This window comes from Olea europaea, chromosome 6 (assembly GCF_002742605.1).
Source record: "Olea europaea var. sylvestris chromosome 6, O_europaea_v1, whole genome shotgun sequence".
Classification (NCBI taxonomy): Eukaryota; Viridiplantae; Streptophyta; class Magnoliopsida; order Lamiales; family Oleaceae; genus Olea; species Olea europaea.
This window is the reverse complement of record NC_036242.1, coordinates 802,142-874,230: the sequence shown is the minus strand read 5'-3', so window position 1 is coordinate 874,230 and position 72,089 is coordinate 802,142. Positions and strand designations below refer to the sequence as shown.

At 33.6% G+C, this 72,089-nt stretch overlaps 4 protein-coding genes across 8 annotated transcripts in view; 1 reads left to right on the top strand and 3 right to left on the bottom strand.

Moving 5' to 3' along the window:
• Nucleotides 1-3,466, bottom strand: part of LOC111395415 (E3 ubiquitin ligase BIG BROTHER-related-like) — a 13,155-nt gene extending 9,689 nt beyond the window's left edge. Inside the window, exons 1-2 of one of the 3 annotated variants that reach the window (XM_023021394.1) lie at nt 3,030-3,121; nt 2,806-2,906 (exon numbers count right to left, since the gene is read on the bottom strand). In XM_023021394.1, coding sequence (XP_022877162.1) covers nt 2,806-2,853 — 48 coding nt within the window. In that variant the 5' untranslated portion in view covers nt 2,854-2,906; nt 3,030-3,121. Of the gene's footprint in view, nt 1-2,805; nt 2,907-3,029 lie in introns of all 3 variants that reach the window. The other 2 variants (XM_023021395.1, XM_023021393.1) reach the window with 2 other exon arrangements.
• A 12,355-nt stretch (nt 3,467-15,821) lies between these two features.
• LOC111395414 (thioredoxin X, chloroplastic) lies at nt 15,822-16,775 on the top strand. Its single transcript, XM_023021392.1, has 2 exons — nt 15,822-16,309; nt 16,453-16,775. Exons 1-2 carry the CDS (start codon nt 15,854-15,856, stop codon nt 16,657-16,659), a joined length of 663 nt encoding a protein of 220 aa, XP_022877160.1. The 5' UTR covers nt 15,822-15,853; the 3' UTR covers nt 16,660-16,775.
• A 483-nt stretch (nt 16,776-17,258) lies between these two features.
• LOC111395412 (probable protein arginine N-methyltransferase 6) lies at nt 17,259-43,385 on the bottom strand. Of its 3 annotated transcripts, XM_023021389.1 has the most exons (13): nt 43,050-43,385; nt 37,805-37,870; nt 37,529-37,597; nt 35,972-36,007; nt 29,767-29,832; nt 26,896-26,964; nt 26,657-26,734; nt 26,216-26,294; nt 24,002-24,096; nt 20,237-20,321; nt 19,712-19,920; nt 17,756-17,874; nt 17,259-17,674 (listed from the first exon to the last, which is right to left on the bottom strand). In XM_023021389.1, the coding sequence occupies exons 1-13, from the start codon at nt 43,368-43,370 to the stop codon at nt 17,632-17,634; spliced, it is 1,335 nt and encodes a 444-aa protein (XP_022877157.1). In that variant the 5' UTR covers nt 43,371-43,385; the 3' UTR covers nt 17,259-17,631. The 3 variants fall into 3 exon arrangements, with proteins under 3 accessions (XP_022877157.1, XP_022877159.1, XP_022877158.1); XM_023021391.1 differs by lacking the exon at nt 26,657-26,734; XM_023021390.1 differs by lacking the exon at nt 29,767-29,832.
• Nucleotides 43,386-47,218: 3,833 nt separating this feature from the next.
• LOC111395411 (calumenin) lies at nt 47,219-52,920 on the bottom strand. Its single transcript, XM_023021388.1, has 7 exons — nt 52,202-52,920; nt 51,461-51,563; nt 51,278-51,343; nt 50,386-50,559; nt 50,193-50,289; nt 47,610-47,751; nt 47,219-47,534 (listed from the first exon to the last, which is right to left on the bottom strand). Exons 1-6 carry the CDS (start codon nt 52,782-52,784, stop codon nt 47,629-47,631), a joined length of 1,146 nt encoding a protein of 381 aa, XP_022877156.1. The 5' UTR covers nt 52,785-52,920; the 3' UTR covers nt 47,219-47,534; nt 47,610-47,628.
• Between the last annotated feature and the right edge of the window lie 19,169 nt (nt 52,921-72,089).

The following is a 72,089-nucleotide window of genomic DNA, read 5'->3' as shown; positions in this document are numbered from 1 at the left end:
ACAACTTGAGAAAGCTTCTGATTATGGGACACATTTTGGTACCAAAAACAACTACTACTAAGGCTTCTAACCAAAGTCGGTCCTTCTTCATCCTTCTGTTCAAAAAGTATATAAGGTGCCAATAAAAACAACAAATACCTGATAAAAAAGGTTACCACTTAAAATATATGTTATGATGGCTCAGAATACACAATTAAGTTCGATTGCCATAAACCCTGATTAACTTAAGTTGAGGTGAAAACACTCTACACCTTGAGGAAGCTTTTGATTATGGGACACATTTTGGTACCAAAAACAACTACTACTAAGGCTTCTAACCAAAGTCGGTCCTTCTTCATCCTTCTGTTCAAAAAATATATAAGGTGCCAATAAAAACAACAAATACCTGATAAAAAAGGTTACCACTTAAAATATATGTTATGATGGCTCCGAATACATATAGGTAAAAGTCTTTTTCTCGTGATAAATTGAAGCCATCAGCTATGTATACCAAATTGTGCATTTCATTCATATTGTGGGACTATTGAACCAAAACAACACAACTAACAGTATAGAATCACTTATTTAAATAAACTGAATTTCAAAAAGCAACCTAAATCTATCTCAATGCAACCAATTTCAAAAATCTTGCCAATTCATTTATGAATAAAAGAAGATAAAAGAGGGGCATAGATCCGTCTAAACACCATGAGAAACCAATTAGAATAAAAGTTATATAAAGGCTCGGAATAAAAATACGTAAAATCATTTTCACAGAATAATGAGAGCTACATGTTCATTTCATTCATATTACGGTAATATTTAACCATAACACTACACCTAACCTAAGTAGTATGAATATTTATAAACTCATTCCGAACCCATATCTGATACGTATCCAAGTTTGGATACTCTCCAATATGCCCTGATATGTACCGGATACTTGTCTTTTTATTATTTTATATTTTTTATATCTTCAATACGTATTTTTAAATTATTTCTAATACAGTATCGGATATGTTAGGACACGTGCAGAAAAATATATTGATTTTAAAATCTTTTAAAATTCATTATTATTGACAAAGTTTTTTACTTCATAGAATACTATTGTTATCAATAGATAATGTTTATTGAAAATACACCTAGAGTTTTAAAATAATTGACAACTAGAATTTTTATATTAAAAATACACAATAGTAATAAGGTATTTTTTGGGTCAGAATGCATTTTGAAATATTAGATTGATGAAAATTGTATGGTTAAAAAATAAGGAAAATACACCTAGAGTTTTAAAATAATTGACAACTAGAGTTTTTATACTAAAAATACACAATAGTAATAAGGCATTTTTTTGGGTTAGAATGCATTTTGAAATATTAGATTAATAAAAATTGTATGGTTAAAAAATAAGAAAAAGTTTTGGGTTTGCGTGTAATATTATTTTATTGAAAAACGTGTAGTTGAAAAGAAGAGAAAAATGTATTTTGAAAAAAATAGGAATCAAACAAGGGCTAAATGTTTTAATACATGTAAAACCGTGTTAATCGTTGACAAATATATTTTTATTAATAAAAATAGTTAATGATTTAATACAAGTAAAATCATATTAATAAATTATACATTAATTAATCAAACTTCACTACATATTTATTAAATTGATTTTTATACTAAGCAATCTACGTCTTTTATCAAGAAAATTAAATCTCTATTCAAAATGAGAATCCAAAATGTGTGGAATTGTTGGAAACTTATTTGATACTCTTGAAAGTGTTTGTCTGCTTGAAGTTGTATCAGCCTACCCTTTACATATCGTATTCGAATTATGTATACGACTCCATGCTTCGTAGCATCTAACACTACAGAATTATGTACCTAAACAAACTAAATTTCAAAAAGCATCCTAAATGTATCATAATGCAACAACCCAATTTCAAAATCTCGTCAACTGATTTATGAATAACATGATAAAGCAATGGTAATTCCGTCTTAGACAGCACAAGAACAATTAAAAAAAAAAAAAGTTCCCTTGTCATAGACCCTGATTTAAATTGAGCTGCAAAAACTAGTTGTCGTTAAAAATAATGCTACTTGTATATAAGTAGTTACAATAAGTTTACAAATAGACAAGGTGTCAAGAAGAGCGTGGAAAAAAAGATTTCAGAAGAAATTCTGGCCAATCATATCTCATCACAACATATGTATGTACACTAATATGTAAGTGGTGATGTACATGTAACGTAACCATTTATGGGTACATTTTTCATACGGAAAACAACTACTAAGGCTTACTCTTGAACTCGGCGCTTTTTAATCCATCTGTTCAAAAAGTTTATTTAGCTACCAAATAAACCCCTAATTAATTATTTATTTTTTAATAGTTATCATAACACGATTTTGTGAAAGCAAAGTGTTTGTTTCTTGCAAGTACTAGACATAAGTAACGTCTAAAAATTTTATATGTAGAAAAGAAAAGAAACACTCAAGAAATTGTAACAAAACCTTAAAATCAGCTCACAAGGGGGCAGCACCCAAAATCCTTATAAAGCCACAAAGCATGCCATTCACGAGGGATATAATCAGATAGTTACCGAAATCACAAAATATACAACAGCAGCAGCAGCAGCAGCAGCAGCAGCAGCAACAACAACAACAACGACGACAACAAAGTCTACACTTAGGAGAAGCTTTTGATTATTGGCTGTCAAGTTTTGGTACCAATAACAAGAAGAATAATTATATACAGCTAACAGCCCCATTGGGGTTGGTTACAGCCCCACGTTAGCCCAATAGGCTGGATTAAAGGTGAAATTTATCATTTAATGTCACCTTATCGCCACCTGAACTGAGGGTGTAAGCCGGTGGGCTAAATAGCATTACTCTAACAACAACTGCCAGCGCTTATTCCAGAAGTCTGCTATTTTAACATTCTGTTATAAAAATATATCTAAGTAAAAATAAAAACTTTTTTTTAACAATTATCAAGAAGCCCTCATCAAGAATTCAAAACGAAAAAAAAATAAAAAACAAGCAAAAAAAAAATTAAAAAACACCTGTTCTTGGAGGGTGCGGGCAAGGGCGAGATCAGCATCGACCTGGCTGAGGTCCGTAAATGGAGTTTTCTGACGCCGATTGTTCTCAGCTTCACTATTGCTATTGATTAAGACGTCGTTTGACAAAGTATTATTGTCATTGATCCCCGTCCTAGCGTTCTGTGTAAGATCTTCTTGTTCGCAAGTATTACTGGTGCTAGCTTTCGAATTTGTGTTCTCCATTTCAAAATTCGCACTAATCTAATCTGAATTATTCTGTGTTGTTTATCAAATAGGAGAGGATATTCGATCTGAGAGATGAGAAAGGGAATAATGTAGATGAAGAAGAGCGTTTGTTTGAAATTGATTTAAGAACAGTGATTTGTCATGGTTGATAAAGTAAAGTTGAAAGAAATGAATAGTTCGAAGCTGGCCGTACTAAACCCAGGCCATATGGACAACCCTGCCATGCCCTTTTCAGTTTATTTATTTTTATTTTTTTATATGATAGGGAACTCGTCATCACTCCCTTCAGATGCGTACTGAATAAATTCTCGGACCGCACTTTTGAACTTTATTTATTCATGTAGACAATTTAAATTTCACAAGTATCCTTAATTAATTTGATTTGATTTAATAGAATAGTTGCAAAACAGTACAAAAACATCCTATCAAATCCATCCAAACCAACTCAACCCACACTTGACCCCACCTTCTAAACTCACATTTCCCAACCTCAACCCACCCTGACTTTTTGAACCCACAATCCACTCTCTATTCTCTTCTTTTTCCACAAAGAGAAAGCTGGAAACAAAAAATCAATCCATTGGGAGATTGTTCTCAAGTTCAATTTTTGATAAAGTTTTACATAACTTCATTGATATGTTGAAATTTATTTGTAATCATACTAAGAATCACCAAATAATAAATTAATAAAACGAATTCATACGTGCAGAAGTCATCGTTGATATGAATAATAGTTGTAATTGTAATACCAGTCAAATCTTCCCCTCCTTGCTCCTCACAAAAGTGTTGGTCATCAATGGGGCAAGTCAATAAAATCATATGGAGAGGAGAGGAGACATAACGTTTATATAGGAATTTATTTTGTCGTCCCATTATCAACTTAAACCCTAATTAGGGTTTTCGCATAATTTCGGCCCATATACTCGAAATTGCCACATTATATCAAAAAAAGCCCCGTAAGGTGTAAAATGGCTCAAATTGATCACTTAACATAATGGCATAATCATAATGTCATTATGAGTCATACATCTAACCTGTAAAATTTGCAATTGAATTAAAAGCCCACATATGGAATTATTCCAACATTCTCTCAGCTGGGCAAACATTTGATTGCTATAACAAAGTTTTAACACCCGAGTTAGACTACATAGGTGGTCACAAAAGTATAGCTCCAATGATGACACCTTACGTAACATGATCCGGTCCAACAAGAATATTAACACCAAACATGGAAGTCGTTACACCAATTAAGCGATGTAAGATCATTCCACGGCTACAAATGCCAACATCCTTATCGACATAGATCTCCATCCTCCAACCAATGTGGTAGTATGTGGTATGAACTTAGCACCAAATGTGATAAAAAAACTTTGCAAATTCATATCGGTCCTTATAATGCTTTAGGTCAAAATAAAGCTACATGTCTCCAAAAGAGACTCATCTTATGTCTTTATCTGTCATACCTCGAAATCCCAATAATATCATAATAAAAAAAATAAGTCAAATGTATGCTCAAAATAATTCATGGATAGGGAAAAATATATTTTATTTTTGATAGAGGGGTTGTACCTAAAAACATATGGGTTATTTACGTATCCCGCAAAGGGATCAAGTCCAAAACATAGTTCTTTTACACAAATAACTCCCACTATCCAAAAATATCAAATATTTTCACAATGCCCATATTAGCAATATGTATCTTAAAGACTTTGGAGCGAGTCCCTTAGTCAAACGATCTGCAATCATTGCATCTATATTGATATGCTCTATTTTCATCTGCCCTTTCTTAACTCTGTCTCTAACCACCAAATATTTGATGTCAATATGCTTTGACTCACCAGAACTTTTATTATTCTTTGAAAAGAATACTGCTGTAATGTTATCACAGTATATGATGATTGATCTTGAGATGAAATTAACAACTTTCAAGCCAGAGATAAAATTTCTTAACCAAACGGATTGGACTTTAGCCTCATAACATGCCACAAATTCAGCTTACATAGTAGAAGATGCCACTAGAGTCTGTTTAATACTTTTCCAAGAAATAGCACCACCAGCTAATGTAAAAATATAACTTGAGGTTGATTTCAAATCATCTTGACATCCAGCAAAATCAGAATCTAAATATCCTATCACCACAAGATGATTTGAACGTTATAATGTAAGCATATAACTTTCAATTTTCTTCAAATATCTCATTACTTTCTTAGCTGCTTTCCGATATTCTTGTCCTGGATTAGATTGAAAATCTGCTAAGGATACTGATTGCGTAGACTATATCCGATTTAGTGCAAACTTGAGCATACATCAAACTCCCCACAGCACCAGCATATGGAATCATCTTCATTATTCCCTTTCTAGCTCATTTCTTGGATATTGAGTTTTGTTAAACTTATTTCCTTTTATGATAGGTACATCATCAGGTGTATAGTTTTGCATATTAAACCTTTCTAGAACACATCATATATAAGCTTTCTGAGAAAGTTCCAATAAGTCACGATTTTTGTCACGATATATTTCAATGCAAGTACATAGGAAGCTTCTCCAAGATCTTTCATCTCAAAATTAGCAGACATCATTTTCTTTGTCTTATGAAGTAACCCTAAATTACCGTTAGTAAGCAGAATATCGTCAACATACAGTACAAGAAAAATAAAATTTCTCCCAGTGGTTTTGAGATAAATGCATTGATCAATAGTATTTTCAACAAAACCAAGAGAGGTCACAACCTCATCAAACTTCAAATACCACTGTCGAGATACTTGCTTGAAGCCATATAAGAATTTGTTTGACTTACATACCAAGTTTTCTTTTCCTTTCACAAAGTTTCATGTAAACTATTTCAGAAAGATCTTCATTCAAAAATGTTGTCTTAACATCCATTTGATAAAACTCCAAATCGTAGTGTACCACAAGAGACATGATAATTTGAAAAGAATCTTTCGACGAAACATGGGAGGAGGTTTCAACATAATCAATGTCCTCTCACTGAGTGAAACTTTTGCAACCAATCTTGCTTTCTTTCATTCAACATTTCTTTTTGAATTTAATTTACTTTTTGAAAATCTACTTGTCATCTACAGCTTTGGCATCTGGAGGAAGTTCAACAAGATCCCAAATTTTATTCTTTTCCATAGAATTCATTTCATCTTCCATGGCAATTATCCATTTATTTGCCTCGGAACTTGTCAATGCTTGATTATAAGTTACAGTATCAATGATATGCCCAATATTAAAATCGCTCTCCAATAAGTATGTAATATAGTCACTGGGCAATCCAGATCTTCTTTCCCTTTGTGATCTTCTAACTTGTGGCTCAAAAACCAATTCAATCGTTGTTAGAGAAATTGGAGGTTCCTCGGTTCTTCATTAAAAATTTCAATTGGTTGAGAACCAACTCTTTCATGTATAACAGGAACTGGAACAACAACTTGATTTGATTCAACAAGAATTTCTCTCAATGTAGAACTCCCACCATCTCCAAAATCATTCTCCAGAAACGTAGCAATAATGGATTCCACAATTCTAGTGCCGCGATTTGGACAAAAAATTGTGTATCCTTTTGATCTATACGGATACCCAATAAAGTAACCAGGAGTTGATTTAGGGTCTAATTTCTTTTCAAATGGATTATAAATCCTAACTCAGCTGGACATCCCCAAATTTTAAAGTGAGCCAAACTTGGTTTACGTCATGTCCATAATTCAAAAAGGTGTCTTTGCAACAACTTTACTTGGAATTCTATTCAAAATATACGTAGCAGTTTTCAAGGCTTCATACCATAAATATTCAAGAAAATTTGTTCTTCTCATCATGCTCCCGACCATATTTAGAGTTCGATTACGTCTTTCAAAAACACCATTCTGCTCAGATGTCCCTAGCATGATGTATTGGGGCACTATTTCACATTCTTGTAAAAACTTTACAAAATCACATATATTTTGACCAGACTCGTCATATTTCTCATAGTACCCACTCAATGGTCAAATCTCACAACTTTGATATTTTTCCTACATTATTTTTCTACTTCTAGTTTGAAAATTTTGAATTTCTCAAGTGCATGTGATTTATCGTTAGTCAAGTAAACATAACCATACCGTGAGAAATCATCAATGAAAGTTACGAAGTATTTGTTCCCACATATAGTAGAAGGTAAAGGTCCACTGATATCAGTGTGTATCAAGTCCAAAATGCCATCGCTCCTTGTAGAATCTTCTTTATAGACTTAGTTAGCTTTCCTCTTATACAATTTACAGTCGAAATCAGAAAGGTCTTACGGGGGAAATCTCAATTTTTACCAATCTTTCCATTCTATAATTTGAAATGTGACCCAATTGCTTATACCACAATATAGAGAATGATTCATCGACTAGAGATCTTTTCTTTTTACAGAAGTTACATTGACCATTTTCTTTATAGTTCCTTTGAGACAATCAAAATTTTTATTCTGCTGATTTCGGTGTGATTTATTATCCTTACGGAACTTAGACTTATAGTTATACGAAGCCCCTTGTTTTGTGATGGCTGAAAGGCTAATTGCACACTTCCAATAGTCTCACGGTGCATCCTATATTCTTTTTGGGCACACACTGCTATAAGGTCATTCAAATCTCATTTATCCGATTTGATCTGCGTGAAGAGGGGCTGGATAGTAGACCTCAGGATTAGTCACTGTAAGGTGTACAACTGGTTATCAAAAAAAAATCTCATTTATCCGATTGAGCATTGTAAGTCACCTTAAGCAGATTAAACTAGCTAGAAATGCTATTTAATACATGATAGACCTTGAAAGGCTTCCAATGAGAATGTTGAGAGCCTTTAATTTAGATGATATATTTATCATTTTCATGACATGCTCTCTAACACCACTTGTACCATCATATTTCATACTCATCAATTTATCAATCATATCCCCAGTTTCAGCTTTATCAGACCCAATAAATTTTTCTCCTATGGATTTTCATTATCGGGGATGGCACATAGAATAGAATCAGATATCGATCGCTTAATGATTTTTAAATAGAGTTTATTAGTCATTTCCCACTTTTCATATTCGGCTACATATTCAACAGTACTCTTATTTGTGGGTTTCTCAAACTTATTGTCCATTGCAAAATCCAAACTCAAAAAATCAAGTGCTATTTTTACGTCTCGTTTCCATTTCACACAGTTATTCCCAATCAAGGTTTTAATAGTAGACAATTGATTCGAAAGAGATGAGGCATTATAAACTGTGGAAATATAAAATATCACACTCAATATCATCCATATATAATGCATGCAATCAAATGGATGATAAAATTTCCAACTGATTAATATGGGCTATTAATTAGATAATCCGTAATTTAAATCAAAACATATGAATTTCATTACGGTAAGAGCCTAGATGCATCATCATAAAGTCACATTTGGGTCGACAATACAACATGCTATAAGGTACTCTTAAAACACATCATGTAACTAGTTAACAAAGTTACATTGATTTTCAAAATACCAACACCTTTGGGCAAAAGAAAATTTATAGATTAAAATAAACTCGTTAACTGCCTTATGCCATTTTTTAAAAATATAGCATATAATAACACCGTTGGACAAGATATTATATGCAATAAATCAAAATTGTTGTGCAAAAATATATAAATTTTTATTGTAGGGAAAACTGAATAAATAACAATGATTGTGCCATTTTGATAGCTAACACCCATTTTTATTTGAAAATATTTCTCTCTCAGTGGGAAGATAAGAATCGTCTCAATGCCCATGGAAAACTCAATCACAAAACAATAATTATGTAATAATTCATAACCATTAATCAATAAACGGCAAATTTATATGTGATTTAGAGACAAAATGGACAACAAATTTCAATATATATATATATAAACTGAAATTTAAGCGTGCAATTAATGGCAACATTTAAATGCATAATCATTTTAATGAAATAATAGAAAAGTCGTCAATTAAATTATTATTATTATTTAATATATTTCAATCGAGTCAATTATTAAATAAAATTTTTAAGTGGGTCAAAAATTAAAATTTTAGGGTCAAAAACTTCAAAAGTTCAAATTAAAAGCCCCTTATTGAAAATTACATTTTAACCCTAAATACAAATTAAGATCAGGTCCTTTAATTATACAAATTACATAACATGCCCTCATTTTATTATTTACAAAACCTAACCCCCAATCTGTAATTGCAAACAGGGGCTTGAAAATCAGATATTTACAACAGAAGCCCCCATCTGCCCTTTTGCTTGGTATCTCAGAAAACCCTTCTCTCTCTCTCTCTCTCTTTTTTTTTTTTTTTTGCCCTTATGATGCGTCAGGTACTGTCGGCGCTGCTGCCACAAAGGTAGCAGCAATCGGCGGCGTTTCAGGGTGGTGCTGCTGCTCGAAATGCGGTAACGATGTCTCGCCCAAATTTTTTTTTTTTTTGCGTATTCTTGGTGGACATCGTGGCTCTTTGATTTCGCCAATAAAGGTAATATACTCCTTTTGAGATAGTGTAGGCAAATTCCACACAACAACACCAAGTTAATATCAAAGAGCAGGAGGTGGAGGTGTGGTTGCAAGAGGCACAAGCAAGTTAATAGTTGGGTAATTCAAAGGCAAACTTCAATAAACTTTCGTAGCAACAAATACTGACAAGACCATGTGCTGCATTAAAGTAATAATTTTTTTTTTTTTTTTTGGGCTTTTAGTTTTCCAGTTTTCACCTTTTTCCCGTGTTATTCAAGAGGCAAAATCTCAGTGGGATTATCATGGTTTACCCACCTAATTGATGTTTAGAAGAAATCAGATAACTTAAATTTAAGAATTGGTCGGCCCTCAGAGATTTCAGAATGATTAAGTCAGCAAATTGAAAAGAACGTCATCTTTTTTCGAAGGATTCTGATCTTAGCATGTAGCTTCGATACCAATTGTTGAAATTTATTTGTAATCATGCTAAGAATCAAGAATTACCAAATAATAAATTAATAAAACGAATTTATACATGCGGAAGACATCGTTGATATGAATAATAGTTGTAATTGTAATACCAGCCAGATATTCTCCTCCTTGCTCTTCACAAAAGTGTTAGCCATCAACGGGGCAAGCCAATAAAACCATATGGAGAGGAGAGGGAACATAGCCTTTATATAGGAATTTATTTAGTCGTCTCATTATTCACTTAAACCCTAATTAGGGTTTACACATAATTTCGGCCCATATACTTGAAATTGTCACATTATATCAAATAAAGCCCCGTAAGGTGTAAAATGACCCAAATTGATCACGTAACATAATTGGCCTAATCATAATATCATTATGAGCCATACATCTGACCCGTAAAATTTGCAATCGAATGTGAAGCCCACATATGAAATTATTACAACATGATATTCTTCATCATTAGAGTTCTTAGCTTTTTTCATGATAAGAATCTTTCCCCTATTCTTGAGAATTTTTATTTTTATTTTACTTTCCTAAAGTTTTTGAGGTATAGTGGGGAAGCCGAAAGGGAGAGGAATGAGGGGGAGTGAGGCACACTACGTGTTTGTGATAATGGATGAATTAGTTTCACCGCAAAAATTGCAGAGTTTAATTGATTTGTTGCAAATTAAGCCACTTTTGAAAGCGGATATGGTTCTTCTTGTTCTTGAAGCAATGGATAGGATTGTAATTGAGATTTTTAACATTTATAGAAATATTTGCTGAGAGATTGCCAGATTTGATCAACTTTTTGTAGCTTATAAAAGGTGAAGATTTGAAAACAGGACAAAATAATGTGGGGATGCTCTCACCAAGAGATTAATCTTTTATTTTTAGTTTCTTCTACTCTTGAATTTTAATTTGCAATCTGTAATGTTATTTGAAAATTAATTAAGAGTAGACTACATAAATAGATGCTAGTCAATCTTTCTTATACTCTTTTTTAAAGGTTACTAATAATACAATTTTCAATATATGTACACCGTTGATAAGTTCAACGTTTTTGTGTGTTGTTTTACTACTAGAAGGGTGCTTCGATCGTCAAATTAGCGTTTGCAAGTTACACTTTTTGGTAGATTGATTTGATTTGATTTGTCAATATGTTCTTTAATTGTGTGTTCTATCAATCATTATGTTCGAGTATTTTGTCTAGTTTACTACTTAACAACGAACTGTCAAGAATTACAGTTGAACAATCAACAGTTAATGAAATATTATGTTTTGAAAGAAGTGAAACGATTTTTGTACACGAATAAAAGTTTGCAACGATAATGATAATATAACATAAATGGCGAACATCATTATGGTAATATATATAATACAACCTCAACTCTTGAACATCATTCCACTTCACGTGCTTCTATTAGAACACGGGTTCGAATATGTTACCCAGTTGTGGCCAAATTGCCCACACCGAGTGCATTTCCTGATTTGTACACTAGACTCATATTTGAATTACTTACATCACATGGGTGATCTACCTATATGAGAACGTATACTTGTAAATACGATACGATGAATCTCAGATTATTATTCACACTAGAAATTTTGAGATATCAAAGATAAGCATTTGGTACAATTAATATATTGGACTTTAATAACATGAAAGTGACATCTACGAATAAATTATAGCAAATCGATGAGACTGATAGTTCAAATGTATTTCCCAGATATTTACTAACTGTAGGTATTTATGAATAGCAACTGACAGGAAGCATGCTTTAATGAATGTGATTGAAATACATTCTTCATAGCATTAAGCATGCTCATCAATGCTCAACTATCCAATGTCAAAATCTTCACAAAAATATTACACATTATTTTATTAAATAGAAAATCTTTCATAACATTCTATGGAGGACATTGCAATCTTTTATTCAAAAGGATTTGCAAAATCAAACCTTATGAATGAATAATAATTTACAAAACCAAAACGAAAATTAATATAAGCATGTTGGATTTAACAATTCAAAAATAGCAAGTAACAAATTTGGGATTATGAAATTTTTTTGGTTAAAAATTCTATTACACATTGGATTATAGATATATTCAAAGGTTTTTCTTACACAAGTCAAATAATCAAATATGACATTAATTAACATTAAATGCGTGCATTATGAGCATTACATCCAAAAATGGTATCTCGAAGGATGATTTTGCACATTTCACAATAATAAAAGTGACAACTTTTTATGCATATTTAAATTTTGTGACATCTATGCAAATTCACCATGAGAAATTAGGTGAGGATCAATGTTGAGATGAAGAAAGGTCAACATTATAAGAAACATGCTTTTGGTACTACATTGATTGTAAAGAAATCTCACATTGATCCACTATATCTAGATGAGAGAAGTGAAGCAAAACTCAATCAAAACGATATGTGGTTCTAGGTAATAATATATAAAATTTGCTGTTGTTGAATTTTACATAATAACCAGCCTTCGATGCATCGGAGACAACCAATAAGAAGTATGAAAAAAGACATCAGAAAAATTATTTTAAGACATCGTTGGACAATAACAAATGCCGATGCAAATGATGTTTTCTTGAGCTTAAAGGATTCACCCAACTTTGATGTTGTGAAAATTGGTAAGTTATATTTGATCACAGCATATTTTGTATCCAATGTTGTACAAGAAAATCGTTTACCATTCTCTTTTTGAAGAAGCTAGAAATTATGAGGATATGTAAATGTTTCAATGGGGAAAATGTAAATGTTTCAATGGGGAAAGGAGTAGTACAAGACTTCAATATCATTTCCCAAGAAGGTTATGAAAAAATGGCGTGTATTATCGTCGGAAAAGATTATTGATTGTGTTCTGTACGAGTCAATTTAAAGTTAACGATTTGTACAAGACTTCATTAGCATTGGCCTCAAATCAATGAGCTACAAGGCAAATATGTATTCAACATCCGTCGTTCAGGATATATAAATTTTCGAAAAACCTAATGAAAGAAATTTAATAAATGCCACTCGTCCTTTGTTGACTGTCAATATTGACAGCATTTCCAATCTCTAAATTGTAGACGGAAGTGAAGGATATTGATCCTGTGGAGATTGAGCTGGAAGAGGCACATATGAACGGGTTGACGTACTAGTTACCTTAGATAACTTAAAAAAATGTTGAACCCCAACCTTGAAGACCCCCACCGTCCCGTCCCTAGAGCTTTGTGAGGGAGGTAAATCGCGGAATGTGTCCCAACAGGCTAGGGAACAAGAGCTGTCTGTACACTGCGCCTACAAGGAGTCTAATTCCATGTTTCAAGAATCGAACCCCCACACTGCGGCTTCCAGCAAGGCGTGAGGTGGATGATGACGACATTCAAGAACGGCTGAAGACACCTTTTGTAACAAACTTATCTAATTCGTCATATTGATAAACCATGCAATTTACTCCAACATCAGGCGATCGAGTCGTAGACAATAATGATGGCTTTGATTTATAATTATCTGAAAAAGCCTAGTTGATAAGTGTGTTTCTACACACTTATTAGGCACTTTAATAAGCTAATTATTGATGTAATTGAGTGGATTCCTATTCAAAATTGTGTAATTACGGTGTTTGTAGGTTAATATTCCAAATTGAAAGAGAGGAAGGCTAAATGAAGGAAAATGGACCAAAAATGGACAAGAATAATGACTTTGGGGACTAAGATGTACAAGTCAGAAAGTTCAAGGACTCGAGTTGCAAATTATGAAGCACTTGATTGAAAAGAAATTCAAAATTTAAGGACTAAATTGAGAGCAACCATAGGGCTAAGGCGCGCGCCTTAAGTTGAAAATCAGGACATATGCGCACATTTTAATTTTTTCAGGGCTCTTCTTGCAATTTGGCTGGGATGATTTTTATCCTTTTTAAACACCATTTTCACCCTTTCTCAACCATTCTATTCTTCATCTTGGAAGAAAACCCTAGCCTTATTCTCTTTCTTTTTACTTTCCTTTTCATTTTCTTTCTTCTTTTTTTTTCTTCTTCTTCGTTTTCTTTTATTTTCCTTGATATTTTTGGGAGCAAATCATAGAACACAAAGGAGAATCATTCAAGGAGGTGGAGAAATATTTGAAAAAATCAAAGTCAAGTTTCAAATTGAGTTGTATCTATAACTTTGTATTTTCTTAATTATTTTGCCATACTTGCAATGTATTGTACAAAATATTCTCATTTTTATCATTTGTATAAAATGGGCTGTTATTTGTGTTGGATTTATGGTTGTAGTTTAATCTAGCCTTGATTAATTTTAATATTTGCCATTTGATATTGATTTGTTTATTTCATGTGTTTCTTCTATTGTATTCCATGTATTTTCATTTATGTGGTCAATGAATGATCGTGTTTAGTGAATTGTACATATTTCGAGAGAAGATTGTGCATTTTAGATCAAATAGTAGAAATCATATGTTTGTGTAGAGGATAGAGACATACCTCTAGCTCTAGGTGAGTCAATGAACTATTTTCACAAATATTTAATGCAATTGTTCGGTTTTAATCGATATAAAGATATAGTAGGTTAAACCAATCAATTATGTTTAATTTCGTTCGATAGAGGTAATTAACTAAAACTGAAAAATAAGGTCTAACATTATAAATGAGAACCCTTTTAATTGGCTCGTGGAGAAATTAATTAGGCGATGATTAAATGAAATTATGAATCCCAACCACGTTTGCTTCCAAAAATTCCAAAAATTTCATATTTGGTAGATTTTTAGTTATTTTCCAAAATCATAATCTTTATTGTGTGTGTTTTTTTTATTATTAGAATTAAATTAATTAGAGTTGTGTAATTGAAAGTATACATTTTTCAAGAAATCGACAACCTGAACTCAAAAGGTCCACTTTATTACTTGTACACGACCCGTGCACTTGCGACACGCACTTTTAGCAAACACTAGTCATCTATAATTAGGATATTGGCTTGAAGTAAGATTCCAAATTGGAGACAAACCCTTTGTCCCCATCGACCAGCCTGCTACCCTTAACCCTCATAATCAAACTATTTTTTCTCTTGATTTACATTCAGATTCAAGCCTTTTGCATATATTCATCATAATAATTGGTTAGCGTGCTAATCTCTTTACAAATTACAGCTCCAAAAATATCTATCTGAATTAGTATCAATCACACAAGCTGTCAACAAGAACTCTCTCTAATATGGCTAAACATAAGTTCATTTGACAAATTAATTTAACATAAAATTTTAAATTGGCGACTAATGTAGTTACCAATGTGAGATAAACTTAATGTTCAATATTTACTTTGAAAAAAAAAATTAAAATTTAGCCCTTGTTTGGTAGAGATTAAAATCAGAATTTTGGTAAATTTTGATAAAAGTTGAAGAAATATGTGATTGAAAGGTTGTAGGTCTCATTAAATGTGTTGTTAAAATTAATTGTTGACTTTCGCTTAGATTAAAATCTGAATTTTAATTTTCACCAAACAAGGGCTTAGTGATAACCCTAAAACAAAACTTAAAGTTGAATGACTAATTTAAGACAAATTGAAGTTGAGTTACCAAATTGAAACCTAATCTATAAGTAGTGACCAAATGAGAATATATTGGTCTAATGTATCGAGCGTTTAGAGTCTTACAATTTGGATGAGGCAGTGGTCAATTTGATAGAGAATGGACGGGTATGCAACGTGCCACGTGGACACCTCCTCATTGGCCACAGAATTGTTCCTCTCTCCCCCTCAACTCTGCACTTCTCATTTTTCACCGATGGAGACGATCCCAATAGTATTTGCCTCCAGTTCCAAGATTCCCTACTGTTCCCAATTCTATTCGGTTCGTACAGTGAATAGTTACTCCCGTTCAGCTCTTCCTTTATTGTCATCATCATCTTCATCGGCTTTCGTTAATAACTATAAACTTCGGTTAAATTCAAATTCGCTGATCGCCACCAGAAAGTCATCGTTAAATAAAGTAACAAAATGCGCTGGCAGCATAATTAGAGAGACTAACGAGAGTGAGTTCGCCGACGTCGTTTTGAAGTCAGAGCGTCCGGTCCTTGTTGAGTTCGTCGCAACATGGTGCGGTCCCTGTCGCTTGATCGCTTCTTCCATCCAATCTGTTGCTCAGGTGCCATAATCCATTCTACTATATTTATTACCTTCCTTTGTATTTATATTGATAATTTACCTCTCCATTACTTTATTATCTTTCTACTTATTTGGAAGCTTATTAGCATTAATCAACAAAGATATGTTTTATGTAATTCTTAGGAATATGAAGACAAATTGACAGTCGTGAAAATTGATCACGATTCAAATCCGAAACTGATTGAAAAATACAAGGTATATGGATTGCCAACACTCATTCTCTTCAAAGATGGAAAGGAAGTTCCCAATAGCAGAAGGGAAGGCGCAATAACAAAAATTAAGCTTAAAGAGTACGTCGATGAACTTCTGAGGTCTGTGTCTGTTACTTAGATGAGATTATTCGATTTAGAATTTTTTTTTTTTTTTCTCATTGTAATTCGCCGCACACTAAAATTCTAATAATTATTGACGTATTTTGAGCAGTCTAGAGTGCATAGTTGTATCCATTTACCCCTAATTTTTTCACACGAGTGACAACATACAATACTGGACACCTAACCAAATCTTTCATACCTATATTCAGAAGCTATGTCAAACATGTAGAGTCAAGAAAATTTCTACATTCTATGCACATTTATGTTCCCTACGTGAATTTAGAAGCAATTTTTCATTTTATGAAATAAAATAACATACAAAATATCATTAGGTTGCAAATAGAACCTATTGAAGATCTATTTTGAATTCGAGTGTTTAATAATTAGACATCAATATCACTTAGGCCAAGAGTCTTTCAACTTATATACACCTAAATAGCCTTTATAGATTGCATAGAAGATGCTCTTAAGGTAGAATTTTATCCATTATCGTAGGTGTATTTGAATTCAGCGCAGGCAAGCAAAATTGGAAGTTTAATTTCATCTCTCTCTCTCACACACACACATTGTTGAGCATTTCAACCAGTTCTTGAAACATAAGGAGACACCCCAATATCAAGAAAGATGACACCATCCAATTCTGTTTCCAAAAATTCACCAATAATACTAATAATTCTACTCTACAAAAAACAACTCACATAGGATTACACAGAACCTAGAAAGAAATTAAAAATAATAATAATACTAATGTCTATGGTATACAATTATAAGAATAATAGCTTCAGGTTTTTCAACAGTTAAGCCTATAGTTGCATCCAACACAATAAATTATAATGTCTTATAGAGCCAAGGGATTCAGATACACGAGCAGATAAATGAAGATGCAGAATCTACGAAACCAATTGCATCACAGCTACCTTACTGATCCGGATCTGACCCAATAGCTTCACATTCCACGTGAGCAAAAGGGTAAAAATCACCGCCTCGCTTATCGCATAACAGACTCTTTAACAAAACAACGACCATTGGATCTGCTTGGAGTTAAGAATCACTATGAGCATATATGGAAGTGTATTTCAATCTTTGCAAAATGAAATAAGTCTTTCACTTACGCATATTCTAAATGAATATTCATGAACCGAGGATTTTCTTTGCTTTGTGACAATGTTACAGAACCTTCAATAACTTGATCTTGCTCCACCTCAATTGGATCATAGAAGTAGATCAATGTCTGCAAAATCCACGGGAAGAAAAAGGAATGAACAAATATTATGTGAATACATTGCTTGAGAGCAAGAGACAGCCGAAAATGTGAGGAAATCGCGAAGGACAAGATACAGACAACCGTCAACTCTTCAGCAGTTGAGATAACCAGCAAACCTTTCTTTGCAACTTCTAGAATTTTGAAGTTTCTACAGAAATGCTGATCACATGGGTACTGATCATATTAAATGAAAGAAGAAACTTACGGTCATGGAGTAAGAATTAAAAAAGTAGAGGACAAACAATCTTCATCCAAATGATAGCCGAAACCATTGATGTCCTCATAGGTGTCTCCATCTTACATGAGCTAAACAAATTGGCTTTTTGAAAAGTAATTAATTACACCTACTTAAAAGACCTAATTAAAACTGGATTCCCAAAGAAACCTGCACTATGACGATCTTTTAGCATCACCAAGTAAAAACAGAGCTCAATGCATTCTGAGTCTTTCTAAACATTAGAAACCATGACGGGGAAAGAAAATAATGACAATATCTCCCTTGGGCCAAAGCACAAGTATTAATTTCTCTGATAAACTATCCAAGGAACACCTCAATTGTGTAGGGATAAAATATTTCCGAAGGAAATTGAAAGGATCAAAAGAAGGAATTAGGCAAATCAATTATGAAAATATGATTTACAAGAAAAGATACCCAGAATGCAATGTCCATATTCATTTGTCATATCAAAAGGCTTAAATATAATTTTCAAGGATAGGCGACAAAGACAAATGTGAAATTTCAGTACTTCACAGAGCCTGACATAAGTGAAAGTTGCAACTCATTGTCCCATTCAGATAATGAACCAACACACTTAATGCTGACACATTTTAACCTTGAAAGCTTGAAAAATCCGGGGGAAGATAAACGCAAAAGAATTTGAGCCAATTCAAATCTCTTCCCAGAAACAAATCCTATCTCCTTGCTTACACATCCAATTTGCAAAATAAATGATGTAAAAAAAGTTCACCGACTCTACAGGACCAAGCCAATCTTGACATTTAAATTCATATATTACAATATCATGCTGATATATGCTCGCCACCTTGCCACAGAAAATCAGTGTGAGTTTCCTAAAATGAAAAACCTCCCTATTTCTTCTCTTCTTCTGCTGTCTATTCTATGCATTCCTCTATGAACCACCTCATTTTCATACAAAGACTAATTGATTCAAAGACTTATTGCTGTCCATCTTATATGCTCAAGGTATCTCAAGTTCAACAGTGCAAAAATAGTCAATTCTTCTCGACTGCTTTTATCCAATAGTCATGTAATCTATCCTTCACTGAGTTATAAATTTATCACTAGATTTTATATATATGTCCTGTTATTTTGTAATATGCCAGTCTGGATGTTGACATTAAGGATTGAATATAATAGAGAAAAATCATCTAGTTGACCCATGTTTATCCAGAATCTGGCTTAACTAGTTGTACAAGCTAGTGTGGATGTAGTTTTAAGCTACATATCCAAATTTCTTGTTTATCCTAAGATACAACTCGCTTAAAATTTTGGTAGTTTCTTTACAACCTTAGTTTCCAAAACTCTTTTACACCTAGGAAAGAATTAGGCTGCCTGCTTCAGGATCCGTTAGAGCAAGCAGGTCTGACACAATGGTAGGGTCAATTGCTTAATCACTTTGAGCTACAGCTAGTTTGTGTTTGATGGGAACTGCAGTGTAGTGAGCCATCTGGGCAATTGCTACACTGGCCTAATGTTATTTAAAGAACAAGTCAAAGCATGTGCCGCATACACTCCTCGAGCCCAAGCACAAGAAAAGACATAAATTAAATGTACGTAAGACACCTGTTGCCAATGCGTTGGAGGATCCTCAGGTGCCGTAGACAACACAAGGGCTTCATTGGGATTGGCCCGCTTCTTTCTTTGAGTGCCATCTATATCATGATTATTAGGAGGCTCAATGAATGCAGCAATTCTTGTATTGTTATTGGAAGGGAATATTGCAGGTATGTCAAACTCCACATCAAACCAGAAAGCAAACCCATGAAATGGTGCTGGAATTCAAAAGCAAATATACTACTACTGTTAGAAAATTACATTCCTAAAATTTCAAAACTTGTAGGAGAGCAAAAATATTTAATCATGCATTAATTTGCAAATTCAATGATAACATCAAAACTCAATAAAGGTAAGATACATGCTCATGAAGGAAATGAAATTTACATGGAAATGAAATGAAATGATCTGGAGTGAGAAAAAATGCCTTTTAGAGAGTGGGTAAGTATTGGTGCCGTGAACATACATGCTCAGAGATACATAAACACATGGTCTACCCAAAATATCAATGAAAAGAAGAGAAAGGGATCTAACCCCGCATCATTGATTTAAACTTAAATCTGGTGGAAACAGATTCTAGCTCATGAAGGGTAACTGTATAACAGTCCACCTGTTTTACCTGTCATCAGAAAATGAAAAAAATTAGTTTTTACAAAAGCAAAATAATATTCGAGATAAATCAGGTAAATATGCACTAATATATAACATCTCTAGCATATCTATATTCTATAATATATTACAAGTCATATGAGACGAGAATCATTTATGGATGATTTTATTTAAACTATGTTTAGATTATTTCAATAATATTCTTTTTAATTTTGATTTTATTAATTGACACGTATTCATGCATTCCTAGAATCAATTTATTAAACTATTAAATTCCATAGATAAGATACATTGTAGTTTTCTAGATTTATTCATTCATCACATATTGTTTTTACTAGATAGATTGATGTATTTAAAGAGTCGTAGCCAAGGAAGATGGACATACATGAATGTGATTTGTTGAAGTTTATTTAGAAGGTTCTTAAAATCACTATAAATTTCCATGTCCTTCATTTTCCACAAAATGAAGCATGAGTGACACATGCATAAGCATCTTTGAAGGGTGTATCTTTTGTGGAGGATTCTCTTCTTATAGGAGAGAGGGTGGCAAAAGAGCAGCAAGCTTTACATGCTTCAAAGCATGATGTTAAAATAAATGCAACCTGAGAAATTTCTTTCAATATTTATAGAAACTTAAAAAGTATGAAAATGACGACGAGGTTAAGGACCAACTACGTGGGAAGAGAATCCAATCATTGAATCTAAAAGATGGGCGGTTTCTGAGGCTATGGGACAGGACTAACAAAGAAAAAATAAAATTTTTTAAAGACTTTAAAATTCTAAAGCATAACGTGCATCGCATGTTGACCAGGACTACCATATTAAAATCATGTGAAATATCTGAAGAAAGCTTGGCCATGCCTAGTAGAGTGGAAAAGACATGCTTGTAGGCACTAGGCAGTGTTGGAAGTAACATAAGCATATAATTGAAATTAGATGATACCGTTGTACAAAAGTACGAAAGACATAATAGTTTATAAAGTGCACCTTCGAAGCAATTCCCTTTCCCTATCAGTCCCCAAGACCACGGAAGGGAAACTACTAGAGTCTTGAAATTTGAAAATATAGAAACAATAATTCACCATATGACAACTGAAATATGAATTTCAGAATGAAAAAATTATTAAAAGCATGATCAACAACCAGTTAGAGTATCGATAAGGTAAAATTTAGATTGGACAAACTATAATTTGGTAATGTAAAAAAGGGGCACAGCAATGCAATATTATTATGCAAATACCGTCCAATACATCTTAGAAAATTAGATCATAAGGAAATCTGTAGCCCCCCTAACTTTTATAGCTTAAAACCTTTTATCTGCTTCCATTAGATATATTTTTCACAAGAAATGAAATTTTATTAATCAAAGAACTATATTGACAATCATGAAAGATAGATATCCTCTATCCATTAAACTAGAAATCAAGAATGCATTTTGTTTTCAACTGAAATCAGTTAGAGAAAAAAGAACACCCTTAAATCCCATAGATGCAGACCCTGTTCCCATAACTATAACTTTCTCTGACGCCTCCAAAACACTGCATTTTATCTCTGTCCATATTACTCAAAGAATGTTTGATACTACTGCTTCCCATATCACAAACCTTTCTTAAAGGAATCCAATTGGCTTCTCAAGGAATAAATGCTGCATATTTCCTGGAAGCACTCAAGCTTATCTGCTTCCTTTGATACTCTAATCCATAGATTCCTTGCAACGATGATAAATACGTTCTGATTCTTTTCTTCACATTACAGTGTAAAGGAGAAAAAAAAAAAATTGGACATTGACTAAATCCCAAGTATGAACCTTCCTTTTATATAACAGTCAGCAAAACGTGTTTACGTCCCATTTAGAGACATGCTGATACTTGATTTTTCAGAAAAGTAGAGGACGACATGTCGGGTACACATTTGTTAGAATATTATAAAAATATATTTCATTTTTAATTTTATACTGCAAAACAAATAGAATATTGCGTACATGTTGAAGTAAAGGAGGGTTTTATGTCAGATATGCTTATGTTTGTTCAATTTTGTAATTGTTTTAGTAGACGTTAATATCCCAAATTTTGATTGTTAAGTGCATCTGCTTTTGAATCTAAAAAAAAATAGACTCCTAATTTCGTTAATTTTAAAAGCTTATAAGTTATGACTCAATTTTGGCCTATCTAATCAAAAGAGTGAGTGCTCTTTAAATAAAATAGGTGTTTGCCATCAGATATGCTTATGTTTGTTCAATTTTGTAATTGTTTTAGTAGACGTTAATATCCCAAATTTTGATTGTTAAGTGCATCTGCTCTTGAATCTAAAAAAAAATAGACTCCTAATTTCGTTAATTTTAAAAGCTTATAAGTTATGACTCAATTTTGGCCTATTTAATCGAAAGAGTGAGTGCTCTTTAAATAAAATAGGTGTTTGCCCAGTTAATAAAGCAATGCATTTTAATTGCTGAACAAAGATGGTTTTTTTTTTTTTTTTCCGCATTCATTCTTTTCACTGCATCGTCAAACTCAGACATCCACCGTTCGATATTACTAGTGACCCACCTACAACGACGCCTTCATCTTCAACCCTTTGCCATCTTATCTACCCACCATTGCACGACCCTTCTATCATAGATTGATAAAGACGAGAAACAATTAGTTTCTCCTTCTCATTTTTTTCTAAAAATCAGTGTGCATCAAAGACATGTCCAACTATAAAGAACCAGAAAAGGGGGTCAACCTGCACATCCGTACATGTGTCAGACACCAATACGCAAGCACCCAAGCCATGCCATTGCTTTCTAGAGTCCCATTTTGTGAATAAGCCTCTTAGGTTCTCTAGCAATTCCATTCATTTAGGTCCATATCATATTTGCTCCTCCGAACCTTTCCAACCAAGAACATTGCTCCCATGTTATTTCCAAATTCATTTTCCCGTCAAGGATTACTTATGTTAGAAATAAAGTTATAGAGAACAATTTTCTCCTTTTCTCTAAATATCTTCCTGTCCACTACATACCTTCAGTCTTCATATGAACTTCTCGTCTCTTTTACAAGCTCACAAGTTATTGAGATGGCCAATTACTTCCCAACATCTCTTCTTATTAAAACCTTGGCTCAAGAATTTAAGACCCAAGTAATGAGGTTCTTTACAAAGTTAAATATGAATTTTTCAAAATCCTCCTTTGATAGCCAAAGTCCATCACAAGGAAAATGAAAACTAAAATTAGTTTTATCTTGAGGGTTCAAGTCCATCTATGCCCCCAAAAACCTCGTCATCACTTTTAGCACCAAGTTAAAAAAGGGCTGACGCCCACCCAGCATCGTCTTTCTAAATCTTCCATCCTTATTATCTTGGAGTTCTTCATATTACAGTTAATCTTGTAAAAGATCTGTTTTTGGAAAGAAAAAGATAATTCTATTTCAAGCATTAAGGGGGTCACACCAAGTATAATTTAAAACATCACTATTTATACAACCCTATATGAAAAAAATCCTAAACGTTCCGAAAAAGGGAGCAGAGCAGTTGTAAACTTCATTCCAGTAATATTATCTTTGAAGAGTGGTTATAACAATACTTTGATGCAGTGTCCGGGAAGCTTCAATTATTTTTTCATCTATAGAAATCATCACACTTTTTGGCACTCTGTTCATTTAAGAATAGAAAAGCTGTAAAAAGGGAAATCAGGATACATGGAGGACTCACCACATGAGGCCAAGTCAAAACATTTTCTCCACTGATTGTCTCAACCGAAGGCTCTTCAAAAGCACACTGTTTTGCTAATGGCAGCATGGCAGACACTACATATAACAACAAATCCCCAACCTTAGCAATCAAAAGAGAAAAGATCCATGAAAAGTCAGCTGATAATTAAATGAGCAAAGGCAACATTTAAATGTACTATTTATATTTCCAGACCAACTTTGACGTGAAAGTAAGCACTGAAAACTGACAACTCAGACTTAGAACTTAGGTTGAATGTATTATTGAACGTTAAATACTCATGAGAGTGAATCCTACATAAAAGAATAGTCCAACTTTATACCCCTATTTGATTTTGCTGAAAATCGGATTTCTAGAAGATCTTAATAAAAGTTGATGAAATACGTGGTTAAAATAATTTTTTTATTCAACTTAAATATTTATCAATTTTTTAGTTAAATAATTCCTAAATATGATCTTTCCATTCCAACTCTCCGCCTTAAGTTGGTGCATCTATATCAAACATGCCCAAGTTGGACGGTGATACATAGAATGTAGAATTGCCACTACTTGAAAATGGATTCTCCTATCATTTGAGATTATAATATTTTGAATAGTGTTTTTTGAAGAATTTGTCGTTAAAAAAGAAGAAAAAGCTCTAGGTTTACGTGCAATATTATTTTATTGGAGAATGTGCGGTTGATAAGAAGAGCAAAAAAGGGATTATAATTTTAATGGGGCCTAATTACAACTCCAACTTCAAGTAGTAAAGACCTCCCCCTCTCTACTAGTTCCAATCATAGTTAAATTATCCTAGATGAGGGGTAAAATAGAAACACCAATCAAACTAGACCTCAATCTTTTATATTAATTTCTTGAGATTTAAATTTCGTTTGATGCTTTGATGATTTGGCAAATTACAAATCTCCCCATGTTCACATGATTCTCATAGCCACATAAGCGTTTCCACCTACGGTATCCTCTCTAATGCATGGTGATTATAAAACGTCCTAAACGTATCATAATTATATTTTATTTGATTGATTATAAAACATATCTGGGACAAAATTGAGGCAATTTCTACAGAACAAGGAATTGATTAACTTTACAATGAAACTACAGAAAAAAAGGGAAGAGGAAAAGGAGAGAGAAAATCAAGCACATGAGAATAAATGTCTTGGTTGATCCTAGGTTCCTACGCATAGACAGTCCTCCGGAAAGCAGTTCAACAACTTTTAAACAAACACGGAGGAAGCAGCTATATCTGCTTTAGTGTGTAACTACTCCTGTTTAACTCTCGTTGGAGACAGTGCGATACTTCTTTACCACAATGTCAACTCAACCGCCCTAACATCCAGTTCCCATAGAACTTCCAATTTTCTCCTTGTCACTCTTCACTGCTACATTTTTGTGCATTCCTGTTCCAGAATCGCCATAATCCAATACGTAATACATCATTTCCCCCAGAAACCCTAGTGTACACAGCAGCATAGTCTAGAATGGGAAAGTATTTCATGAACAACTAACATATCGGATGAGAACTCTCAGAGAACATAGCACAAATATAGCATACTAAAAAGAGAGATAAATTGGTAACCTCAAGGAATCCTTTTGAACAAGTCTTTAACCAGAAAAATTAATCGGCTAAAATTGAAAACTTAAATAACAATACATACATCAATCCACGCCGATGATGTTTAACTAGGTCTCAAAACAAGGCCAGTGAAACTCTTAAAGCATAATTCTGTGTTTCCTAGCAGCAATACTTATGTGCTTCTTGGAAAAACATAATTGAGTTCCACGAACCATTTGAATGACTTTGTTTCACCCTGGTGGAACGAAATAAAATAGAGCACCTTATAATATGTTAGATTTTTGTTCTAGTCGATTTTGAAAATTATATGCAATCCATGATCAATTGTCAACTCGCCTAATCCTACAGCATAAAAGGTGAAAAGACATTTACAAGGGATATCCAGGAGTAACAGATTATGAGTCAAAAACAAATCTTTATCATACAGGAAGACACTACACTGATGTGCAAATCAGGCTAATCTTAACCTGAGCTGGACTCAACCAATGAAACCAAGAGATTTATAGACTTCAAAATCACATTTATTTCAAAATACAAAAAATTTAAAAACTTGTGTGCTAGACATCTAGTATATAGTTGTTGAAAATATTGATAGGAGCATAAATCTTAATATATATACTCACTATCAATTCCATATACATTGCGCCAAAAGTCGACGCTTTCACTATATCGGTCTGGATGGGTGACAGGTGCCATGTACAGCTGCAAAGGTAGAGAATAAAACAGCATTATGCCCAATGATCGGGCCCTACAATATGCCAAAGCTAGTATTTGGATGATATGGACCAGAAACTAAGGCAATCATTATATTCACATATGACAATAGCAGTAAACACCATGTTTGTTTCCAGTGGACCAATTTCTATTATTATTGTTGACAGATTGGTCAACTAGCAGTTATGTACAAGCTGAAGCAAAAATTAAAAGACCAAAGCCTATGGCCAACTATTGCTGAATCAGTAACATAAAATTGACATTAGTTCCTTAAATATGTTGCAGCGTGCTGCCATCGTTGCTTGACAATTCACACAGACGCATTAGGTGAGAAGAAACGCTATCAATACCGTAGCAGTTGATGGAAGAATAAGACCCCCGGGTTTCAACCAGCGTTCTCGGGCAGTAATGACACTCCCCAGCATACTCTAACATGGAAGAGCAAGCAAGTTCCATGTCAACACTAAAAAAGAGGAAAACTGGAACCTCCAGACAGACATACAATTCAGAGTATAGTTCAAAAATCCATTACATACATTTGTATAGGCATGCAAACTTAGATTTATAAATGCAAGATACTAACTATCACCTCATAGAGAAGCATGTAACCCATCCATTCTGAAACTATAACATCAACTTCATCATCAATTTCAACATCCTGCAATAACCAGAGTGTGACTTGCTACTTTTATCCTTTATTTATAAGCAGCAGACAAATTATTCAAGAACTAGTGTAAGGTTCAAAACAAAACCAGAAACAAACAAATGATCACCATTACTTCTGTCAAACACACAACTTCAAAAACAAAATGCTTAACATTTTTAGTACCAGACAGCAAAGAACAATAATTTATTCCAAGAAAATACAAAGCAATTTTTCCACAAGGAATCTAGGTCACTCGTATGCCATACATTTCTTTAAAGACATTTAGTTTTTATTTGTATGTACCAACAACCTCTTATTGCTTCAACTCATTTAGTTCTATACAAATAACAACAACAGGCTCTTATAACAAATTATTTCTTAGTTTTCCCTTTTTTCACTTTAAATGAAACATGTTGATATACCATACCTTGCCATCTGTTCACATTTTTTAAGTTAAAAAAGACGCTTATTATATAATTAATATAACTATAGAAATTAAAAACAGAAAAGAAAATGGATAGTAATAGAAAGTAAAAAAAATTTACCGAAGTAACTTCAGCTCTTTTTTCTTTCGCCTCTAAAAGAAATAACTCTCAAAACAGAAGTAAAAATTCATTGAGAATACGCCGCCAGAACCATAAAATAAAACTCAAGCAGGTTATAATAAGGTGATGCATGAGATCTACAAGAGTAATGCCTAAAGACTGAACTGATTCTCATAGTTCTTCAACTCTGGCTTGACTTTAAGTTCTATTTACCGTGTGATCCTTATTAACTAACTCCATTGGTGCATTTGCAATATAGTTTTCCTTAATAGGTTTTGTTATTACTCGTTGAAGTAACAAGAAATAAGAACTCTCTGATAACCAACAATAGCTTCTAACAAACATTCTCAAGATGCATTCAGTTTAGTTAGTTATCTTCTGTTCTTTATATTATATTTTCAACTATCCATAATAGATAACCCAACAAAACGGATTAGGCTGGCATGATTCAAGGAGAAATTTCAAATGAAGCTTTTACTCTCAAAGGTAAGGCATGTTATGATTCATTTATCCCCAAAACAAAAAAGCAAAAGTAACGCTTTCCTTCTGTTTTTTAGCAACAGAAAAAGCACTTGGTTATTTGAGGCTGGTCCTCCATGGCTAGAACTAGTGTAAGTGGTGCTCTGACACAAGTGAAGAGTAAAGAATTCCCTTTGCATCAATGCTTGTGTCTAATTTAATGCTGATATGACCTACACTAGTGTCTCTGCACTTATTAATTGGAATATTACGAACTGAACTTCATGGAGATAAAGATAGAGATAAAGATGAATAAATCTATGTCTTCCTTTGTCCCAATTTTTCTCTTCTTTGCACCCCTTTCTTTTCTTAATCTTCTTGTTCGTTAATAAATTATGCTCATGCATCAATTTGGTGTCAGAACAACTCATTATCCTTTGGCCTACACCTTCTCAAATCCAAAAATCCACCAACCGTTTTTCATCCATTCAATATACACACCATACATAGCCTTCCATCACCCATCCAAAACTCTATAACCACATTCACGCACAAAAACCTTAGAACAACAGAAGAACATGAAGAATTCGTACCGACGGCAATCAAGGGCTCAGTTTTTGCCTCTTTTTAGTTAGTTGAAATAAATAAATAAATAATAAAAAATTCAAGGGTTGTTTGAGCCCCATTTTGTTGAAAATTCACTTTTTTTTTTTCAAAATTCATTTTCAATCATACATTCTCCAAATAAAATAATATTACAAGAAAATCGATTTATTTTTATTTTTATTTTTAACCACACATTTTTCGAAAAGCACCATTCAAAAATGCATCTCTCTCAAAATGGGGCTAAAACAACGCCTCAAAAAAATTGCAACAATTTGTTCATCTATAGTTGTTTTTTAGCCCCTTGTTTGAGTCACATTCTTTAAAAACTCACTTTTTTTTAAACTCATTTTCAATTACACATTTTCTCAATATAATAATTTTACATGTAAATCTAAAAATATTCCTTACATTTTAACCCCATATTTCAAAAAATGAAGTTTACAAAACCTATTCTGCCAAAAAATAGGGCTCAAACAAACCCTTAGCTTCAATTTTAAAAAAATAAAAAATAGCTTACGTCTGTTTGCTTGTCATCAATTGATCAGTAAAAGCATTTAGTTCATTGTAAAGATCACCCCCATTGGCAAGAGTTCAGATATATGTTGGTGTCGAGTAAATATGGACATTTGGTTAAGACAAAAGACCAGCCTCCTTAGAATATGAAGTTCTAGTTTAGAGTTGAGTTCTCTCAACGGGGAAGAAATGATGAAGATCAAAATAGAGATAAAGATAAAGATAGATTTTAAAATAGAGTTTGATTTAGAAAATATTTATTTAGATTAGATTAGTTATTATATTTCGATAAGATTCTAGTTTATTAGAAATTCTTCTAATTCTAGGCTCTTGCTCGTTTCTTCCCCTATAAATAGAGGACTTGTTCAATATAATTCATAACCCTTGATTGTAGGAATAAATTGATATCTTCTTTTGCCTTCAATTGTTCTCTTCTTTGGAACCTCCCCTTCTTTTCTTAATCTTCTTGTTGGTTAACAAATTATACGCTTCTGCATTAGAATGATCTGACTAAATTGTGGAAACTATTACATCTGATGATAAATAAAAATAACAGGCAGTTAGTTGAAACTGAACACAACCTAACATAACAGATTTTGTTTCCTGTTCAAATAACATTAACCATGGAAAAAATGAAATCACGAATGCATAAGAAATGACAGGTGTCAGCATGTTTAGAGAAGAGGTTTACCTCAACACGCCCATGCAAAACAATGACTCTATCAGATAAGTTGTTTGCCTTTACAACTTCATTTGCCTGACATAATATTTCAAAAGAAAAACATCTATTAGACTACTTATAATTAGAATTTTCTTTTGTGATGAAACAATAAAAACGAACAAAAAGTTGGAGAGAAAATAGAGAGGTATCGAAAGAAAATTCTATCAGATTTTTCACTTCCATTTAGGGAAGAAAGGTGCAATATTGTGTCTCAAGCCAAAAGGTTTAGATTGAATGACTCCTATTTTTTCTAAGAGTGATTTCTAAGATCTGTCGCTATATGAATCTACTACAAAATCTGCTCTAATTAGCCTCTAGTCTACAAATGAAAACATTAACATCTTCTAGCATAATTCAAGAATTTCCCATACATTCCATAATTCAACCATGGCATGGACCAGTTTAGCTTCCTTTTCAAAGACTGATGTCATTGTTTGAATGGGATCAAACATCAAGACCTTCAATTTCCTCATCTATCTACTCAACTTTCAACAACCATGACCCATCGTCTCTTGACCGCCTACATGAAAAACTCAACTTATAACATTTAGAATGAGCTATTATGAAGTCCCAAAAGGCATATCCTTGAACATTAAACTACCAGCTACCTAATCCCTGATTCCAAATTTCTGATTTTCTTTCAGAGCAGATAAAAGCATAGAAATTCATTATGTTTGCTCTTACAAAAACTTCTCATGAGGGTGCTATAATATCTCGAATTTTTACTACTAGTTAGATTTAAATTTAGGACTTAAGTGCGTTATCATTAAAGTCTAATGACCTTATTGGTTATTGGCCAATGGTTTAAGAATCGAAATGGAGAGTTATTTTGGAAGTTAGATGAAATCATTTGTAAACATATGTAAATATGCCAATTGGTCTTGTTTAAAGATGTTTTATTGACCACATGCATTATTCACACAACAATTCAAGTCAATGTAATTGATTTGACCACAAACATTATTTACACCAAGTTTTAAGCCAAGTCAATTGATTTGACCACGTGATTAAAGGTATTGATTTAACCATTTTCACGACAATACACCATTTATGCATTGAACATGCCTAATATCTAGCTAGTTCCTTTTACTTTTCTACACATAGTCCAAGAATTTACACTATAATTAGGAGATAAACCCAACACTAGACTACCCCTCACCAACTATTTACACACTCTTCTTCTCTAACTCCATCACTTATCTCTCCACCTTTACTCCTCTCGTCCTTTTGATACTAAATATACTTGTACACTTACACAGTTACACATGAATACTCAACCACACAAGCGGCTTAAAGATCTCTCTCCGACAATCAACCCTTCTATCATTTTCAAATTGTCCAATGAACAGTAAGTTGTACTTTATGTTTATGTGGCTAATATGTATGTATGTAGTATTTCTATGGCTATGTTTTGTGTTTTGGTCCATATTACAAATGTTTTATTCAGAATGGACTAGATCATATTGTCCTTTAGTAGAGAGAATATAAGCTTTTGAGTGGCATATTGATGACAAAGACATAATTTTGACACCCAATAAAATGATGAAGTTGTATCCTTTAACTAGTACAAAATTTCTCATCCTGCATCATTGTCCTTCAGAGATTTTTACACCGTCAAGTCCCTTGTCAAGGGTTTTGAATATGAGAATTATATCAAAGTAGCACAGTGCAGACATCTCAAAAAATAAAGATATGTAGATTTTGAGTATCATGTTTTTATAAAGAGACGCGATTATAACCCCTGGAATCTTAGGATTGATTATCTATTTTCTTTTGTCGTTCTTTGTGACAGTATTGGCAATGGCATAATTTAGTTCTAGTTTTTAAGTCGGGTAAAATCGTTGCTTCCTCCTTTCATGTATAACTAGCTGGCCAAACCCCTACCAATAGATCATTATTTTAAGTAATGCAGGAACATGCTTGAAATAGGTGGCTCCAAAGGGAATGGACTTGAGGTTAATTCCTAGGGTAATATACAGTGGATTGCATTAGTGCCATGAGTTGTAGTCTTGTAGATTTTATACATAATGGTAGCAATTCCCTAAATCAGTTGGTATCAGAACTAGAGTTCCCGTGTTTGACTCGATGCTGGAGCATTCCTGTTGGTGGCAGGCTTTAAATGGGGTGGGCCCAAAGGGAGTGAGCTTGAGGTGAATTTTTGGGCTTGATTCTAGGTAATATAGGGGGGAGTACATTAGTGCCATAAGCTATAGCTTTTGACCAAAACTAGTGTAATATCATACATCAAGTAGTGAGATTCTGTCAGTATTGTAAGTCAATTCATGTCTTCCCCAACAGTCCACCATTGGATAGCTTTAGAGCAAATCCTGTGTTATTTAAGGGGAGCTCCTAGACGTGAAATACTGTACAAAAATTATGGACATACCCACATCGAATGCTTCTCAGATGCAGATTGGGCAGGTTCCAAGATTGATCGAAGATCCACTCCTGGCTACTGTGTTTTTGTTGGAGGAAATTTAATCTCATCGAAAAGTAAGAAGCAAAATGTTGTGTCCCGATCTAGTGTAGAATCAGAATACGGAGCTATGGCACAATCTGTGTGTGAGATAATATGGATATATCAGCTCTTAACTGAAGTTGGTCTTGAGGCTTCAATGCCAGCAAAGTTGTGGTGTGACAATCAAGTTGCTCTTCCTATTGCTTCTAATCCTGTGTTTCATGAGCGAACTAAGCACATTGAGATTGACTGTCATTTCGTTCGTGAGAAGGTACAGCAAAATTTAATATCTACAGAATATGTGAAGACTGGAGAATAACTAGGAGACATTTTCACAAAGGCTCTAAATGGGATCCGAGTGAATTATATTTGTAACAAGTTGGGCATCATTAATATCTATGCTCCAACTTGAGAGGGAGTGTTATGGGCCTAATTATAGGGTAATTATAGATTCCTAATTTATATAATTTCCTAATATAGATCTCTAATATTGTATATATATGTGTATCGTTATATATTTTCTTCCTTAAATTGTTACACTGTTATGTATTAGGTTTACCTGTCTCAGCAATGTCAGAAATAGGATGAAATGAATTCTTTAATGCTTCTTGGTACTGAGTGAATTTGGCAAATTCATCTGTAGAAAGTGTAATGGTCTCCGCAGAAGAAGAGATGGGTGTAGTAGTAATAGCTGCAACGTGGGATGAGTGAGACCTCTGAGATTTATTTTGCAGTTTTCAGCACGAGTATTTGGTATGACCCCGGCTCATGACAATAGTATCATACAACTCCCCCTTCATTCTGACTTCGATTGACCCGACTACCTACACCCCCACCTCTTTTATTACCTCTACTATTACGACTGATGAGAGCACTAGAAGGCTGAGCAGGTGTTGCTGCAATAGGAGCACTAGTATCTATGCGAAGTACTCTAGTAAAGGATTTTTGCAGCGATGAAATCTCCGCATTGGAAAGAATCTAGGATTTAGCAGTTTCGAACTGAGAATTAACCAGCCAGAAAATTCATCACAGCCATTTGCTCCCACTGAGCTTATTGAACTTTCACATCCGGACTAAAAGGTAGCAAAACATTCAATTCTTCGTAGATCTTTTTGAAATTCATAAAATAAGCCTGAAGAGACTGATCTTGTTGTTCAACACGGTAAAAACCCTTACAAACTTCATAAATACGCGACATATTCCCTTTCCTAGAGTATAGAAATTCCAAATATTCCACCAATTCCTTAACATACTCGCAGTGATTAAGTGTCAATGGAATTGCGGATTTGTAAAAATAATCGGCAATCATCTCATAGCCATGCATGATTATTATCCTTTGGTGGATTTTCAGTAAGATGATTGTCCATGGAAATACTTCGCAGATAAATCCTAATTGTCTTACTCCAATCTAAATAATTCGAACCAACCAACTTATATTCCGTGATTTTGGACATCACTGGAATGACATCAATTCAGTAAGATGATTGTCCATGGAAATACTTCGCAGATAAATCCTAATTGTCTTACTCCAATCTAAATAATTCGGACCAACCAACTTATATTCCGTGATTTTGGACATCACTGGAATGACATCAATCACAGCAAAATTCTTTTGCTCGGCCATAGGAATAAAACACGAGCTCCAAATACCAAATTAAAACCCAACAAATAAAAGCCCAACTCATTAAAACCTAACAAATAAAAGCCCAACTCAGTAGACCCAAAATCAAACAAAATCCAATCGAATAACGGTAATAAAACCAACGAATTAGCCCAAGCCCAATTCTTAGGCCTAAAAGAAAATTAATATGCAGCCCAAAAATTACCAAAACTATGGCAAAATGATAGTCCAAATATCAAAGCCCAAATGACCAGCCCAAGAGTTCTAATTGGTTGCCAAAATTCTAATTAAATAACCCAAATAATTCAATCCAACAGTCAGCCCAATAATCAGCAAAATAATGGCCCAGATATACTTAACCTAGCAACTCCAAATACACCCACGATGCTCCCAATCCAGGAGAGAAGACTACTCGACACTCCCAATGAAAACCAAACACCAGAAGCCATTGAGAATTACCATCCAATTCACAATCAGAAAATTCAAGCTCTCTTGCAGCCAATTCAAGTCAGAGTGTTGCTGGGTAGTTTCTGGACGTCGAAAATCACGAAAGTCGTCTCCAAAAGATTTCGGCCTCCACAGATACTGAAGACGAGTTGCCGAACAATTCCAGCCACTTACCGTTATTGATCTTCAACCACGAAGAAGAAGCAACCCCGAAAGTCTACCACAAAAGTGCCGAGGCCCAAAGATTCAGCAAAGAAAATAGGGAAGCTCTGATACCATGTAACAATTTAAGGAAGAAAAAAAAAATTTTCCTTATTTTCATAGAAAGAAGACGATACATATATATATATAAATATATATAAATATATATATATGTATATACACACACACACACACACAATTTTAGAGATCTATATTAGGAGACTACATAATTAGGAATCTATAATTACCCTATAATTAGGCCCATAACAGTAATAACCGATTCATCCTCCCTTGGAAGTCCACCAAGGGTAGCTTATGATTTCTTCCTCTAAGATGGGTACCAGCTGCCTTCAGCCCGTCAAGTTTTTATTTCATCAAAGCCAAATATTTAAGCAGCATGCCTTCCAGGGTTGGGAGAGTGCAAGTTTCACTCGAGACTGAGACTGACAGTTGAGGAGCTCCTCTTTTCCAGGTTGTATAAGTGAGAAAGGGTGTATTACCACTATTCTTTTGGAGCTCAGCCTAATTCGAAGAGGATCTCCAAGAAAACCATGGTCAAAGGGACTCGATGTTTGATGTAACTGTTGTTGCAGACAACATTGAAATCTGACCAAACAACACTAGAATTCTCAGAAAACTATTGTGCATCCCCAGAAAGGATTATCATGCTTAGATCAGTGATTATATCGTCAATGGCATGAGCCTTCTTCGCTCAGCTAGCAAGAGGATACAGAGCAAAAAGGAGGAAAAGAGTATTTCAACAAAAGCACAACTCAAAAATAGCAGTGACCTATTTTCCATTTAGTACAAGAGTCTAGCCATGGGATACCATACACTCAGCAAAAACTGAAGGACGAAACAACCAACAAAATGAATAACAGACTAGAAAATGGCATGAGCATTTGTTGATGAAAGAATAACCAATTCAGTGCCACATCACATGCTGGAGGGGTGATGCATCCTTTTACAATTAATGCCAATAATGCTCCTAGGTTTTAGTATCATCATGGAATATTATAAATTAGGAAGAGTTTTAACTTTTAATTAACTAGTCAAAGGGAGATATTGTGTAATAAGGCAAGGTGAGATCGGCATGAGGTAGATTGTAAAACTTGATACCGTAACATGTCTGCACATCAAGACCAAGAGGGGACTCGTCATTTTATATTTTAAACCAGTTCATGAAGTCACAAGTGAGTTCAAACAATATACTAGGTGAATTTGTTAACTTAGATCGCCAAAATGGAATATATATTGATTTCGTTGGTTTATACCTTTAGGCCAACAAACTATGAAGGGGTAAGAACATTTCCCAAACCCAATTAAGCTTGTAAATCAGTAATGAGGCATTTTAAATCTTGAATGTAATGACACCATTGATGTTCAACAACAAGGTATCATGCACCATATTCAGCCAGTAACAATTTAAAATTAATCCAACAAAGTACCTGAACTGCAATATTACTGGCATCCACTGCATACACCTGGTGGCAAAGAAGATGCAGGTCAAACTTATTTATGTAAAACACAATTATTGGAAATATAAAACCAAAATAAGTCTGCAGAAAAAAGGAAAGTGAAGCTAATAATATATAGCTTATAGGAGAAATTAGGAGTTCTCTGAAGTTGTCTTGTGCACAGACAGCAACCACAAAGATAAAACCATCACGACTACTATATCTGTCAGAACCTACACGATCAACATTACAATCCCTTGGGAATATTTCAATCCCAAACACCAACAATTCATATCTGATTTAACCGAAGTCATTCAACTAAGAAACAGGCCTGATAGCAAATGAATAATATGACACGCGATAGATGGAAATCAGTAAATAACAAGATGTTTGACGACTAGGGCAGAAAATAAAATAATTGAAGAAGCCGACCATTCTAAGCCTCACTGGTGAACAGAAATAATGCAAAAATAATCATAATAAATAAATTAATTAAATATATATTAGAAACAAAAAGTATGATATTATTGAAATAATTTAATTTTAATAAGGCTAAAATCATTCAAAAAATTATTCTCACTTGATGTGATATTTAATTCCAATTAAGTGAAATTAGATGTTAATTAACTTACATGGAAGTGAATAATAAAATGCATTCTTGAATGCGAAATTTTAATTAACTTATAATTAGAATTAATATCACTGAAATGCATAAATGAAGATTAATATTAATTTAATGAATATGAATGTTAATTAATTGAGAATTAGCCCCCGTTTGGCCCCCATTATTTCACATTATAATTTTTTCTCTTATTTTCAATCACACAATCTTTTATAAAATAATATTACACGTAAATCTAATAAATTTTCTAATTTTTTAACCACACATTCTCAAAAAAAATACTACTCCTAATAATGAGGGCCAAACGGGGGCTTAATAATATGGAATTCATATATTAATAAAAGCACACAGATGAAATGAATATGTCAAATGTACATATACATTGATGGTAACTAAATTGTTGAATAAATTAAATACATATTGAAAAATGAAAAGTAAGGTATAATTGAACTAGTCAGAATCATCAAAAAAATGATTTTCACTTGATATAATATATAATATATTATAGACAGCTTATAATCATCATCATCCATTAATACGGTAAGGGACCTGCTTCAGAAAAACTTGAGATTTTTCTTACAATAATAATAATCTAAGTAATTATCACATCTTCATCGCATATATGTGTACTTTTATCATGATCTACTTGAAAATAGTAAACCTTAAGAAAGAAAAGAGAGTATTAGTATAGTACAGCTCATAATAGTTTACATTTTACTGGTGTTATATTGTATGTATTTTTCAAAATCATTTTAAAGGTTTGATGAGTGAGTTCCTCTGGAAACACAAGAAAAGGGGAAGACAAATTAATTATGCTGCTTTTGATTCTTTCCTCAGGAAAAATGTTCACTAAAATAAATACATATTTCTATAAATGTCAGTTACCCACTGGCTGAATTGAAAGAACAAAGCATAGAGCTTCTTACTCGTTTTGCACCAGCCTGAGCACAAAATATTGAAAGAATGCCAGTGCCACAACCAACATCTACCACTACCTGAAATACGAGCATAAATATTCATCATCAAGAAAGGCACATATTAGCCAATCAAGAGGAGAGATAGAAGTTACATAAAAAAAAATTCCACGATCTAATTATTACTAGCATTCGTAGAAAATAACTTGTCATTTGTCATGTATGATGACGTAATCCTCTGACAGTTTGAAACAACTATGGGACATATGATAATTGACAACTGCTTACTTTTCCTGCGATACGATCTTGATGCTGGAAAATTGCATTCCTGTAACTTTCCGTACGCGCACGATCCTGTATATATCAAAAACGATATCATCATTCAACTCCCACAATCTGAAAAACAGACAACCATCGGAATCACCCTTGTGTTTTCCAAATCCATCTTAACAAATTGAACTTTAGCACAAACGATTAGGTTATCTGTAGAAAATAGTATTTTCTTCATATTGCCGTCAAATAAGGTACCAACAATAGCGTACAAACTAAATGTTGCGAGTGTAATTAGACAAAGCCTTCAAGTAAAAGTATACATCACTGCAATTTGTTAAAATTTTGAGGAGACACCCCTTGGTAGGCTTCATGGGTTTTTTATTTACAATCTTAGCACAAAACATAGTTCTCTACTATACCTACAGGATATACATGTATAATCTGCACAATCGCACACCTATATGTATGTATTTTTATATTTATGATGTGCATACATATAGACAATCACCTGGAAGGAAGAGAGAGGAGAAAACTTATGTCACCATTTTTACTCCTCCAGTCACCAATTCCTCCAGTACTTCTCTCTATAAAACTCTCTCCCTCGTGTCTCTTCTCCATGAACTCAACTTTTACTCTGCTATCATGATGCATGTGCACACATCACACCCACATGCAGATAGAGAGAGAAGCAAGCCTATTCACCTTTCAGTGCTCCACCAAATACCATCTCTTTTCCTCATTTTTCTCTCCGTCTCTCTTCCCATAACCTCTACAATGGGACGGACAAAGTGCGTGACAACTCACTGTACTTGCAGCAGGATGCTTTGATAGAATCCCATCAAGTCTACATACTCAAAAAAGACCCAGAAGAATGGATAAGTAGATTCGGTTAGACACACAGTTAGGGGCAGAGGTATTGTGGGAAACATGGTGAGATAGGACGCCTATAAATGTAAGAAGGGGGATCTAGGAAGGCATGCATTTAGCGATTAGTTTGTGTAGTTAGTGGAGAGAGATTAAGGCCCCTCGAATGCCTTGGAGTGCCTTTCAATTTCTGTTTCATTTCATCAGTTCAATTACAGTGTTCATTTTCCTGCAAATCAATAAAGAATACATTTCTTATACAGTCTACTTCTTCAATCCTATACTAATATTCTAGTTACACAGATTGAGCACCTAATCAATTCCATGGCTCATCAGTTTTGTAGGGTACATAGAGCAACAGTCATGCCTCAATCCCAGAAAAATTTAAAGTATCTTCCAGGTTCCTATCAAAATCAATAGATAATATCGAGCTGATAAATTGGAGACAAGGATGGATGGACAACAATAACAGCTACAGAAAGATATGGAGTCCATGAAATATGAATTTCATTCTGTCATAACATCAATGAAGGAGAAGTTGGATTTAATGATAAAAAAATTGGATGGACAAGAAGAGGAGAGGAAGAAAAAAGAACTCGTAATCAATCCGACTAAAAGCACGGTTGATTCTAAGATTCCATTAAAATCCAAAGTGGAAGGAGAAAGTACAGCTGTAAGGATTCACCATGAGGGGTCTGAGAAAGTAGAAAATCGAAGTCGACCAATGAAAACGCAGGTATTCGTTGGAGGTAATCTGCGACTGGTCTTGATACCACTCAATGGAACCTAACTTCGTGGGCACGAGGTCGAAAGCGTGGTGGTTTGTCCCACATCGGAAGTATGGGCTCCCTTTGTGTGGTTTATATAAGTTTGGGTTCTTCCAAATTTTATGGCTTATTTTGTTAGGTACTTGACTGTGTTTGGCAAATTGATCAACTCCTTAGTTGTTGTAGACACTAATATGTGAATCTATTGGAGCCAACAATGAAGTATTAGTACTAGAACTATAGGAAAATGCAATAGAGCTGATGTGAATTAGTAAAGGCTTTCTGGAAATGAAGAATGTCAATTGAGAAATGTATTTGTTATTCAACGATAAATGGAAATGTAAATAACAAATCTCAGGCTATTCGAAGGCCCGATCTCTTCACTGTTATTTCTCAATATCTCATTGCACGAATGAAAATCCCAGCTCTCCCTTATTACATTTATAAACAATCTACTAGCTTTCTATTACCATTACCTTTTTGCTAACTAACTATTGACAAAATTGTTTCAAACACCGACAGAACCGAAAGCGCCCCTTCTTTCAAACTTTCAAAGAGAGCACACTAGAATAGTTGATCACTTGGTTGCAATTTGATTAGACATCTATCATGACCCGCTGTCCTGAAATCCACCTTGTCCTCAAGGTGCAGGTGTGTTCAACTTCAAAATTCGAATTTTCATTTAGTTGAACCATTTTTTAAGTAAGCTTGTTGCAGTTGTTAGCCTTTTTTAAGTGAGCTTGTTGTAGTCGTTAGCCTTTATAGCTAATCGTCCATCTACGAGTAAAATTTTATCCATACAAATTCCATAACCAGTTGCATCTATAGAAGAGTTTAGGTTAGGGAATTTTTTTTTTTCCATTTTTGTTCGGGCTGTAAATCATTTTGGCATGCTTAATGACCCGTACATGTACCTAGAGCTCACTATTTTTGCACCAAGTACCCGAGCTATATTTTTCATCACACCCATAATGCAGACCCTTTTCCCTCTTTTGCAGCAGCTCTACGTCAGCCAATTTCGTGAGTGACGGTGCACCCCACGCTACAGAAGCCGAACGCCTGGTGGTCACTACTTTTGTAGCGACGAGAGTTAAAGGATTTGTGGTGTAAGTGTTGGATATGCGTTGATATGGGTAGAGATGCGGGCTATAATTTGTTGGGTTGGTAAAAGGCAATTTACCTCTATTTGAACCGTAACTCATTTGGGCCTTCTCCAAGATCCAATCCATGGGCATATAACCCCGTTAAAATAGTTCTCTTCCCTTTTCTTTTTCTCAATCAACTCACTTAAAGCCGTCCCTTCCACCTCGACTTTTGGAATGACCGACAAAGACATTGATATGATTTCAATGAATCTATCCGGTCCCAGGTTTCGGGTCTCCACCTTTCCTGCTTCTGCACGGCAGTTCCAGTTGTCATTATTAACTCCAAATTCCTCTGATTTTAGGAATATTTCAGAAATGATGGCCGAATCAGGTAAGGTAGGTAAGGTAGCTGCCCATCCCTTTTCCTTCTTGTCCAGTTCTTGTCCTTTACCTTCATGCATCATAATGCCATGTTTCTCCATCATTACTGCCATACCTCTTTGGAACTCCAATTTTATGGCCTATGTTCTTCCTTGTAACTCTGAATTCATTTGTTCAATCCTTCCAAATTATTAACATGATCTTCTAATTGCTTCTCTTCATCAATTGTAACATCCTAGTGCCGATGCTCTGATACCATTTTGTTAGGATTGATATGGTTGTGGTTCCCTCCCTTTCCTGCTAGGATTGGAAATCCTGTATTTTACATATCCATACGATTAAGTCCTTGTTGAATATGGCTGCTTCTCCAACTGGTTTTGATAGGAACCTCGAAAATGCTATTAATGTTTCTGGGATTGAGGCACGACTACTGCTCTATGTACCCTGCAATACTGATGAGCTATGGAATTGATTAGATGCTCAATCTGTGTAACTAGAATATTAGTATAGGATTCAAATAGTAGATTGTATATGAAATGTATTCTTTATTGATTTGCAGAATGATGAACACTGTAATTGAACTGAGGCACTCCAAGGCATTCAAGAGGCCTTGATCACTCTCCACTAACTCCACAAACTAATCATTGAATGCATGACTTTCCAGATCCCCCCTTCTTACATTTATAGGCATCCTATCTCACCGTATTCCCCAAAATACCCCACCCCCTAACTAAATGTGTCTAACTAAATCTGTTTCTCCATTCTTCTGGGTCCTTCTAGAGTATGTAGACTTGATAGGAGTCTATCGTGCTTGCTTGTTTTAAGGGATTAATTGCATTCACTAGTGTTTTCAATTTAGAAACCTGAATAATATGCTCATTCAAGATTGACATAAAATTACCATTCAATCAGCATCAACAGAACACAAAAATTAATGAACCATATTTCATCTAATTGAAATTAATTTATTTCATCACCATAGCACCACTCCAACTCACCCCAAGTTGAGAGATCTACCATCTTCACCTACTATAGCAATCCAGTCTCCTATATTACTGTAGTTTTCTTTTGTCTTCTTTACTACCTAAGTTACAATTTAGCACACAATATCAACAAAATATCCGTAAGTCCTCTTTAAGCCCCGGTTTGCCCCCCATTTTTTTAAATGAAAATGGGAGTAATACGATTTGATTTTTTTTTATTTATTTATTTTTTTTTTTGGAAAGGAAGGAAAAGTTTTCGATTTAATTGCAATATTATTTTATAAAAAATTGTATGATTGAAAATAGGAGAGAAAAAAATGAAATGGAATTTAATGGGAGCCAAACGGAGGCTAATTACATAGTGAACAAATAGAACTTTCAAAATTTACTGATTATCTCAAATCAATCACATTAATTTTAGGTGAAATAAAATAAATAATTCCAACATTAACGTAAAATTTGAGTGCATTTAAACTTGCAACTGTGAAATCAAAACGTTTAAATATACACTTGATAAATATTAGTAAATAAACTTAGAAAACATGACATTTCGTTTTTCCAATAAATTTTCATCAGTCTGAACCATTGTCCATCAAATATCAGCGACAAATACGAGTTAGATTTATATAAAAATTAGTATCCAAATACCTACAATATTATTGGAATTTCTAAAGTGAATATGTAATTTTTGACGAATCCTAATTCCTATCCAAATTCAAAAAGAAAAAAACAATGAAGTCTAATTGAAGAACACCAATAAATTAGAGAAAAAATAAAAACTTCCACATATAATATATTTTAAACCACAACGATCTAAAAGACCCTGTGAAGTTCTTTCTTATTCTTTCAGTTATCAAAAAGAATTCAACTTTCTTCATTTTCTTCCTTCCTTATATAGGCATCGAGGCTGGGTATGACCAGTTCCTCATAACAGAAGCGAAAAGCACCAGGTCAGAAAAGCCATGGCACCCAAAAGCACAAATACAATCATAACCATACAAAGTGGAGAACCAAATCATCAAATAGCAGTTAAAAAAATTCACTGACAAATAAACTAATCCAAAAGAACGAAGATACTAAACTTCAACGTAAACAAGAAATAAAGCTCTATGTCTTCAAACATCCAAAGCTGAAAAATAATAAATAAATAAAACCATAAAAAGATGGGGACGGAAGGTACCTTAATCATTTCTTCGTGAATACCGAGGTGAGCGTAAGAGTTAAAGTATGCCATGTCGAAGTCCGTACAGGGAGCGGGAGCCTTATCCGTACCCGTCTCCTCCTCCTGCTGCTGTTGGATCATCCTATTAGAAACCCTAAGATTGGATCCACTACCATGGTTGCGTGACCTGCTGCGGCTACCCCTCCGGAGCCGATTCTCGGCCGAGTGAGCGCCGCCGCCACTGCTACCATCGTGGTGATAGCCATTGCTGTAGCCACTACTGCTCGTCGATTGGAACATGTCTTCTCTCCTCACCCTGCTCAGAGCTCGACTTGTCATTTAAACCTTTGGGACCCATATTAATTATTTAGGGAAAATTGTAGTGGATGTCCCTAACCTTTAAGATAAGTGTGGGTAGGTCTCCAATTTTTCAAAACTAGGTATTACCATTTCAATCTTTTATTAATATAGCAAATCTAATCCTTTTGATTGGTTTCCATAACATAAAAGAAAAAGAAAATCAGCCCTTGATTGAACCAATGTTTTCGGATAATAGATTTTGTAACAGCAATTTTTTTTGAAAATTTGTGGTTAAAAAATAAAAAAACATTTTGTTTGAAGAAAAACAAGTTTTTTGAGAATGAAACTCTAACAAGGGCTCAAAATATGTAACATCCATGCCCCTCAAAACTTCCTTACCTTCAAAATGATGTTCTTAGAGTCAATGTTCTACAAAGTTAGTATAAACTTTGCTTAGGCTTGAAGTTTGGCCTTAATCTAGTCAAGCTTAAGCTTTTTATGCCTAAATTTCGAGTGAATAGCCCAAATGGTCACTAAACTTTGCACCAGGTCTGCAAAAGGTCACTGAACTTTCAAAATTGTCTAACTCATCACTAAACTTTTCGAAAAGTCCACCAAAGGTCACTGAACTTTCAAAATCGTCTCACTCATCACTTAACTTTGCATTTTGTAATCTCATTAGCCACTCAGCTAAAGGTCCATCCAAAAACTAACCGAATACTCATGTGGCTGGCTGATGTGGATGCCAAGTCAAACAAAAGAAGTACACGCGAATTTTTATTTAAATTAAAGCATGTTTTATTAAAAAAAATAATAATAAAAATAAATAAAACATGTTTACGGTGGTGACTGTTGCTACAACAGTTTATGGAATTTTCAATTTTTTATTTTTATAAAACATGTTTTAATTCAAATAAAAATCTACCTGTACTTCTTTTGTTTGACTTGGCATCCAAATCAGCCAACCACGTGAGTATTCAATTAGTTTTTGGATGAACCGTTAGTTGAGTGACTAATGAGATTACAAAATGCAAAGTTCAGTGATGAGTGAAGCGATTTTGAAAGTTCAATGACCTTTGGTGGACTTTTCGCAGAGTTCGGCGATGAGTTAGACAATTTTGAAAGTTCAGTGACCTTTTGCGGACCTGGTGCAAAGTTTAGTGACCATTTGGGCTATTCACTCCCTAAATTTCATATATAACTTCACCTAGCCATATTTAGGTTCGTAAAAACTTGAAACTTTATCTTATTATTTAACCAGGCTTTACACTATTTTGAACATATTCCGCATGCTCCCCAAAACTCCCTACCTCCAAAATGGTGTTCTACAATCATTGTTTCTAAAAAGTTTGCATTTTTGTTAAAATTTTACTTTACTTTAATCATGTTTTATGTTTTTTAAGCCTAGGCTTCATCAAGACTTCGTCTAACCTCGTTCAGGCTCATAAAACATTGAAACTTGGTCTTTATCGCATAACCACAATTTACACTTATTTAGAACACATCCCACCTACTCTCGAAACTTCCCAGCCTCCAAACCGTTGTTTTACAACCATTGTTCTAAAAAGTTTGTAAAAGCTTCTGCCTATACGCTTTTTTTGTCTAAGCTTCATCTAAACTTTGCCTAGCATTGTTTAAGTTCGTAAAAGCATGAAAATTTACCTTTTTGCCTAACCACATTTTAAAATACATTCCACTCGCTCCCAAACTCCCCGCCTCAAAATTGTGTTATACAACCATTGTTCTAAAAGGTTCACATAAGTTTTGTCTAGAGTTGAAGATTGACCTTACTCTATTCATGTTTTACGTTATTTACTTCTAAACTTCATCTAAATTTCACCGAATCTCGTAAAAATTTGAAACTTGACGTTGTCATATAATAAAGTTTTAGGCCTTTAAAACACGTGCTTACAACTACAACACGTCATCACCATGGCCATATTGCAGCCTTCAAATTCAATTGTCAGTCTTCAATGCATCTCGGCTTGTGATATTGTTGTACATGCCATCTAGAGCCACTTTTTCCAATTCACAAAATTCAGTTCTTGAAAGAAATCCACATCTCGCCCAATTCAAATATTTTTGGATATTCACATTACATATCTATGCATTTGTCTGTGATGAACTTACAATTTTCTTGGAATATTTTTTATTAGCCTTCTTAAGTACAACAATCAATTGACTTTTATTGGTTTAATTTCTTAACGAATTGAATCCTTGAAAAGATTTATTTTCACTTAAAATCGATTTGGATAGCGGAGGGTCTGGATAGCCTAAGGAAATTTTCACAATATGTATTGCTCTCATTTTGAAAACAATTCTAATAGATTCCTATATATTTGTTGGGAATTGAAACTAATTTCTCGACTTGATCACAAGATTCTTATTCATATAAAATACTAGAAAAAGTAAGGCCGTGATTGGTTTGTCGTTTTCAGCCCATTTTTCGTTTTTCGTTTTTGAAAACGCGGAAAACGCATTTGGTCAGTTATTTTAAAAAACGCATTTTCGACGACGAGTTAAAATTTATAACGCAAAACAACTTTTCTGTGTTTTCATTTATAAATGTTGAAACCGCGAAAAACAAGCTGTTTTCGAGAAAAACTAAAAATCGTTTTGAAAATAAAAATGAAAAATGAAAATGCAAACCAACAATTACTTAAACCTTTGCTTATTGAGCACGTGACTCATTTTTCGAATTGTAACACATATTTTACAAGTGCATATCAGTGTAAATGTTTTCAGGTGTTACCAGGAAAGAAAAATTCCTCGGATCTTGCAACTGTCATTCTAGGTTGATGTATAGAGATTTCCAAAGTCTAGTTTCTGAAAATGTTTGTAAAATATGCTAGTGACCAGCGCTCAGTCACATAACAAAAAAATGCCCTCGTCGAAACCCAAATAAAGATGTAAGGCAATTTCGATTTAAGCTTCAAGTTTTTATTACTTCTCCATCCCATTTATATAAGCTTATTTTGTTTTTCACACGGATTAAGAAATATTCTTTAGCCCTTGTTTGTCAACCATTCTCCCACATTATTTCTTCTACAGTACTCATTTTCAACCACACATTCTCCATTAAAATAATATTACACATTATCAAAAACTTTTCCTTCTTTTTTAACCAACATTTCAACATCAATCACTATTTCATACTCCAATTTTTGAAATTAAAGGACCACAAACAAGGCCTTAATGTTATTGAAAAAAAAAATTGCCAATAACTTTCATAGTTTACCCTTGTTTATATTTGTACAATTTCAGGGCTTATTTGTGAGTGATTTTTCCTTCCAAAAAATTGATTTTTTGACCGTTATTTCACTATTCCGGCCATCATATTTGACTTCTTCTTTCACAGATGGATCCCACTTTTCTCCTAACGGTCAAAAAATCAATTCTCAAAATCACTCCCAAACATGCTCCCAAAATTAAGTGAAAATATTTGTCATAACTAAGCAAATTAAATAAGGATATATTAGTAAACGAACAAAACAAAACAAGCTCAATAAAGAAACATTAACTGAGACAAGAAAATGAGGAAAGTAAGCATATATAAATGAGATAGAGGGAATAGTTGCTTGCATGCCGTCGATCGCACATTGATAAAGTGCTTTTTGTGCTGATTGATGGGTCTATATTAGGATACAGTGTACCAAACGCACCTTAAGTGCATCATCTCTTTGCACTCTTCAGGTAAGCTTAATTGCCTCTTGATTCCAATTTTCAAGACTCGATGATTAAATAAATACCAAAGGAGAAACTCTTTCCAATAACCAAATAAAAGAGAAATGCAAAAGAAAAATGATTAGATCTTATGGCAGCAAACACTAATTTGCTTCATGAATCGACTGTCTACATCATAAAGTATTTGGTGATAGCAAGAGTCATATAGATGACATGAAAAATGGATTTCAAAGAGGAGGAAAAGAATTTGAATTACATGTTGTGTTTCTAGAATTGTGCTAAAGCATTCACTAGTTGAACAACCAATAACCCGTATTCTGCAATCGAAAGTAAAACTAAGCTACAGTACTCGAGATTTTCAGTTATCAAAACAACCATATAAAAGGCAAACAAGATAATTGGGACACAACATGTGAGAATTTGTCCACGATCCACACCTCATCGGCTTGAACCCAGTAGGCTGACTAATTGTACATTACAAGCACGAGGAAAAAGAATTCGAAACGAAATGTTATGATCCTGCACAAATTCTTCCATGTTACGAAGAGAAAACAGACCCGAACATTTATATTTGTGAATCATAAACTACCTTACCTGCCTGTCTACCATCGATCTAACGGAATTCGTCATGGTATCCATAATCATCTTCATCATCGTTAAATACAGCACTATAGAAAACGTATGGACTCTCAATCATCTCTTTCAAGCTCAGACGACCATCTTTATCTGAATCAGCCTGCAAAAATATCAGTTTTATATTTTCAGCACTGTCCTCACTGTTCATCACTAGGCAGAAAATTCACTAAAGTCTGATTATGGAGCCATCACTTTTCAACATACAATTATTAGGACAATTAATAGGAATTTCACTCAATGGGTTAACCTGGATTCTCTCAATTTAATTGACATAGACATGTTGATACCAATGAGTCTGAGAACATTGTCAGTTCATTGATAGAGGAAAATTAAACAAGAAAGGGATGAAAATACAAACTGAAAAGTCACTTGTGGAATTTCTGAAAAGTGTGAAAGTGAAGTCACAGAACTGATTCCAAGATCACATTGGTTTCAGGGTAACAATGTTTGTAGCACACAGACGTTACTTTATTTCAATTCCTTACTATCCGCATTTACAATTGTCAAGGTAGCTAAATGTTTTTGACTTCTGTTCTCATTTCAAGCATTTAATTCAGGATGAAGATTACGAGTTAGAAAAACGTCTTCGTGACCACGAAAAGTGCATATGGGTTGACAAAGAATGTGCCCTGAGGATGGTTCCTAAAAAAAAATTTCAAGTTTGAAAAATTTCAAGATCCGATGTTTCGATGGCAGGTCATAATTGAGCACCTGTTTGATTCCCATTATTTTCAAACTCTTTTTTCTACAAAATCATTTTTAACCATACATTCACACAGTAAAATATTTTACACGTAAATCCAAAACTTTTTCTCTACTTTTTAACCACACATTCTCCACATTCTCCTAAAACACTATTCAAAAATCTCTTCTTTTTTTAAAAAGAATGGCCATCAAACAGGGAATGAATAAGGATTACCCTTTTGTTTAAATTTAAAAAAAGAAATTGTGATTACAACCAAACATTCACTCGACCACCCTGAAAGGAACCTACTGTTTTACAACACGTAAGTGGAAATTAACCAGCAGTTAGGACATGCACACACACATGGGGCAGCTCACAATTTGTATCGTGCACTTCTCTTCCTATTCAAGAGATTAATTTTTTTGCAGTAAGTCGAAGGTTCAATGGCAACTATTTTCTCCGACGCTGCCAAATATACCTTAGACAAAACCCCTTAAGTTGGCTAAATAAATTCTTTAAAGATTTAGGAGACATCAAGAAGTTGGGCTCCAACGCCACCAAAAAAACCTTAGACAAAACCCCTTACGTTGGCTAAATAAATTCTTTAAAGATTGTAGGAGACATCAAGAAGTTCGGCACTTTATCATGAATCATCTAGGGCTGGGCAAATCCCCCGAACCGAACCAACCGAGCCGAACCCGATCCGAACCCGACGGTTCTTGTCAAATTAGATATTCGAACGGGTATCTGAATTGAGAATCGATAGATACGGTTCGGTTCTCGGTTCTAGACCAAGAACTGAAGAATTGAATAAGAACCGAATCTTTCTAATTTTTTTTATTTTGAGTAAATCAAATTATTTTAATTTTAATTTTTTCTAAACAAATTAACAATTTCTAAATCCAAATTTTTGACCCAATAATTTGTTTCATTTCTAATTTTTAAAATTTTGGCTCAATTACCCATTTTATTGTTTCATTTCTTAGCCCAACAAGATCCAATCCACTAAATAACCCTAAACACCTACACTAAAGTATATAACGTTGTCTAGACTCTCGCACTCACTCTCACAACTTCGCTAACATTCCAAAACCTATATAATCATCGGCCGACATTGTGAGCTCCGATCGAAACTGTGACCTCCACCGACTGAAACTTTGACCGTAGCGATCATTTGAACAAGATAGTCTACTAGTATCTGACATTCCAAAACCATTGAATGTATCATTAGTTGTATTTATATAATGTTGTTATAAATTATAAAAAATTTAATTATAGTACAGAACCGAACCGAATCGAACCGAACCCAAACGGTTCCATAATTATATTTGGACCTGACGGTTCCATTTACTAGATACCCGAAAATTTTGGTTCGGTTCGGTTCGGTTCTCTTTAGAACCGAACCGAACCGAACCGACCCGTGCCCACCCCTAGAATCATCTACTCAAGTGTAAGGAGCCACCAATTATTTTAACATTGATAGTTGCAACTGAGAAAGGAATCAAGAACCTCAATGCATTGCATTACATCACTTTCAGACAACACAAGCACCCATGTTGAAAATAGTCAGTCTGCTTAATGTGCACATATAATTATTGACCACAAGTTTATCCCAAAATGTATTTGTCATCATTAGAGCACTGAAATAGTTGTACACGTGACTCCAGGACATTCATTCATAGTAGAAATATAATGCCAACCTCCAAAAGTCAAATTAATGAAAGCATTTAGCCTAGATTAACCATATAGATAATCTAAGAAGCGATATGCCCATATAAAACTTCTCCTCAGATCAATTTCATCAAATCGAAAAGACTACAATAATCAAACTAGTCAAATGGAAATGCAATAAATACCTGTTGCATGATGTACTCTGCCTGTTGTTTAGCGTAATAGCGCTCTGATGGATGAAGTTTTCCAATAATGGGTAATAATTCTTCATGAGACAAATATCTACAGCATAAGAAATTCGGGTTATATATAATTGATATACCCTTTACCCATCATCTAGCATAAAATCCATTTGAACAGAGATGTCTAGATTATCACCCGTCACCATCTTTGTCAAGCTGCGTAAACAATTTCTTAGCTGGAGCCTCCAATGTATCATCGGATTCGTGTGAAGAATTATGCGCCTCTTCATCATAATTTCTCACCAAATCAAAGAGCCCGTGGAAAAACTCTTTGAAGTTAACCTTACCATCTCTATCACTATCTCTTTCCCTGTAAAATTGAAATAAATAACAAATTAAGGGAAAGTGTGGTAGAAAAATTATAACATAGTAATGTCTCACAATGACAACAATGATAACAGCACTAGCAAATGATAATAAGAGACAACTATAGCTCACAAATCACAGCAAGCGAATGTAATTTAGCAACACTAACAAGCATTGACATTTGTCATCAGAGAAAGTTTAACTCTGAACAGTGACTACTTTTCAATATGTGATTGGAAAGAATATACAGGGACATTGATTTTATTGTTTGATCGCTATATTTTTATATTTATTTATATTTTTTTTTTTTTTTTTTTTTTTTTTTTATTATTAATTTTTTTTTTTTGAGAAGGGAAATGTTCTATTTCTATCTCAAAAATTTGATGCTCAACTATGTTCTTCAAGTTTCAAAAAGCAATTTTATCAGATAGTTCATTCATGATGACAACACTGTCAAAGTATGAAAAACTACAAAGGTTTCATCTTTGAGATCATAATAGTAAAATAAAGTTATACAACTTTTAGAATTTGGATGTCTTCAAACTCCATTTTAGGTCTATGAAAGGGAAGAATAGCACAATAGATGAGCACAAGCAGCATCAAAAAATTATATAGATATAGATACTATCTAAAAGTGCCTGTCGCCAAAAAAAAAAGAAATGCAACAGGAACTAAATAATTCCATCAATATTCATAAAAGTAGTTAAGAAAAGTTATGGCACCTTATCTCTTCCTTGCACAACCACTGAAGTAATTTGGGATTGTTGGTATCAGCCGGATGAAGAAAGCTATAAGCAAAAGGAAAACAATATATTTGAGTAGTTTATGAAGAATATTAAACATATGGAACCAAGAAAACTATTAAATCCTTTACAGGTTAAACTTCCAGCTGAATAAAAACTTACTCATTGAACTCGGTGATATTCAGAAGACCATCTCCATCCACATCAGACGCATTAAAATGCTCCTCTTTCCACCAGCCCATATCATATCCAAACGAATTGTTATCTGGAGTAAGAGAATCAAGAACGACATATTAGAAAGTATGGAACCTATTGTTTTAATTGAGGGGTGTGGTCAGTTCTCATTGTCAAGCCCAATTACAAGGAATTGTCATATGCTGCAGAAGGGTTTAACTAAATGATGTAGTTCCCAGACAAGCAAGCAAATGTTGTTTGAAAGGGACACTTCTACTGCATAAATTGAATCACACGACAAATGCGCACTTGATATGATCTTCATTTCTGAAATATTTTTTTTGTGACGTGAAAATTAGGTTTTATAACACATTCAGCTCCAAATAGAAATGAACAGTTCAAAACCATATTTCCAACAAAGTTAGGCCTGTTTTCTTCCCTCCATTGGATTTGACAGATTATGTTCAAGTACTCAACTAAACTAGTTGTCACTTGCACTACCATTATTGGTTTTGAGCTTCCCAATCACTCGATCATAGCATTCACAATAACATAGTATAAAGTAAAAATCCTCAAATAACTAGGCAAGAAGCTTAAAACTCTATAAAAACTTTATTGGAATTATTTTAATTCACGAAAAAATGAACAAGATCGAAATAACTAAAATTCTATAAATAAATAGAGGAAAAGAAAAGGATTCAAGTATGACAGAATGAAATTGAAATTGACCTGATTTTGTAACCCAGCCGGGGGCCTCGTACTCAGCGTACGAGACAAACCCATCTTTATTCTTATCATGAACCTCCATCTCCCTTTCAGTCCGATGCAGAACCTCCCGCTGGCTCTGCTGCAAGTTCCACTCAGTCAGCTCGTGCTCACTCACGTACCCATCCATAGGGTCAACATCGATCTTGGGGAACAAGACCACCAATCTGTTGGTAATATTAAACCGTTCTTCATCATTCACGTAGTCCTCGGCATTCATGAAGTCCTCCCACTCGGGCTGAGACTCCTGTCCGGGAGCCTCCTGGTGAGTCGACTCGGCTGGAACCAGCAACTCGGGATGGTGGATCTGAAAGTAGTTGTGCTCCCACTGCTTGTCCTCACGATGGCGCTCGATGTCAGCTATCAGGGGGTCAAAAGGGACGGGTTCGCGGTGTTGGTGATGGGGTTCCGCCGTGAAATTGAAGTTGGACCTGAGTCTAAGGCGGCGGTGGCGGTGAGCACGGTGGGACTTGTTGGAGGAGCGGGAAACGAGAATTAGGAGGAGTATTGTTACTGTAATGTAGATGATCAATGAGACTCTGCCCATCTTCTCATCTATCTATATAGAAATACACACAAACACAGAGATTTGCAGAGAGCAAAGCCCGAATTTCGTTATATATGATCGTCAAAGTAGCATTATTCTTACCGTTTATGTTCTAGAGTCGTAATTGTTTACGTCTCCGTGAACTTGAAGGTAGATCTGCTGTAGTTAGAGATTTACTTTTGGAGTTTTACCATTAAAAAGAAGTGGAAATAAGTGTACCTTTTCATTTTGTCCTTGATGAGGATAAAAAGTAAATTTTGATAAAATTTGTTAAATTGTATAATTAAAAAGTTGGTAGATCCTATAGAATACATGATCAAAATTAATAGTTAACTTCAATTTAAATTAAAATTTCTACCAAACAAGAGCTAAATATATTTTAGTTGTGCTATAACAACCCCCCTCCCCCCCAAAATCTAAGGTTACTATTTTTAATTAAATATTTTTATCCTAAATTATAAATAGAATTATTAAAAAATGCTCAAATCATGGTGATTTTACGACAACATTGCGTGCATCTTTTCCTTTAAATTTACTAATACATGATAATAGCAGGGGAAGTTTGCTAAATAGCACATTCAGACAATATTAAATGACCTTCCATCAATGTTTTTTGGTCAAATGACATTTATTTACAAAATACAATAAACAAACAATGTCAAATGTTGTAGATACCCTCATTATTGAAAAAGACACAAACACCCTCATATATCCAATTAAACTTCTCAATTCAATTTTTGTCCCCAAAATTACAAAAACATATTTCTTCTTTTTAACTATTCTTATTATTTTAAAATCTTATTCCTCATTATATTATTCACCTATTTGGGTATCTTTTGAACATTTATTATCTACATTGAAATATCTCATTCATATTTGAAGAAAAAAGAAAGATAATTTTAGAAATCTTATATAAATTGTACATTTATTATTGAATATATTATTGAATAATATTTAATTTGGTGTTGTTTTTGTGCTTAGTATATTTTTTGTGTTGCCTGCAACTATTGGATGGTAATGACTCTTCAATTGTTATTCGAAATGTAGTACATCATTCCAGTCGTTATCCGTTACATAAAACGGCATTACGATCATTATCTACTGTAGTTTATTTTTTTCAATGAAATGACATCTAATAATGGACTTCTGAAATAAATAACACGGAAAAATTGACAATTTTATGAAGAAATATAGACTTGACATAGCTTTTATATTATCGAGATGGTGAAATCACAAATTGTCCTATTCATATGTGTCAATTAAGTTAATGAACGTATCTCTCAACTTTTGTACATGTCATGTGCATATTACAATGTAAATAAGTTCAATTTATTATTTTTTAGGGCAAATAGATTGATGACTACACTCATGATATTTGTACCACCTAATTTGTTATTTTGCAAATTTTGAGATTGTTTTAGAGCTTTTTAATGTGTGTTTTGATGTTGTGATGTAGGTTGATGAAATTGAAAGAAATAAGCAAAAGTTAGCGAAATTGGAGAAAATAGCCAAATTGTAAGAGATCCAAAGTTCGGGGACTAAAGTGTAAATATTGAAAAGTTGTGTTGAACCTTGCAATGAATATCCGAGAGTACTAGGAGTCAATTGGATGAAAAAATATGTCAAATGGATCAAATTTAGTCAAAATATGATTATAAATCAATTTCCAACCGACAAGTTATGCTCTGATGTTTCAGTCTCACATTGAGACCCATTTTTGACATAGCAAACTATCAAGTTGACGAATGATGCCCGAAGAAAAGTTGTAGCCTTTTGAATTAACTTTTCAATGCATCTTGAATCATCTCAATTGGACATTGAATATAAAAGTTAAGCTAAAAATACTGAAAAATACGTAGTCTGCCTTTTCGGTCGAACCGGGCGCTACGACGCTGCAACGCCCATATGACTGAAAATTAATAGAACAGGCAGTGCCACAGTGCCCATATTTGGCGTCGAGGCGCCGGTTATGCGGGAAAATGCGTTTTTATGTTTTTGGATTATTTTCTTAGCCCAATTCAACCCTATTTCGTCCAAGACCCCCAATATACTATAAATACTACTCAAAACCCCTATTTTCAAGAAGGATGGAAGGGGACAAGATTGAAGAATTCAACTACACAATTTAAAGAAGGCAAAAAATTGAAGATATCAAAAGGAAGGAGGAACAACATCAAGGAAAAAGTTTGAAAATCTACCCAAAAGGCTAGTTTTTCTATCCTTTTCTTTATGTTGTGTATTATAATTCCTATGATTTTCATTTATTACACCATGAATTAAATAATTTATCTAGGGGATTGATGTAGCCGAATCAAGATTATGGTTTGATGATTTTATAATTATTTCTTTGATTTTCCCACATATATTTAATTGTATCATGATTTTAATATTTTTAATTGCCTGATCAACAATTGGATGATTTGATGCTAGTCTATTCCGACGCTAGAGAGAGTGGGAATTTAGGCATGATCATAAGAGTGATACAACATAGAATTTATAGGTTTCGAGAGAAAGTATAAATCCGTGAAGCTTACTCCATAAAAAATCGGACCTTTATTAAATTCTTGATTTTCAATTTTGAACAGAGATATTAGAATTTGGATCTAGGGTTGATTTTTAATCGGTGCTCGAGAGAGGGGGTTAGAAATACATTAGGATTATTGCTTTTAAATATGGGAAAATTAATTGGAATAATTTGAATTCGTTAAATCATAATTGAAAGTTAGGTGAAATCAATCCCTAAGCCCTCTCATTTGATCAATTGTATTCCCCAAATTTGTTACATCCAATCACGTTAGTTTAGTTTAAATTGTTCATTCATAAAACATCAATTCAATCATACATTCATCTAAATAAAGTAGAAATTGCATAATTATAGTACTTAGTGAAAATTAAATACAATCCATGTGGGTTCGACACTCTTACTTCAATACTATATTACAAAACTTGACACCATACACTTGCGACTAAACGACGTTGCATAAAACGTGTGGCATAGATCATGATTGGTTATAGTCGTGTTTACACATATAACAGTACATGTGCCGTTTTCATATCTAGTAACGACACTTGTACCATTCAGAAGTTTTTATCTATATTTAATCTGTTTCAATAAAGTAACTTCTAATAATGGATTCTATAATGTATGTAAAATAGAAAGTTCGACCATATCATAAAGAACTATTGAAATGACATAGCTTTTATATTATCGAAATAGTGAAAGCACAAGTCATCCTATTCATATGCGTCGATTAAATTAATGAGCATATATCTTAACGTTTGTACATTTCATGTGCATATTACAACGTAAATTGGTTTCACTTATTATTTCTTGAGACATGAATTGGGCTACTTGAGTATCACATCGTAGACCCCCACCCCAACTCTATCTTCCTTATCAGTGAACCGGAACATGACTACTTGTATTTGTATTTACAAATAGCACGATACAAGGTCGTTTTCTTCTCAATAAAGGCACTTATGTTGTTCTGTTGAATTCTCCAATACTTTGATTTATTTTCAAGGCAAAGACATCAAGCATTGGACTCTCTAATGTAAGTAAAATAAAAAGGTTGTTCACATGATAAAGAACGATTGAAATGACATAGATCGTGTAATATCGAGTTGGTGAAAGTATAAATTATTCTACTGGTTAATTAAAATATAAGCAATAAGCATATATCTCGGCTTTTGTAAATATCATGTTCATCTTACAACCGAAATAAGTTCAACTTATTGATTCTCAGAGGCATAAATAGGACATGGCTGTTTTTATAATTGTGTATACAAACAGAAAAGCCCATGGGTCGTTTTCTTTACAGTAACAGCACTTATTCCATTTTGTTGATTTTTTTCTATATTTTGATTACTTTAACTCAACGACCTCAAACATTGGACCCACTAACGTGCCTAAGATACAAAAGGTTAATTCCTTGACAAGTAACATTTTAAATGACATGGATCATATAATATTGAGTTGATGAAAGTATAAGTTATTCTACTGGTTCACTAGATTATAATTAATGAGCATATCTCTCAACTTCTGTAAATAACATATCCATTTTACAACGTAAATGAGTTTAACTTATTTGTTCTCGAAGCATGGATAGGTCGTGGCAACGTATACTTGTCCTTATAGATAGAACGACACAAGTGTCGTTTAATAGCTATTGTGTCGTTCTGTTGATTTATCTAATATTTTGCTCATTTTATAACACAATAACCTTAAATATTAGATCTCCTAACTTAAGAAAACGTATATTATGAGACAAAGAATGGTTGAATTGATATAGATAATATGACATTGAGTTGGTGAAATCACAAGTCATGGTATTGATCCGTTACAAAATATAATCAATGAGCATATCTCTCAACTTTTATAAATATCATGTCCATATTGCAACCTAAATGAGTTTAACTTATTGGTTATTGGGGTATGAATGGATCGTGGCTACATATACTTGTCTTTATAGGCAAAACGACACAAGTTTTGTTTAACAGCTCTTGTGTCGTTCTGTTGATTTCTCAAATATTTTGCTCATTTTTCAACGCAGCAACCCTTAAACATTAGATCTCCTAACTTAAAAAAGTTAGAAAGATTGATCATGAGATAAAGAACGGTTGAATTGGCAAAGATTAACGACATTGAGTTGGTGAAGTCACAAGTCATTGTATTGATTCGTTAAAAAATATAATCAATGAGCATATATCTCTACTTTTGTAAATATCATGTCTATATTGCAAGCTAAATGAGTTTAACTTATTGGTTCTCAAGGCATGGATGGGTCGTAGTTACGTATACTCATCTTTATAGGCAGAACGACACAAGTGTCGTTTAACAGCTCTTGTGTCGTTCTGTTGATTTCTCAAATATTTTGCTTCTTCTCCAATGCAACATTCTCAAACATTAGATCTCCTAATTTAAGAAAATTGGAAAGGTTGATTATGTGACAAAGAATGGTTGAATTGATATAGATTATACGACATTGAGTTGGTGGAATCACAAGTCATTGTATTGATTCGTTAGAAAATATAATCAATAAGCATATCTATCAACTTTTGTAAATATCATGTCCATATTGCAATCTAAATGAGTTTAACTTATTGGTTCTCGAGGCATGGATGAGTCTTAGTTACGTATACTCGTCTTTATAGGCAGAACGATACAAATATCGTTTAACAGCTCTTGTGTCATTATGTTGATTTCTCAAATATTTTGCTTCTTCTCCAATGAAACATCCTCAAACATTAAATCTCCTAATTTAAGAAAATTAAAAAGGTTGATCATGTGACAAAGAATGGTTGAATTGACATAGATTATACGACATTAAGTTGATAAAATCACAAGTCATTGTATTGATTCGTTAGAAAATATAGTCAATAAGCATATCTCTCAAGTTTTGTAAATATCATGTCCATATTGCAATCTAAATGAGTTTAACTTATCGGTTCTCGAAGTATGAATGAGTCATGGCTATGTATACCTGTCTTTATAGACAGAATGACACAAGTGTCGTTTAACAGCTCTTAAATCGTTCTGTTGATTTCTCAAATATTTTGCTTCTTTTCCAACATAATAACTTCAAACATTAGATCTCAGAATTTAAGAAAGTTAGAAAGGTTGATCATGAGACAAAAAACGGTTGAATTAACATAGATTATACGACATTGAGTTGGTGAAATCACAAGCCATTGTATTGATTCCTAAGAAAATTTAATCAACGAGCATATATCTCAACTTTTGTAAATATCATGTCCATATTTCAACCTAAATGAGTTTAACTTGTTGGTTATAGAGGTATGGATGGGTCGTGGCTACGTATATTCGTCTTTATAGACAGAACGACACAAGTGTCGTTTTATAGCTATTGTGTCGTTTTGTTGATTTCTCAAATATTTTGTTTCTTCTCCAACGCAACAACATAAAACATTAGATCTCTTAATTTAAGAAAGTTAGAATAGTTGATCTTGAGACAAAGAACTGTTGAATTGACATAAATTATGTGACATTGAGTTGGTGAAATCACAAGTCATTATATTAATTCATTGAAAAATATAATCGATAAGCACATCTATCAACTTTGGTAAAAGAATTGTTTATATTGAAATTGAAATGAGTTCAGCTTATTAATTCTCGGGACATGGATGGATCGTGACTACGTGTACTCGTCTTTATAGGCAAAACTCGTCTTTATAGGCAGAACGACGCAAGTGTCATTTAACAGTTCTTGTGTCGTTATGTTGATTTCTAAAATATTTTGCTTCTTTTCCAATGCAGCGACCTCAAACATGAACCCCTTAACTTAAGAAAGTTCGAAAGGTTGATCACTTGATAAAGAACGGTTAAATTGACATAAGTTATACGATATTGAGTTGGTGAAATCATAAGTTGTTGTATTGATTCATTAGAAAATATAATTAATGAGCACATCTCTCAATTTCTGCAAACAGCATATCTATCTTACAGCTGAAATGAGTTTCGGGACATGGATGAATTGTGACAGGCTATACTCGTGTTTATAGACGGACGACACAAATGTCGTTTTCTTTACAGTAACTCACAATTGCCATTCTCATAGAAAATTTTTCGATAACGGTACTTGTGTCGTTCTTTTAGAACTATTCATCTTAGTAATGGCACAAATAACATTCTCAATGACATTTTCATCCTCTCAGTATCGGTACAAGTGATTCCATTATTTTCAACAAAATACAAGTAATGAGCAAATTTCTTAATTTTTTTAAATATCATATCCACCTTACAAGTTAAATGAGTTCAACTTATTATTTCACGAGGTAGGGATGGGTCGTGGTTGCTTAAACTTGTAATGATAGACAGAATGGTGCAAATGCTGTTTTATTATCAGTAACGGCACTTGAGCTGTTATGTTGATTTCTCCTTTATTTTCGTTTGTTTTCAATTCAACAACCTTTAAAATTGGATACCCTAAGTTGTGCAGTTCTTGTAATAATAATAAAAATTTATATTTATGTACATCACTTTTGCTATTCTCTTAGAACTTTTCATCTCAATAACGGCGCTGATACCATTCTTGGGGACTTTTTAAATACTGTAAATGGCACTTGTGTCATTCTCATGGACACGTATAAAATTAAATATAGTGGCAATTGGGATGTTCTTATAAACGTTTTCATCTCAATAACGATACAAGTGTCATTCTCATAGATAAGTATATTTACAAATATAATAATAGTTTTAAAGTTCTTATAGACGTGCTCATCTTAGTAACGACACAAGTGTCATTCTCATGTACAAGTAAATTTACAATCATAACGGCAATTGTGCCATCAATGGGAGGCTAGATAGACAATTAATGAGCACATTTTTCAACTCATATTTATATATAGAACAACGGAAGGATCGTTTTCATTTCAGTAACAGCTCTTGTGTCGTTATGTTGATTTCTCCTATATTTTGATTTTATTCTAGCACAACGATCTCAAACATTAGATACTTAACAAATCATCAACATTTTCATCTCAGTAATGATGTTTGTTTTGTTCTCATAAAAGCTTGTAACAATCATAACAACACTTACATCATTCTCATCTCCCTCTCATAAGTTCAGTAACGGCACTTGTATCATTTTCATGGATGCTTATATTTCTAATAACGTAACACATGTCATTATCATGAAATAACAAAAAACTAAAAAGAAATGTATAATTGAAATGCAAACATTTAACTTAAAAGACATTAACAAAAATGTAAGAAAAATCAACAGAACGGTACAATTACTGTTATTAAAATGAAAACGACCCTTGTGCCATTATGGGGTTATTTGAGCATCCTCTTTTTTCGAAAAATGAATTTTCTAATAATGTTATGATGGAGAATGTATAGTTAAAAAAAAAAGTTTTGAGTTTACGTGTAATATTATTTTATTGATGAATGGGTTGTTAAAATGGGATCAAATTACGGCTTAATAATGTATTCTGATGAAAAATGAGGTTCAAACAAGGACTATATGTGCAAACACAGTATAAGTAGACATGCCTTATCTATGCCCCAATAACCAATAGTGGAATTCATTTACGTTATTTATGACAATGTCACACTTACTATGTTACATACATTAGTGAGTTCATTATAAAATGTTGTGTTTGTTGAAAAATCGGATATAAGTGAAATTTTCGGAATGACACAAGTGTCGAACAAGACATGAAAAGGACACTTGTGCTGTTACGTGTATAAATACGAGAATAAGCAATCATGACCTATTCATTTCCTGAAAATAATAAGTGAAAAATATTTATATTGTACTATGTACATAACACTTACAAAAGTTGATAAATATGTTCATTAACTTAATTGACACATATGAGTGTGATGACTTATTCTTTCACCTTCTCTATAATATAAAAGTTATATAATTTCAATCGTTCTTTGTGATTATTCAATTTTTTGTGTTATATACATTAGTGAGTCCATTATTATACGTTATATCAGTGAAAAAATTAACTATAGCAGATAACGACCTTAGTGACATTTTACTTTATAAATAACGGCTGGAGTAGTGTTCTATATTTCAAATCGTAGTTGGAGTGCTATTAAATCTCATGGTTATGGATAACACAAAAATCACACTAAATACGAAAACAATACCAACTAAATATTATTTAATATTATATTTAATAATAATAATATAACATAGATGCGATTTCTAAGAACATATTTCTCATTCTTCAAATGTAAGTGTGATTTTTTTCAAATAAATGATATGTTAATCAAACCCTTATTCAAATACTCAAAAGATACCAAAAATAAGTGAAAAATATAATAAAGAACATAATTTTAGAGTAGTAAGAATGGTGAGTGAAGAGAAGAAAATAGATGATTATAATTTTGAGAATCTAAAATTGAAGAAGATGTTATTTAAAAAAAAGGATTTTAAAGAGAAATGACGGGTGAAATGAGAAAAATTGGAGGATATTAAATTAACAAATAACGGAGAATTTTGTCATTTTGCCAACTAAAATATTTTGCATTTTTATAATTGTCTTTTATTATTGGTCAAAGGTCATTTAACCAAATACGTTGTCTAGTTAGTTAAATGGTCAAATTACCCATAATAGTAATGGTAGTGATGAAAAAAATGCGTGATCGTTAATAGATTTGTCAATAGTTGTGAAGGTTCATATGGTAGCGGTGGTGACGATGATAGTTGTGTAACATTGCATGTTACAACTCTAGTATAATTTTATTACACTTGTAATTCTACCATCAACGACAGTGGCGTAATATACTATTATAAGTGGTTGCAGTAACACTGTGATGGTAGAATACGAAATTGTTCTTGTACCCACAGTACGTAAGATAAGACTGTCTATTTGTTGGTGTGATAGGGCGGGATACGATTGCCCACTTGCTAATGTAGCACGAGAAGCTTATTTACTGTTATCTGCAAATGTGAAAATCATAAGTAAGGTTATTTTCAAAGCGAGCAAAATAAGATTTTTCACTATAGACAGAATTACTGTGGGCAGTATAATATGCATAACAAAGCTTGTTGCATGTGTTACACTTTATGTAAGAAGTGTTACACAAACTATAATACTTTTTTTGTTACAAGACAGAACTAATAGTATTTTGAGAATAATTTTCTTTGAATAATAATGTGGAAAATAGTTTACATTATTGTGAAAATTTCCCTAAAAAGAATGCAACAAGCAAAAGTCATGATAAAATATCATAATCTCAAAAGAAATGCAACGTTACAAGTTATCATAGAAGTGGTTTACTATTAACTTTCATATGGAGGCAACATGTGTTTTTAGACCCTCAAATTTTTATATTTTATATAGGGCTGGTACGGGGGAGATAATTTTTGTTCAGGATTGTTCACTTGCTTAGAGTTATTCATTTTTATTTCTTTTCAGAAATTTTGTTTTTTTACTTTAAAAATATTCGAGGGCATGGGGAGGCCTATTCGAACCTATAATTATATGTTTGATCGTCCAGATACGACCCGACTATGGAAAAAGGGTTTGGCCCAATTCAAGCATATAATTATCGAGTTGTTGACTTAAACAGGCCAATATAGCCCAATATGAAAAAATGATGTGGAAGTTACACCAAGCCATGGTTTTAATTCAAAATCAAATCTGAAGGTTTTTATTTATTTATTTATTTTTTTAAATAGATTTGAAAGTTTTTTGTTAAAAAATCAGATGATAATTCAAACCTTGTTTGAGCCCAATTTTTTATTAAAAATGTATTTTGAAATAGTGATTTTTTAAAACATGTGTGGTTGAAAAATAAGAAAAAATTTTGATTTACGTGTAATATTATTTTATTGTAGAATAAGTGGTTGAAAGAAGAAATAAAAAATGTACTTTGATAAAAATGGAACCCAAATATATGCTCAGTTTTTAATATTAATAATATTATTAAATTAATTCATCACCTCCACTCTGCCCATTCCCACAAACCCTAATTCATTTTAAAAAAGAATCCATCACCTCGCCTCTTCATTTCACGCGCTTTGACACCTCGTGGCGAACCCATTGAAGCACCTCATCGCAACAAACTCTCTTCGATGACTCCTCATGACACTCACTTCGGTGACTCATCGCTGCATAGCAACGATGCTCCTTCATGCTAGGTTTCGCTGCTTCATATGTGATGGCTTTCCTTTGTGCACGACATCGCATCGCTGATGTGCACCACTGTTGTGCACAATACATATCCATTCTTTTTTCTTTAATTTTGAATGGTTTGGTGATTGACGGTTCAGTGGTGATATTGTGGTGTGGTGGTGGTGTGCTATGGTTGTGATGGTGTATTGATTTTTCGATTGAGGTGTTGTGCAACGTGGTGGTGTTATTTGCCATTGGTGGTGTTGCTAACGAGGTGGTGGTAGTGGTGTTTACAGTAATTGACGATGCATTGGTCGTGTGCTGTGCGATGGTGGCCGCGGTACGATTGTGGTGTTGGTAAGGTGGTAGTAGTGTTGACGAGGTGATGACAGCGACAATGATGGTGGTAGTGGTGGTGATGGGCATGGGTGGAGGTGTTTATGGCTAATAAATTGGTTGATTGTGATCAAGAAATAGTGCGTGACCTAAAAATATGATTGTGACTCATAATTTACTAAATTGTGATAAAAAAATAATTTGTGATCAATTAATTTGATAATTATGATCGTTAAACAAGTTCTGATTTATAAAATTTGTGATTAATGAATAAATTGTGACCTATAAATTTTTTTATTTTTGATCAAGAAATAATTTGTGATCAAATTTATAAAATTGTGACCTTAATATATTTAATTAATAAAATATATTTTAAATTAATTATTTTATAAATAAAATTTAATTAACATCTAATTTTTGAAGTTTTAAACTATGTTTCCAGTTTTGAAATGGGTCATACTTAATTTCTTAGATATGAAATTTTTCCAAAAATGATTACATATAAAAATCTAAGAGTATTTTCAAGAAACTTTTTATTTATAGAAAGATTTTATGCATTACAGAGATCGGCTTTAAATTTAGAAAGACAGAATTTTTATGTACTCTAACAATATTATTTATTTTGACTCTTTATTTTGTTTCTCTCACGAAACATTTATTGATTTCATCTCCTATTTTAATTTAATATATATTTTTAAATATCAATGGTCAATTAATTTAAATGTAATTTGAATAGTTTAAGAAGTAGATTATTGAAATTTGCGACTTATTAAATACAATAATTGTGCATTGAGAATAGAGAATGAGTAATTAGGAGAGCAAAACCCACTCTCTATTTTAAAAAGTTAGAATGAAGAGTCAATTATAAATTATTTTAAAGCATTAGCTCTTTAAAAATAAAGATCATTTTGTATTTAGAATATTTTGGATATGCTCTAATCAAATTGGGAAGACAAGCCCTAACTTGCACATCTTATGGTAATGCCTAATAAATCTCTCATTCACAACGAACAAGAAAGAAATTTCTCTATCACTTTCGTTAGAGAATAGAGTTCCTCTATTGAATCCGGACTCTTGCGAGGTTGAATGGAAGGATAATAGCAATCATTTTCCTTGTGATTATTCTTAACAATAAAATAAGACTAAATTCGTGTTCTTTGAGTTCTGCTATCCATTCTGACATCGCCAGAGGAAGGAACCAATCAAACACTCATCAAGATTAGGCTTGAGTTAAGTAGACGTGACCCCGTTGGTGAATTCATAGATAAAATGATGAAAATGAAGTCTAAGATCAACTGCGAGGATAAGAGGATTCATGGCTACACAACCCTCCCTTGAGAGGATCACAAACGTAGTCATCCAGAGCAGAAGACAGAACTCAATGTTATCAACAATGTCATCAGGCATTATAATTTTGAAGTTTTCACAAAGTAAAATGTGGAATTATTTTTTCAAGATCTCCTATATCACACTTGATCTAGGACCTACTACATACTCGTCTGTATATTCCTTATTCTCGGAATGTTACAAAGTAGTGGGGTCGAACCTAACTGGCCGGAGCCCCTAATATCCGTCTTAAGGCAAGAAAATCTTTCTATAACTTCCTGGAGGGAAGTTTGACAAATTGGCTTAGGCTTCTCAATGGAATTTATTGATTCCACATTACCTTCTCATTAACCGTTATCCCAATACCTAAACTCTGATTCTTCTTGGTTCAAACTTTTTTGTCAAACCGCTTAAAAATGAAAACACAAGGGTGAAAAATCAGATGAAGATCTAAAACTGAGAAGAGTGTATAAGCATATTCAAAAGAAAAGATAAAAAGATGGGCAAAGGGAAAAGTTCGGCAGGATACATGATATGATAGGTGACTAGGAAGCTAATGTTGATAATAATTAACGATAAAGTGAGTTCTTTATTGCAAGGAATAAAATACAACCTTATCACAAACCTTACCCGTGATTGAAAGAAAGCTTAACCCGGAAATTGGATAAAAACCTTGAACAAACACAATTTAAAGAATGGAGTGCAAGAGGATCGAGGCAAGAGTTGAACTTTTTGTCCTTAAAACGAATTTGCCTCACACGGGTGTCGATGGATGATTGGCAATTGTCTCCCAATAGACAACAATCAATTTCTTGTGATGACAACACTTCGAATCACAAGAAACGACAAGTCGAGCTAAGTTTTGTACTCCTTTTTGAATGAAAATAACAAGGTTTTTGATGTAGAATTTTGGCAAGAATATGATGTAAAATGTAATGCTGTGATTGCATAGAATTGGAGTCAATAAAACCATCATGGATGGGTCCAATTTATAGAGATTGAAGTGTTGAATGTGAAGAGATGCACCTAAAATTCAACATGTTCTCGAAAAGTTGCACGAGTTTGCTGGTCGCTCACTAACTACCACTTACTGCTCAAGCACTCAGAACAAGAAATCCACCGCTTACTAAGCGTAAGGTGGCTGCTGGAGTGACGGGTTAAATTTAAAATTCATGATTTTCAACCTTACTTCATTCATTGATTTCTCATTCATTTGGAAATTGTTTGACTTCTAAATATACCAAACTCATCTACTCGACGAGTAGAATATGTTCAACCCATTTCTCACCAAATTCGGGTATCAGCATCCATCCAAATATTTGGTCAAAAATTGATCAAAATCAACTTTTTAATAACTATTTTCCAATAGCTAACTCAACACAAAAGGCAAGGAAGACTTTTGATCCGAAAGCTGGGAGAATGAGTAGAAATTTAGAGAAATTTTGAGAACGAGAATGAGATAAAAATAGGGAATGGATGTATAGAAGCATTGGAGAATCTCTATCGTTCTCCCCCTTGAACACGTTGCTACAGTGTTTTATTTTTTGCGATCGCAACTTTCAATATAAGCCTTTCTATAAAAGGTGATATACGATTTCCAGATGTACACATTCCCTAGCTCGTATTAATCTCCTGTAGTTGTGTTGACACATAAAAATTCAGCCCAAATCGAACGGCCCAAGGAATGAAGCCTAATTGGAGGATCCCCAAATCAGATAGCCCAAAAAACGAAGCCCAATCAAATAATTCAAGATGGAAGCCCAAATAGGGAGGCCCAAGAACGCGATAACGCCATCTTCCAACTTTGCAAGTCGTCCAGAATTTGAGCGAATGGAGTGCCATGCAGTCGCCCAGAGCTGTTACTCTATTCTTGCCCAAACCTTCAAGTCGCCCAAGGTCTTAACAAACATAAAGCGTTGTGGTTATCAAGAAGTGCAGTTATCAAAGCAGTTATTAAAGCAGTTCTATCACGTTCTACGATTCAAGAAATTTAATCAAAAACGATTGAACGATGAAGAGTAATGACAGCAGTTAAAAAAGGCAATTTTCATGACAAGCTGGCCATTACGAGGAAAGTGGGCAGTTGTAGAACGATCAAACAGTTTTTAGGCGGTTGATCACAAAAAAGATCATCCATGGAGTATAAAAGGAGAAAAGACATAGAGCAAAGGATCGAATCAAAAACTCTCGAACAAAGAACATGTAATTTTAATTTCCTTAGTTTAGATTTAAACACTTTTTTTAGTAACTCGTGTGCTTGCGCCCCTTGGAGGCATTTTGTTTTTGATTTCCAATTGTAAAGTCATCGTCAATAAAAGAACACCCCTTTTTGGGACTTTGTCTCAAGAGGTTTGTCCCTTACACAATCGTCTGATCCCTTTTAATTGTTAGCGACTGACCCGCGCGAAACAAGTTGATTACATCGAATGTAGCAGGCTTTACCTAATCATTGCAATTGTTTGTTTATGAAAAATTCCCAACTACTTGATTTTTGTGTTTCACTTTCTCCTGAAGTATCATTCGAACTCATGTTTTCTTCCTTTTTCCTTGGTAGCAAGCTAAGAGTGAGGCAGAAGCTGTATTTGGTAATGATGGTTTGTACCTGGAGAAGTACATATAAAATCCTACGCATATTGAATTCCAGGTACTAATTATGGTTATAATTTATACAATAATCAATTCGAGAATCTCTCAGATATGATTGTGTTACGAGAAGTTCAAGAAAATCAGCCCACTTCAATCAACAAAAATAACGAAATAATAAACTGCAAAAATCTGAAATGAAAGAAAAATTCAAAAAACAAAAAAGGAACACGATATTTTCACCCTAAGGCAAGAGGTTCGGAACTTCGTTTCTAATCCCCTTTTGAGCTTCCGACAAACGGAAGAAATCACTATATCAATGGAACCAAAATCTGTTCAATATAATCTTCGTAGCACTCAGCCGAAATCACACAAAATTTTCCCCAAAATTAAGCCTCATAAACCGTACAACATTCACTCAAGAATGATGAATCGAAGCATACACAACAATCATTCAAGATTATTTCAACATAAGCCTCTATACATTCGAAAATGGCATTCACTCAAGAATAACACCAATACACTTTGTTAAATCACTCAAGATTATTTATACAAGGTTGGATTAATTTCTCATCAATAGGGGCTAATTTTTGGAGTGCAAAAAATGATAGATTGAAGGACCACTGAGAGAGAGAGACGAGAGGCAGAGAGGAACTTGTGATGTGAGAGAAAATAAGGAATCTGAATTCTATGTTTCACGTCCAGCCAAGCCAATTAATATAGAAGCCATTATAAGTCTTCATCCAACAGTAGGTAATTTGACATTTGGCAAAATCTGGGCAATCCATTTAAAATAAGAGAAAATGTGTTCCTGCAGCTTACGTTTATGGCAAAGTGAATCGGGTTTCTTTTAGCCCAGCACAATTTCTTTCATTTAGTAGAAAAACTAGTCAAAGTCAATGGTCAGCTGGTCCAGTCAGCCACATCATTGTGCCACTTTCTCTACATTCTCCACCTTGGTACAATAATTCCAATATCATCTATAGTGATCTCTCCGAACATGACATCATGTGTTCTTATTCCCTGATACACAAATCAGCAAAAGTTAATATTCAACTGTTTTAAACAGTCCAAAAACTTGTTTAAATGCAGTACTTTAGTTCCAACATCAGCAGGATTAAAATGGGTAGAAATCTTTTCAAGTTTAACAATACCTTGATAAATTACATCTCTAATAAAATGAAATTTCACATCAACATATTTAGATCTATTACGTAACACAGGATTTCTACTCAAATATATAGCAGATTGGCTATCAGAATGTAAGACGACATCATTTATGAAACCAAATTCATTTAGAAGTCCTTTTAGCCAAATTCCCTCTTTAATTATATCAGTAGCAGCTATATATTCTGCTTCAGTTGAAGACAATAAAACAATCTTTTGTAATTGTGATTTCCAACTTATACAGGAATTACATAAAGTGTATACATAGGCAGAAGTCGATTTTCTGTTATCCCTATCACTTGCATAATCAGAATCAGTGAAACCCCTCAAGATAACACCCTCAAATTGTTTTCTATACTGAATTCCTAGGTCACAAGTTCCCTTAATGTATCTTAGAACCCACTTCATCGCTTCCCAATGAACCTCACTAGGATTAGACATGTATCTACTTAATACACTTATTGCAAATGCCAAATCAGGTCTAGAACAAATCATTAGATACATAACTGACCCCACAACATTAGAAGATGGCACTCTAGCCATTCTTTTAAACTCTTCTTCAGTTTTGGGACATTGATCATTAGATAATTTGAAGTGATTAGCTAAAGGTAGACTCACGCTTTTAGCATCGGACATTGCAAATCTTTCAAGTATTTTCAAAGCATAAGATTTTTGATTTAGGTTGTTCCATAAAAATGGTTTTTTCAAGATCTCCATTTAAAAACGCAGTTTTTACATCTAATTGATCAAATTCCCAATTAAATTGAGCTGCTAGGACAAGTATGACTCTAACAGTTGTAAATTTTACAACGGGGGAAAATATTTCATTAAAGTCTATCCCTTCCTTTTGAGCAAAACCCTTAGACACAAGTCTTGCATTGTATCTAATGTCATTATCATCTTTTTCACTTCTTTTGATCTTATAGATCCACTTGCAATCTATAACTCTCTTTCCTTTAGGTCTTTTAACCAAGGTCCAATTTTTATTCTTTCTCAACGATTCTATCTCATCATGCATTGCTTCTAGCCAATGCTTAGAGTCCTTGCTACTCAAACCATCTTTATAGAACTCAGGTTTATTCTCAATGAACCCCTGAATAGTGAGAAGGGATATTTTATCATCAAATCTCACAGGTGGTCTTATTTCTCTCTTTTCTCTATCTCTAGCAAGTTGATAATCATTTAAGGGTTGATTAATCTCAAAATCAGATTCATTTTGATCAGTTTCTTCATCATTTTGAGCCTCAATTTCACTATTTTCAATCTGATCATATTGTAGATTATCATTATTAACTTGCTCCACCTCAATTTTAGTTTCCCTTCCCTCATTTTCAGTCTGATCAGATTTATTTGTGTTATTTTCAGATTTCAAACAAGGCAGATCCGATTCATTAAACACCATATTTCTACTTATAATGATCTTATAACCTTTGGTTTCTCTTACCCAAAGTCTATACCCCTTCACCACTTCACCACAGCCCAAAAAAACACACTTAAGGGCCCTAGGTTCAAGTTTCCCTTCAGATTGATGTGCAAAGTCTACACACCCAAATATTTTTAGATTACTCAAATCTACAGATTTTCTTGTCCAAACTTCTTCAGGGGATTTAAATTGTATAGCACTAGCGGGACTTCTATTTATGAGATAACTAGCAGTTTTTGCAACTTCCCCCCAAAATAACTTGGGAAGACCAGAACCTAAAAATATGCATCTAACTCTCTCAAGAATAGTTCGATTCATTCTTTCAGCCAAGTCATTTTGTTGTGGGGTGTGTGTCACTATTCTGTGTCTTAGAATACCATGCACTTTGCACAATTTATGAAATTCATAATTGCAAAACTCAAGCTCATTATCAGTCCTCAACACTTTAATCTTTTTATTTGTTTGATTCTCAATCAAGGTTTTCCATTCTTTAAAAGCATTAAAAGTATCGGACTTATGTTTAAGCAGAAAGAGTCAGTTTTTCCTAGAAAAATCATCTATGATTAAAAGGAAAAATCTGAAATCGGTATATGTTGGCACAGAGGCTGGTCCCCAAAGATCAGCATGCAAATATTCAAGAATAGACATAGATTTATGCTTCCCAGGCAGAAATGGTAATCTATTTTGCTTTCCTAGTATGTAATGATCACAAAAATTGAGTTTCTCAATCACATCTTTACCAAATGCACCTTATTTTTTCAAAATCTGAAGACTTTTATCACTAATATGGCCCAATCTTTTATGCCATAATTGTGACTTATCATTGGGGGCAGAAATTGCTACTGATGTGGAGTCAAAAAAGTTTTGAGTATGTAAAATGTAAAGCCCATGTCTCTTGGGTGCTTCGACAATAAGTTGAGAGCCCCTCAAGATCTTAATGTATCCCTTGTTAATCATAATATTGTGGTTCAGGTCATCTAGGACACCTAAGGATATCAAATTTCTTTGTAGGTCAAGAACATACCCGGTCTTCTCTAAGATCAATTCATTATTACCATCCAACCTTAAGGTGATTGTCCCTATTCCTTTTACTTGACAAGACATGTGATTACCCATTAACATTTGGCCTCCACTTACATTTTCAAACTCACTAAACCATTCTCTTTTAGGACACATGTGAAAGGTACAACCGGAGTCAAGTATCCACTCCTGACTAGGTGGAGTGTGTACAACAACATAAACCTCATCTATGTTGGTCTCATTATTATAGGCGAAAGTAGCACCACCATCATTAGTAGACTTATTCCTCAAATCATTAAGTCTCTTACGGCAATCTTTTATAAAATGACCATCACCTAGACAGTAAAAACACTTTTTACCCTTAGTCTTGGTTTTCATTTTATCTTTAAAGTTCACTTCTTTTTGTGTCCGGGTTGCTTATTGAAATTGACAATTTTTGGATTTGTGTTTGGTTTGGACTCAACCATCTAATTTTCACCACTAATAGATTCCCTCTTCTCATATTTTAACTCTAACTCTTTACTTCTCAATGCATTTATTATCACATCAGTAGTTAGAGTCTCCCTTCCATATTCAATAGCATTTTTTACATCTTTGTACTTATCACTTAGTGAATTTAACAAAACCACAGCCAGCTGCTCTTTTGAGAGTTTCTCATCACAGTCGGCTAGGTCACGGAATAATCTATTGGATCTATCAATGTTAGCGTCAAGATCAAGAAATGGGTCCAATTTGAAACCAAAAAATTGTTTTAGAAGATACACTTTATTAGGCATGATTTTATTAAAATAAGTATCTTCCAATTTTTTCCACAACTCAGCAGCAGTTTTTGTCTCACCAATTTCTCTTAA

Bases quoted from the DNA above. Each gene is read 5' to 3' on its own strand.
- LOC111395414 (XM_023021392.1), top strand. From the start codon at position 15,854: ATGGACGGGTATGCAACGTGCCACGTGGACACCTCCTCATTGGCCACA. The intron at 16,310-16,452 runs GTGCCATAATCC...TGTAATTCTTAG, and splicing joins CCATCCAATCTGTTGCTCAG to GAATATGAAGACAAATTGAC.
- LOC111395412 (XM_023021389.1), bottom strand. From the start codon at position 43,370: ATGACAAGTCGAGCTCTGAGCAGGGTGAGGAGAGAAGACATGTTCCAA. The intron at 24,097-26,215 runs GTGAGTATATAT...TGTTATATGTAG, and splicing joins CAATGTATATGGAATTGATA to TGTCTGCCATGCTGCCATTA. The intron at 19,921-20,236 runs GTTAGATCCCTT...TTTGAATTCCAG, and splicing joins GTTTAAATCAATGATGCGGG to CACCATTTCATGGGTTTGCT.
- LOC111395411 (XM_023021388.1), bottom strand. From the start codon at position 52,784: ATGGGCAGAGTCTCATTGATCATCTACATTACAGTAACAATACTCCTC. The intron at 51,564-52,201 runs GTCAATTTCAAT...CTCTTACTCCAG, and splicing joins CGGCTGGGTTACAAAATCAG to ATAACAATTCGTTTGGATAT. The intron at 51,344-51,460 runs GTAAGTTTTTAT...TTTTGCTTATAG, and splicing joins AATATCACCGAGTTCAATGA to CTTTCTTCATCCGGCTGATA.